At 35.1% G+C, this 72,089-nt stretch overlaps 1 protein-coding gene across 3 annotated transcripts; it reads right to left on the reverse strand.

Moving 5' to 3' along the window:
- Positions 1–9,217: 9,217 nt before the first annotated feature.
- On the reverse strand, positions 9,218–52,559 carry LOC149575514 (DNA-directed RNA polymerase subunit 10-like protein). Of its 3 annotated transcripts, XM_089815269.1 has the most exons (6): positions 52,507–52,559; positions 52,350–52,432; positions 24,429–24,540; positions 24,290–24,348; positions 9,675–9,769; positions 9,218–9,546 (listed from the first exon to the last, which is right to left on the reverse strand). In XM_089815269.1, exons 3-6 carry the CDS (start codon positions 24,462–24,464, stop codon positions 9,521–9,523), a joined length of 216 nt encoding a protein of 71 aa, XP_089671395.1. In that variant the 5' UTR covers positions 24,465–24,540; positions 52,350–52,432; positions 52,507–52,559; the 3' UTR covers positions 9,218–9,520. The 3 variants fall into 3 exon arrangements, with proteins under 3 accessions (XP_089671395.1, XP_089671394.1, XP_089671396.1); XM_089815268.1 differs by lacking the exon at positions 52,507–52,559 and having other exon boundaries at positions 52,350–52,490; XM_089815270.1 differs by lacking the exons at positions 52,350–52,432; positions 52,507–52,559 and adding an exon at positions 51,665–52,238.
- Positions 52,560–72,089: the final 19,530 nt, after the last annotated feature.

Here is a 72,089-nt window from a genome sequence, read left to right on the forward strand (position 1 = left end):
ATATTTTTTATTGGTGGATCATTTTGTAGGTGTCGTCCCCACCATGGTTTTTCCTTGGCTAGGGTTTCCCTAGTTAATAAATAATGGTGTTATGAGTTACATTGTGTTATTGCTATGTTTACTTTTTGGTATACTCACATGTGCATGCTTTAATTTTTTTAATGATATCCATAGTTCGGAAAAATGTTGTGGAATATTGATTCACCCCACAACAACCCCCCCTTTTCTATATTACTTATTTCTAACAAATTTTTGTCGGGATCATTTTCCATTTATTTTATCTTTTTCGTCCTCTTAATGTCTTCAACTCCATTACTTAAGCATTTTGAAATATTGAAAATGTGATTTATTTTATAATTAAGACAATGTTCTTGAGTTGTGAAAGCATGCAATATCAATAATAGCAAGATATGTTTACTTACTAGTGTACAATATGAAAATGGGAGAAATCCAAGGTGTAGATAATCTCTCCTTTTCAAAGTTGCATGTTCAGAAGGAAGATTTCCCAATAGGCTCAAGTGATGACTCAAGCAAAAGACTGGACCAATGACCTTATGCTAAATATGTAAAATTGAAATAAGAAATGATAATGTGATAAGAAAAGTAGATTAGGGAAGATTTATATGCATCTGGAAATGAAATTGTAAATATACTAGTTCATATCTTAATATCAAACAAACATAATACCAAAAATACCTATAACCATATTGAGATCTTGAAGCTATAACCTATCTTCCTAACAATTTGAGCTAGATCTTGGAAGTAAAGAATGGCTAAAATATTTCGTGTGAGTTTCAGCTCGAAACTTACATTGATTATTTGATTGTTTCTAATTTATCCAAAAAAAATTCCAATAGCTCCATTCTCCCAATAATTGAATCCACCACAAAAGTACCCCCAACCTAGGGAGCAAAACTAGTAGAGGGTCCCAGAGAAGGGGCAGCAAAAACATAAGAAGTGGAACAAACATAAACTTGTGAAGGTAAGACAAATCCAATAGAAAGATGAGGTTCAGGACCAGAGACAGCCAGAGGGGATCAATAATTAGTCATCACATGATCAACAACTCTCACACAAGGGTCAGTAATAGTAACTCCAACCAAATTACCAACATAAATTTGTGAAGTTGGGATAGAATCAACGAGACATACAATGAATTACCATCAAGACCAACATAAATGTTATGTTTGAATGGTCAAATTATTGTTGTTGACCAATCCCTCCTTTTTACATATGGAATTCATGCAAATGGTCTATTAATGATGGCTTATGGGATATCAATGTTGTTCATATATCTCACATTATTATCTATATGTAACTCAGTTTAATACTACAACCACATAGACAACATTTTGATAATTCGATAGATAAATATTAAATTGATTCGAACAATAGACAAACTAGGTTAAGGAGTTACTCCCATCGAAACTGCAAATATAGAATATAGAGGATATTGCACCTTCAAAACTGCAATTATGTTGAACTCCAATCGAAATTCACAAATAAAAAGAAAATATCAAATTCATAATAATCTCTTACAATGTCAAACACGGTCTTATAAAGGGCTCTGGGAAGTTTTCAGAAGGATTACAAGCAGACCAACATGATTAATTATTTTTATTATTTTATTGCTTTATTTTATAATTAAATTATTTATTTAAAGTAGTCCATAAAATATTATGTAAATTTAGGACCACTTAATAAATTAATTTAATTACTCACTTCCAGTTTATTGGGGAGATCACAATCTTTGTCGTCCAAAGATTGCTTTCCCTCAAGCAATATGTCATTAAACCATTTGTTGACTGCAAAGTTCTAGGATCTCAAACCAAGCATGGGTGTTGATAGCAACTAATAAACGATTCATGCTACATCACAACCACATACACACACCTAGATGTAGACGAGAAGAGTAAAACTCCATCAAGCTTTCACTACTACATTTTGAAAACTATTGCCATGCTCAAATTCATCATGATCCCAATGAAGCAAACCATCAAACACATCCATTATACTATGTCAATCAATCTCTTCCACAAAATTATGGTTTGGAATCTTAAATCTCGATCACAGCTGTTTCTTCCTATGAGGAATCTACTCACACGAAAAGATGGTAATCATGCATGCCTCATGCCCAACCAAGGAGTAAACTCCATATTTGACCAACTGTAAATATTTCTCTTGGAAGGGATATTAATAGAGTCTGCATCTTCATGAGTTGACTAACCACTTGTAGAGCTTGCTTATTCAAATGATCATATATAGAGCCCACATTTCTATAAAGATGGTCATTGAGAGTTGGCTCAATGAAATCTGCGCAAGCATCTTCTTTGCCCTTTTGGTTGCCTTCAAAATTTAGGTGTTCCCCACCTGAAGCAACAATAGTTGATTCTTGCTTGTCCATATCCTCCTATTGCTAAAGTGGATCTATGAGCATGTCGTTATCATCTTTAGGATTTACAGGGTCATGAAGCCCATTGTCATTATCCTGCTTCATCCCATTGCCAACCTCTTGCTTCAATACATTTTTGTAGACTCTATTGCCCTCAGAGGACAAATACTTCATTTGCAACTCTATATAGTCTTCGAGAGAGACATTTCTTTGTCATCCACCATTAACCCAATCTTGCTTGATTTTGTCTAGTGACTCAACCAAAGCGAGTGCATGCATTTCTTGTTGCTCTATCCTTGGAGAGAAAGTCCACATCATCAGCCTTGTATCGGTCTGATGTGTGTGAGACATGTCACCCTTCATTCTTATATTTGCTATGTAGTTTCTCACTAATCTGATTTTGTCCTCTTGCTAGGGTTTGGAAAAGCTTCAACCAACTTCTTCTTAGCTCCCTCAACACATCTTACAATCCATCACTTTCCATGATTTTCCCAACAAGCTAGCAAAATCACCAACTCGTGTACCACTGTTAATGTCCTGTATGATCCCTTTCCTACCCAGAACCTCTGTATGACACTCCTTTAAGAACCTTTGTATGGCACCTCTTATCTCTCTGTTTACGACCTACAAAATTTCCCCAAATTGTCAACACAAAACTACCCTAAGATGGCCAACACATGCCCTTCATCGTACAACCTTCGTTTCACCATACGTAGACAATGCACACCTCCAAACATGGACAAAGCACATAGACAAGGTTGCAAATACGAATGCGGACATGGATGATGCAAATGCAAACACAAATGTGGACATAAACACACACATGGACGCAAGCCTAACCAAGATAAGGAACTTAATGCTATCGACTTATGTCAAATCCAAGCACAATGTTTAATAAATTACTTAATGGAAATAATCATACAAAGGAACAAATGTGGATTTGACTGCAGTAACTAAGCTTCACTAGCAAAATAGGGTGAGGAATGATTCCCATCGAAATCGCAAAGTGTCAAAGCATGGAGGATATTGAACCTCTAAAATTGCAATAATGCTCAACTCTAACAAGAACTCACAAATACAAACAAAATATCAACTTCACTATGATCTCCTATAATGCCAAATATTGCCTACTAAAGGGCTCTAGGAAGTTTCTCGAATGATAACAACCAAGTCAACTGATTACTTTTATTATTTTATTACTTTATTTTATAATTAAATTTATTTATTTATTTATTAAAGTGGTCCATAAAATATTATTTAAATTTGGGACCACTTAGTAAATTAATTTAACTAAGTCACTTCCAATTTATTGTGTACATTACAAGCTCATAATTCACCATTTCAGTTCATGGCCTATACCCCGCCATGAGAACCACGTCTCTACTGAGAGGTATGGAGATTGATAAGTAGGAGATAATCAAATCCTACCAAAACTTGTGCAAGTTAGAGAGACCTGCAATTGCCATAAACTCATCCAACTTTATGAAATGACCAATAGAGTTGTCAATGACCTCAAAACAAGAATTCTCCCAAAAATCCTATCAAAACTTGTGCAAGGTACAGAGACCCTCAATTGTTGTAAACTCATCCAACTTTATGAAATGACCAATAGAGTTTTCAACGACCTCAAAAGTGAAGTCCGATCAAAGATATTGTCCAAAGTTTGGCCAAGACCAAGTGGAACCAATCTCCTAAGCACCAATCTTATTCTTTAGAAAAAAGTAAAAAGACCCAAATCCCTAAACCAATCGCAATGTTACCAAGGACAAACATCTCCACGAGCCCGTCACCCAACGATAAAGTTTTTGAAGAGAATGCTAGAAACCAACGAATCTGCAAATTGCAAACCCACCTGCAATGCTGGTAAAAATCCACAATTTCCATCATATTTGTCACAATCAAGGGGTCATGATTTATCCTTTTGAAGGTGTAAATTTCACAATGTGAGCGAAACTTTGTCCACCCATGAAAACAATAAACCTAGTACCAAATCTCTTAAGAGGCACCCAACAAAGTGTTAATCAAAGCATCCTTCAAACAACCCACGTTATGAAACTTGAAGGAACTCCCACAACCAACTTGGAAAACGCAACATTTGCAATTGCAGCGTGAACAACAACTGTTGCCACTTCGTGAGAAAACCAAGCATTCACCTCTGCAACATGAGCTGGCAACACGTTTTGTGTTGACCCTTCGTCTCAAGCAGGAGCCTACTATTTCTCTCAAGTGGAGACTTATGATTTCAAAATCTTTGGCATGAGCAAGAGCCTGCAACATATGATGTATATTTCAGCATCTAAATGAACCTTATTATATCTTTGGTGCACAACTATAATGAAAATAAAAAACCTGTGCACCTTCTAAGCAGCCTACATAAAATCACAATCAATGTTATGTAATTATATTTTAATTATAATTACTATATTGGAATAAATATCAATTGCAATTTTAAATACATTTTTCTAGGACTTGATAAAACACAATTATATTTACACTGCCAACCCCCTTTCTTTTCCCACCGTACCCAAATTTTGGTCCAGAGTCCCCTCAGACTCACTTGTCTCACCCAAAATGTGAGACTATATTATATTACAATTTTTTATAATTTTTATGATTACTTTTATTAATACTATTATATTTGCCCCACCAGCCCCGGTTCCCCCCCCCCCCCCACACAAATTTTGGTCCACCTTCCCCACCGATTTACCTCCCTTCCCCTCAGCCTGAAACTCCATCGAAAATAGATGAAGAATCAATAGTTCTAATACACAACCTGTGAGTTGTAGAGAAGTTCAAAGAGAATCTGGCCCATGGATGAAGAGCCAAAGAAGAATTCAAAAGCTGTATCAAACTAGAAAAAATAAAAAGAAACAAGATCACACCAAGGGCTATACAATGATTCTGTCTAAGAGACAACAAGAAAGCAAAAATATCTTGGGAGCATACAACAGCAGAGTGTCACTAGTTCCCATAACTCATTTATCCCAGCATATGTGTTGCAGCAGAAATATTTGCACAAATGTGGAAACATGCCTTCTGAGGGAACAAGTACAGAGTTTCCATGTGTGCATTAGGGGCACAAAGAGAAACCTAAGAAGATATATAAAATATTAAATGGGAAGGTTAATGCAACAAAAAGGACAGTGGTTGCATATATGGTTATACTGAGGTAGATTTAAATTGGCAAGTCTCTTTTTTTTCAAAACCAAAGTGACATCTAAAAAGATTCCTGATTTCCTCTTGAGCTGAGGGTGCCAAGAGGCTATACTCAATGAAGAAATGTATATATGTTATATTCGGTTGAAGTGGTCCTCCCAAGATAATACATATGCAAGAAAATGCTGAAAATCAACTGAAAATGCTTAAATCTATTAAGGTTAAAATATTGTCAATGGTTTAAGGAATGAACAGCAGATGAAGGATGCGATAGAACTAATCTTGCACATCCTGGCACTCAAAGTAGCCACCAACTGTTCACAAGGAGAATATTTTGTATGAGTGGCAATTGGCAAAAATCTGAGTGTAAGACATATATGTGCCCTACATCATTGGAAACAATTTACATTACCCCAAATTTTTGAGTGAAGTGCACAGCAAAAACATTACACATGAGAACGTCAATTCTCATTATAACACATTACTACTCTGGATTATATATTCAAGAAAGTTATAGAAATATAGAAAAAGACAACTGATTGCTATTTTTCTGCTCATACAACATTAGCTGAACATCTACTTTGCTGAGTTATCCTATGAGAATGCATTGTTGCATGTAGCAGAAAAGATGTCTGAAACCCATGATAAATAATTGAAAAATGATTGTACATTCCACCAAACATGGAAGAAATATTATCTTCCAGTACCACACAAGTAACATATGGGCTGTGAGTAGATCGAGTGCTAAGTATTGTCATTTATAATCAATGATTTCAATGTGATGTAAGCTGATACAGTCTGACATAATTCCAGGATACACTGTGAAACAGAGAAACAATCATCACCGTAGACTCATTGAGAACCAACATAGTCGATGCCCATACTCGGAGCATTAGAAAATAGTAGCAATAAAGAATTAGAAGAGTTGGAAGAATACTCCTACAACCATGAAAGGAGTAAAGACTGAGGAAACCAGAAAACTAATATCAACTAGAGGAGAGTTAGTAATATGCATTCACATCCAAGAACCATCCTCACTAGCTCAAGAAAACATCACAACGGTGAAAAAGGTTCAAACATTGAACAAGGTGAATGTGAAACTAATAACTTGTGAATTATAAGAATGCAAGTCATTCTGTACAGAGAAACATAGAAACTCAATAAGCACCCGAAGTCCAAACAGAGAAGGAAAGAAACATCCGTATAGAACAACCTGACATTTCCCACAGGGATTCTGCAATCTCGATTCTCTGTGGCAAGATGATTTCTATTTTGAAGCATTTCAAAAAGACAGGATGGGAGGAATTCCTAATTTTCAATTGTAGGAGGCTCCTTCCTAGCTCACAGACATTTCATGTGCACAACAAAGCCTTTCCAACATCAGTTCTTGAACCACAGAATTTTCATTAGAGGAATTTCTCAGTGCACCAAAGACTAAAGATTCTTTTCATTTTATCAGGATAAAATCAAAAAGAAATTGGCAAAATATTGAGCTTCGGTTAGGTATATGGAAAAATAAGAAAAGTTGCCGCAAAACCAGGAAACCAATAAAACCTTAACATCAAAATTTTATTTGTTGGAGAAATCAATCAAAATCTAGGTAGAAAGGAACTGACCTGATAAATTCAAATGTTTGAGGTTTTTGGCTAGTCGTTGAGAGAGGTGGCAATAAAAAAATTATCAGGACAAATTGCACCGAATTGAAGATAAATGGTTTTATCAGGAAAGCCAAAAGGTCTTTTAAACCTCAATTCCATAGCATGTAGATTAGTCTTCCTTCACCTTGACCGAGCCTTTCCCCGATCCCTCCATAGATCAAAAGATGACTGTTCTTCCAGGAACAACTATTGAGAGCCTGAAGCATCCTCAGTTTTCTTCAGGTGTTCAACACGGATTGCAAGATGTAGGTAGTATTGTGAAGATAGCCAGAAACCAACACTGAGAAGAGCAGATGGTAGTGCCAAGTGTCAAATAGTGTTATGATGCCAATTAAGATTCAACATTCCCAAGTATAATAAGCATAAGCACTCATGGCATCTTTACCTCAATAGTTTCTTAAAGCACATCACAAGTGCTTATCCTTATTAATATAATATTGTTGGGAATAATGAGTATTAGTATCATAAGTTATAACCAGTGGTCAAAAAGAAAACCAATGGTGCCTGTATATGCTATATTAATATGTTAGAAACACTAAATTAAGAAATCAAAAGCATTTACAAACTAAAATACCATAACATAAATAAGAGACTAAAGAGGAAACCCCAATTGGAAATATGAGCCAAATGAATGGACTCTCCCAATAGGATTTAGCTCTTTGCTTGGTAGATGAGTGTAAGGATTGGGATGTATGCTCAAGTACTCAAAAGTTGCTTCAATGGATGTTGGATGGGTAATGGCAAATTGGTAGCCTTGTGAGCTCTCAATTTGGCATTATAAGGGTATGGTTGATGGCTTTTGGTTCTCAAACTAGCATTATAACTTTGGCTTAAAGGTTGTGATGAAATGGCTTGGGAGGGGATTCAATTTATAGGCTAAGCGCTTGAAGGATGGAGGGTTAAGATGTAAGGATGGGGAAATGGTTAAGGAGGGTTGAGATTGCATGAGAGGAGAGCACATGGATTGTGCTTCCTTACAGCCAATCAGAGAGTGACACATGTCACAGGGTGAGTGGGTGGAGGAAAGGGCAAGGATGAGTCAACAAAGGAGGCTCAAGGGATAATATTTTCATAAAGACCCTTCATTATGGCTTGTAAGAGCTTGTAAGAGTCTTTATTGCCTTTGTAAGAGCATTCATTGTTGGGTGGTTGGGATATTTTGGAGGGAGTTGAGATTGTTGACTTTGCTTGGTTTAGGAAAGTCTTAAGCTTACTTAGGGAATGTGACAAGGTTAGGGGGGGGATTAGGCTTGAGTTTAAGATTAGATTAGGGATGTTAGAGATTTGCAAGTGGATGGCATTCATGAGGGTGGGTGAGTTAGTAGCTAAGCTTGGTTAGTATGGGTGTATGGGGTGGATTAGGCTAAAAAGGGGGTTTAGGATAGTTTAGGGGTTATTAGATTTGAGGGCTTTATTTATCAAATAGATTTATTTAATAAATGAGGATTTTAGAATTTAGATACAAGAATAGGATTAATTGATAAATAATAGGTTATTTGATTTATCAATTAGGACTATAGATGATTAATTAAATTAATCAGCTAGGGGATGACAAAGTATTAATTAAATAAGAATTTAATTGATGATGTCTTTAGAGATAACTAAATAGGATTACCAAAGCGGTGTAATCAAATTTAGGTATCTACAGTGCCTGCCTAGATATTTGGCTTTCCAACTGTGAAAATAAAAAAGAAGAAATCGTTGATCAAAAACAAAGGAAACAACTTCTCTAGCTATAGATATTCATTAATGGAAAAAAAATTGTTAGTTGAGAAAGAGAGGCCTAAACTTTTGACTCCCATGCCCACGCAACAAATAATGCATACAAAGTTCAAAAAAACAGTACTGGAAAATCTACAATTTAATTTTAAAATTGTCATTGTTACAACAATTATTCAACTTAACTAGACAAGCAACAAAAATGTAGAAAACGTAAATGACATTAAAAAAATCAAATATGGTGAATTCAAAAAAGGTTATATTATAGCCTTCAAATGGCAACAAATGCAGAGGTGAAAATTTCATAGTTATTCTAGCATTTCAAGGATTATAAGGTCCAACACCATAAATATATGAAGCATTTAAAAACACAAATGTAACTACTACTATGGCAAAAGCACAAGAACCAGTAATTATAATTGGAACATGGATCACACATCATCTAGAAAATGTATTGAGAACCTCAAGTTCAACACAACCTAGCCAAACTCTTGTAATATACATAACAGTTAACTTCTCATTCATCTCTATTGAAACTAGTTCCGAGATAATCAAATCAAAGTTGCATACATCTTGAACCATCAATGCTTCATGACTAATTTGCATCACTTCTCTCTAATGCTGCAAGACCAAAAAAAAAGCTCAATGCAATTAATAAATGACAATTGGAAATCAGAGAGCTAAAAAGCTGTAGTGTATATAGGACTTGTAATGTAAGCCCTTCTAAATACTTGAAACTTTCAACATACTATTGTAATTTAGAAGTTTCTCAATGAGGTCGACATGAGTCATAAGCATGCGCCTGCAGCAGTACCTCACCAATCCTAGAGCATCAAGAGCATCCCTGCAGATACAGAAGAGGATAAGTAAACAATAAGTTTATCATAAAAATACCATCAACTATAACATGAAATGCTTCCAAATGGCACAGAGAAATGTATGACATATGCTAAAAATAACAACAAAAAAAGAGTTCTTATCATTCCATCATTCTATCCTTGTGGTCAGAAAAAGTACATTAAAGCTTCTTCTTCATTGGATCATCATTGTGAATGACATAATTTTTTGAATAAAAATAGCTATCATATCAAAATCTCAGTTAGACACAAACTCGGCAAGGACTGCAACAATCACATTCCATCATAAAAATGCCAAGAAATTGTAATGGCAACTGCTAGTAAAAACATCAAATCACAAGACAATCTTGCTTAATCTAATACACAAGCTATGGAATCATGTTTTTGTCTCCATCATGGAAATCATTTGGGAGAGTTGAATATACATAGTGCCTCTATATGCACCAATAGCAGAAATTCTGCAAGATATATCTATGCATCTATATATTTATAATCTATTTCTATTCTTAATCTTCTCTCTCAATATTTTAATACGGATGATAATACTTATTTCTGCCTTTATATAAGTAAACAACAGATGGGTATTCTTAAAATCAACACGGATGGGTCTTCCAAGGGAAATCCAGGCCCTGCTGGCATTGGTGGTGTTGGTAGAGATAGTAAGGGGGATGTCCAGTTTGTGTTTTCTATTTATAAAGGTCATCACACTAACAACCTGATGGAGGCCATAGCTATTTTGTATGCTGTGAAGAATGCTTGTGATCTTGGTTGGAGAAGGCTTATCTATGAATCTGACTCACAAGTGGTGATACGTCTTTTGAATCAACAACATTTCTGGAAGTTGTTAGTTGGAAGTTAGCTTTGATTGCAGACCAAATTCGTAATTTGTGTACTTCTTTGGAGTTTGTTACTTTCGCTCATATTCCCAAGGAATGGAATAGTGTTGCTGATTGTTTGGTGAAGTGGGCTTCTGACCATATGTGTAATTGGAACATTGTTGATAAGACTCAACTTCCAATGGGCTTGTCCCATCAACTTGATCACTTGGTTGATCTTGACAGTGCTGTCTGATGCCCTTTCTCTATTTGTTCTTGTTTCTCTTTCAACTTGAATAAATTTTCACCTCTCCTTTATTTTAAAATTTCTGTCGTTGTATCTTTCATTCCTTTCTATTTTTTTGATTTTAGATGCCTTCTCTCATGGAAATGTCTCTCATTTAATATCTTTTTTTTAGGGGGAGAGGGAGAGAGAGAGAGAGAGAGAGAGAGAGAGAGAGAGAGAGAGAGATGTCCTTCGCTAATCATCATCCCTTTTACAAGGGACACAAATCTTCCCATGAAGGACTACCTGCATAAGACAAAACACCCCTAGATAGAATTGCTACCAATACCCAGAAGGCTTGACAGCCAAGTCATGTCTACTAATAACTTGTTGGTATATTTAATTTCCTAAGCCTATTTTAAAGGCAACAACTAATATTAAATGATGTGATTGGTTTGTTGAAGCCTCCATGATGGGGGCATGACAGTCTACCCTTCCTGAGATTGCATGTCCACAAGCAGCTTCAGATCAGGATGATAAAAAAATATGATACCTCACATGTGGCATCTTCGTCAACAAATTCTTCCATTTAACCAAATATTTTGGAATAACCTTATTCCCTGACTTCTCCTCTTGTATATAAAGGATAGCCTCAAGTCCCATAATTAATTTTCCCTTCGTCATCAAGAGGAGCTAACTCCAGACATGGTGTTACATGCTACCTTAATACCTCCTTGAGGTGTGATACATGGAAGACATTATGAATTCGATTGTTTGTTGACAAATCCAAGTCATACGCATTTTTTATGATCCTTATACAATCTTATACATGCCATAGAATCACACCTTGAGCTTTTCAGCACCACCACTCCCCTTGATAGAAGATTTTGAAGAGGGTTGTAAGCTTAGGAAGACTAGGTCTCTCACTCCAAATATTGTTCCACTTTTTTTCCATTCATCACACATTTTATGTTAATTTTGCATCTCATGCAAGTTAGCTTTTAAGAGATTCAAAATGTCTATAATTTGTTGCAACAACTCTCTACCTCCTTGAACACAACTTGCGGTGAGAATTAATTCTCCAAGTGATGTTGCCTCATCCTCATATAATGCTACGAAAGGATTCAACCCTATTGACATGTGATGAGTGGTATTATAAGAATATACTTTAAGGTGTAGCCATTTGATCCATGATCTTTTTTGTCATGACATAGTTTCTTAAATGTCCCTCAAGACATTTATTGACAATCTCAATTTGTATATTAGTTTGTGGGTGATAACTTGTAATTGGGGTGAGCTTGATTCCAGCTAGATTGTAGAGCCCTTGCCAAATAAACTAAGTATAGCTTATCCCTATTGTTGATGACGTTCTTATGTAAACCATGCAGTTAGAAAATTTATTTAAAGAAGGCACCTGCCACTTGAGGTATATTAAACAAGGAAATGAGCATGTTTAGTAAGTCAATCTGCTATAACCCTAGGAAACACTGTAATGAAATCCATCAAAATACTTTCCCATTTCTGATTAGGTATGGATAAGCATTGAAGTAATCCAATGTGTCATGTTTGATTTTCTTTGTTCTTTTGGCACACCACACATTCCCTATTATGTTTCAAGACATCCCCTTTAAGACCTTTCCACAAGAATCTCCATCATTTAGAAGTAACGTAACATCCTTGATGACCTAATAAAGAGGTGCCATGCTATGCCCTCATAATCTCTCCAATTATTATTTTTATCTCAAAGTGATATGTATTCTATCTTTATAGAGAATGAGCTCCTATACCACTTAAAATTTTTCACCTTGTAGCTTTCCTTCTAATACATCATCTACTAATGCATCATTGGCATGCTCTATGAGTATTGAGTTCTTCCAATTTGTGGAGATATCCATCATGGAATGTAGATGGGGTCTTTGAGATAAAGCATCGACCACAACAATAATTTTCTCCTTCATACATTCAATGTCAAATTCACAGGCTTGCAATTTGCTAGCCCATTTCTGTTGCCTATTGTTTACATTTTTTTGGTTCAAGAAGAATCTTAGGCTTATATGATCAATTTTTCCAACAAATCTTCTACAAAACAAAAACAACCTAAACTTGGCTAGGGCATGCATAATTGCTAACATTTCTTTATCGTAAATAGAGTAGCTCTTTTCAATCTCCTTAAGTTTGTACCTTTTGGGACCCAACACCCTCTCTAAAAGCATCATATTTTAGCTCAAATTGTAACAAGAAATCTCGAATGGCTAACACTAGGCATGAGTTTATTACTTCCTTAAGCTTTTCAAAGGTTAGTTGAACCTTTGTATTGAATGAGAATACACCCTTTTTTATTAGGTTTGTTAGCAAGGCAGTTAGCCTTGAGAAGCCTTTAATGAATCTTTTGTAATAGCTTAGAAGTCCTAGGAATCCTCTCAGATAAGCGAAGGTTCCTAGTTTTGGCCACTCCTTATAGCTTTGATCTTTTCTTATCAAGGTCCCCTAATTAGGCATTGGTTTTGTGCCCTACATATAAATCTCATCCATTTCTACTGCACACTAGGATACTTTGGCAAATAATGACTTCTTTCAAGTAATTCCAATAGTTCATCTGTGTGTATTAATGATACTTCCAAGTTTTGCTTTAAATCAGAATGCCATCAAAGAGCATCAAGATAAGTTTTATTAGTTGTTTGCTAAATGGGTTATTCGTGCAAGATTCAAAAGCAAAATGGGCATTGGTTAGTCTAAATGGCAAGACTAGGAATTCAAAGTGCCCAAAATCTAAGGTTCTCTCGGAAACATCCTTCTTTCTTGACCTAATTTAATAGCATCCCAAACATAGGTAAATTTTTCTAAAGTACATTGTCCCATGAAGATCATCTATGCTAGCCATGAGGTAATAATTCTTAATGACACTTTTTATTGAGGGACTTATAGTCAATATAAATCTGCATTGTACCATCTTTCATGTTTACTAATACTTTAGAGGAAGCAAAGGGGCTACAACTAGGTTGTATGTCTCATTCCCAATAATTCATTTATGGTTTTGCCAATTTCTTCTTTATATTTTCTTATATGTTGATAGGGTGTGGTTATAATGGATTTTGAACCCTCTTTGGTAGAAATCCTAAAGAAATTTTGCTAGAAACCTTCTTGTGATTATTTAGGATTAGGTTGGATACCTATATGTACGATTTATCCTTCATTGGATGGAGACCTCTCAAGTATCATACAATATACGAACCACTCTACTTGTCTCTCTCTTTCTATTATTTTGGATGATACTACCCTTGGGGTCCCATCAAACAAGCCATGGGAAATCACCTCCAAACTATTACGTTGGAAGGAAAGTTCCATCTTTCAAAAGCTTTGGTAGTATCTTTCAAAAGTTCCATTGAATGCCCACCATTAAATCAATATCACCCATATTTACCACATAGAATTCCTTGGTTTGATGTCTTACAAAGGTGATGCTCAACTATTGAATTCTTTGTGTACATGGGATAGGGAACCCATCTGCCATGACCATCTGTAACAACCACTTTTCTCGGGTCCTAACTAACAACTAACATACTCAAAGAAATACAGTTATCACTTCTTCTTCATAGGAAGTCAGTTAAATCAGTTTCATTCATATGAAAGAGAATGACGGTTAAAATCAATTTAACAAAATTTCTTAACGAAGAGCTGAAAATACCATCAATGAAAATTACTATAGAAGTTAAAAACCACGTACCATGAAATTTGAGATTGATATCAAAACTAGGGATGCTTTTGCAACCACTCGGGTTAGTCCACAAATACCACTATAACAATATCACTTGAAGAATACCATCTAAAAACCACTATCTCAAAATTAAATGATGATTACGATTAAATACCACTATATTTAAAATTAGGGCATCACATACCACTGTATCAATTAGGGCATCGATTACCATTGGATCATTTAGGGCTTTTAGTTACCACGGTATCACTTAGGGCTTCTGATACCACTGATTCAAATAGGGCTTCCGATACCACCAATTCAATTAGGGCTTCCGATACCACTGAATCAATTAGGGCTTCAGATTCCTTTCCTTCCGATTACTTAACTGTGGCAGTAACTCAAGATTAGAAAATATGCTCATATTCGATATTCATATAAATGGAAAACAAACCATAAATCTATCTCTCGTATCTAGGTAATCTTACCTTCTTGCATATACATCATAAAAGTGATATTACCTGTTTTCGACAAACAATTTAATGTACATCTTATCTTTGTTTGTTGTTCATCCAACAACTTGGAGAGAGGTGAAACATTGTCAAGGGTTTAACCACCCAACCTCAGACCTTAACTTATTCCCCACACAATCTCTAATGAGAAAGGCCCTCCCTACTCGGAATAGACAAGGACCATCTTGTCATTAGCTGAGCAACCTGGTATCTAACCATACCCCTCAACTTGATAGCAGGAGATGACCTCAAACGGAATCACGCATGAGCTATTAATTAATTCATGATAAACATTGATACGTCAAAACTGATTACTCTTTTCATGTTATTGTAGATTCCTTTCTCTCACCTCAACACCCATTTCCTTGGTTACACAATTGGGTGAGTTTTAGGTGTTCAGAATTCTCAGAACAATCGGTTTTGCCAATTATACAAGAAGATTACATGCATCCAGCATTTCACAATATGTGATTACATGATCATGTTCTTTAAAGATTCTAGAATTTTGATTGTTTAATTCTAATATCCATCGGTATATGATTATGGATCCATACTATGTTTTCCTTGGCTTCAACAAAAGATTCATAATACTTGTCTTTCATAAAAGTACAGAAACATTTCATATTCTTAGCCAATGCATTCTGCTCAAATTTGGCATATGGCTTCACAAAGGATTCATGTTACTTGTGAATTATTTACTGGTTCTTGTTGAAGGTGTTGTCTCTTAGCTTAGAGATGTATGGAAAATGCATCTGTATAAATTTGCACTGAAAAGAATTCTTTCTAAACAAAGTTCTAATAAGAAAAACAATATTCTGATTTGTTTTACACCTCTTCACCAATTCTATGGCTTCTTCTGTGTCAAAGTATTCTAAATATGTTCGAAAAGTTTATAAAAACATGTGCATTGATGTGGATTTATGTAATCAATCAAGTCTGATACAACTACCAAATGAATTCATAGATGATATAAATACTCAGGAATTCTCATGCATGGTCTCATATACACTTCAGAATGCTTCAGCCAGTAATATAAATTGATCTCTATTTATCAGGCTTGGTCGACTACGGTTGGTTACTCAAATCAGAGAGAAAAAGGATTTGAAAAAGAAATGTATTTTATTTGTTCACAATCCTATCATTATGAATCGGCTGAAGATGGAAATTAAACTTAGTAAAAGAAAATAATCGGTTCATGATATACATTGCATCTACAGTATTCAATCTTAAAAGAAATAGAAGGTTCTTCTTCCAGTCGGCTCATCATGAGCACAAATTAAAAAAAGGAAAAATAAGATTCGAAACCTGAACTTGGATTGGAACTCCCATGCTCTAGTCGATCTCTTGCCCACCCACTAAATTTGATGCTACTTCCTTAATTCAAATGTCGGCAATCTTAAAGAAGAGGGCAGGGATTCGGGGGTGTGTAGTAAAAAAGGTAATCTACTAAGAACTTCCTAACTCGGCTTAATAAGAAAATGCAACAGTACGGAGTTAAGAGGGAATGAGTGATGGAAAGAGGCATCCTCTACCTAATTCGATCATGGCTTCGGCAATGATAACAATGTACGGCAGACTTGAAGTAGAGTATGGATTTGAAATGGAGCTGCCATAAACAAGGGAAGATAACAATTTAAAAAAGAAACAGGAATGAAAATATATATCCTCCCCAACTCCTCTCACAATTCCCATATTAAGGAACAAGCCATGACTTCTTGACTCCCATTGGTTTCAAGATAATAAACCATTTGATTTCCAGACATTAAATCAATTGGAAAAAGAGAAGGCTAGGAAAATAAAAAGGTTGGAAGAAAAGTTGGAAAGATTATAACTCAAATTGCCAAATATTAAATCAACTTATCATGCCAAGTGTTAATCGATTAAAAGAAGGAATATTAAATTGGAAAGAATAGAGTTGGAAGATTATAGTTCGAATATTATAATAATTCAAATGTTATTATAATTCGAATATTATTATAATCTTATATGTACATGTAAACTTCACCTCATTAAATTATAATGGTGCCAAATCATTTTTATATTAGATGCACGTACATAAATATTTATTAAAATAATATGATGAAAGATAAATTAAAATCCTTTGAGATACCTTTTATATTTTAACCCAATTATTTTCTTAATTTATTTATTTAAATAGCTCATGTGGATCCCACAGATGTATCCTGTTTTAAGTCGCTAGGTTCTCAACCCATTTACTCGGTGATGCTAATGCTCCTGCCTAATTCTTTTCTGACAATGCTTCCACCCCTTCGACATGGTTCCTACAAGGAAATTCTCCACAATTAAATTATATTATCATAATAATTTATTTAATTATAAATAATCACAACGGTTAACCATCTTCTTAATTCCATGAATTCATGATTAACAATCAACTAACATGTTATATTCACTATCTTACCATTTTGCCAGATTATAACAAATTAAATTGCCAACTGACTTCATGTGAACCTCAATGGCTATATTTCAAATTAGGTCAAAAATTGGGATGTAACATACCATTCCCCTTGTGGTTCATCGTCCTCAATGAACTTCAAATTGAAACAAACATTATAAAGGAGTATTTACAATCGGAATGTAACGTACCATTCCCCTTTGTGTTTCATTGTCCTCGATGATCTCTGCAAATTAGACACTAAAGGAATATTCCAAATACAAGATATATATAGCATCGTGATATCATTTCTTTTCAAAGTCAAAATCATAATCGAGACTCAAGATCCATTTTTACTTCAATGTTTCCAGAAAGATAGTTGCTTGATATCATAAAATTAAACACATACTCACCTGAGTTCTCTTTACCGTTCTTGTGGTCATCTCGACACCAATTGAGTTGATTCTATTTCATATTCCATCTGGTATATGACACTCATTAATGAGTAGATCATCCTTCATTGATCACCTGAAAAGGATTAGTGGATCCATGTTTTTCCATTTATGTGACCTCGGCCTTCATGCCCATCTTATCACAATAATATTTCATTAGAATAATCATCTCATGATAGAACATATACTTCATATCCAAAACAATATAAAACAACTCAATATGTCAAGTCAACATCGCATGTGTATTATACATGTATAGCAATGTGTCAAAAAAGTAAAAACATGATATACTGTGCAAGATCTTCATACATCTAATCAAGATCATAAGCATCTGAAACAAATTCTCATAAGATTCTTATGGAGTAGCTCATCATTCACCTATAAATATTTGGAAGTTTATTTATTACATTTGTGTGACCTAGGCTTTCATGCCCACCTCGTCAATGTAATTGTTTTAAGCCAAACAAAAGTTACATTGATAAATAAGCATTGATAGTTTCAATTATGCAATTGTGTTTACTCCATACTGGAGCACCAAATGATCTTGTCGTTTAATCAACATCAGAAAGGATCCTGGTTCACAATTTTGTTTTCCTTCACTTCAAGTTCAAAATAGATAACAAAATATTACTACCATTTCATAAGAACAGGAATATAATTGCATAAAGTAAATGTTGGGAACATTCAACTAAAAAGAAATATTTAGCCATCATTAGGGTTTTAGATAACATCTTATCAAGATTATAGGAGCTGTTTTGGATTGCACAAGCCTCAACATTTGGACACATTTTAATCTTCTCATTCTCCACTGAGAATGGCCCTCCCTCTTGGGATAAGGCACATATACCATTTTGGTCCTACCACCCGAGCATCCTAGTGTTAGAGTGTCCTGCTCAGTAACAGTCAAGGTTGAGGATCCCCTCCACCAACCCATCATTCTATCAACTGGCACCACTAACCTCTTAGTGATCCATTTTAGGCAAGCATGCCTTTAATCTACCTTGGCCAAGGATTTTAAATGGGCGGATAAACAACCCTGATCACCACCGCTCGACTTGCCAATCACGTCATCTTCTTAATTCTATTTCATCTTTATGATATTGCAGATTATCCATCTATCCATTTCATCTCAGCCCTTCCCCGGCTATTCTGAATGATTTTCCAATGTGATTTTCCAGTTTTGATTGTAATATCCAGTTATGTAATATAAATCTTTTTCAACATTTACATTTTCAATTTCTCAAAAAATAGTGTTGGGCCCAATGTTTTAGCGTTAAACCCAACGCTCTGATACCATATGTAACAACCACTTTTCTCAGGTCTTAATTAACTAACATACTCAAAGAAATACAGTTATCACTTCATCTTCATAAGAAGTTAGTTAAATCAGTTTCATTCATATGAAAGGGAATGACGGTTAAAATTAGTTTAACAAAATTTCTTAACAAAGAGCTGAAAACACCATCAATGAAAATTACTATAGAAGTTAAAAACCACATACCATGAAATTTGAGATCGAAATCAAAACTAGGGATACTTCTGCAACCCCCTAGGTTAGTCCACAAATACCACTATAACAATATCACATGACATATACCATCTAAAAACTGCTATCTCAAAATCAAATGATGATTACGATTAAATACTGCTATATTTAAAATTAGGGCATCACATACCACTATATCAATATGGGCATCAATTACCATTGGATCATTTAGGGATTTTAGTTACCACAGTATCACTTAGGGCTTCCGATACCACTAATTCAAATAGGGCTTTTGATACCACCGATTCAATTAGGGCTTTCGATACCACTATATCATTTAGGGTTCCAGTTACCACTGAATCAATTAGGGCTTCAGATTCCTTTCCTTCCGATTACTTATTTGTGGCAGTAACTCAAGATTAGAAAATATCCTCATATTTGATATTCATATAAATGGAAAAGAAACCATAAATCTATCTCTCGCATCTAGGAGTAAAATAACTGAAATAACTCAATTAATCTTACCTTCTTGCATATACATCATAAAAGTGATATTACCTATTTTTGACAAACAATTTAGTGTACATCTTATCTTTGTTTGTTGTTTGTCCGACAACTTGGAGAGAGATGAAACATTATCAGGGGCTTAACCACCCAACCTCAGACCTTAACTTATTCCCCACACAATCTCTAGCGAGAAAGGCCCTCCCTACCCAGAATAGACAAGGACCATCTTGTCATTAGCTAAGCAACCTGGTATCTAACCATACCCCTCGAATTTGACTTGACAACAGGAGATGACCTCAAATGGAATCATGCATGAGCTATTGATTAATTCATGATAAACATTGATATGTCAAAACTAATTACTATTTTCGCGTTATTGCAAATTCCTTTCTCTCACCTCAATACCCATTTCCTTGGCTATACAACCGGGTGAGTCCCAGGTGTTCGAAATTCTCAAAACAACCGGTTCTACCAATTATACAAGAAGATTAGATGCATCCAGCATTTCACAATTTGTGATTACATGATCATGTTTTTTAAAGATTCCAAAATTTTGATTGTTTAATTCTAATATCCATTAGTATATGATTATGGATCCATACTATGTTTTCCTTGGATTCAACAAAAGATTCATAACACTTGTCTTTCATAAGAGTATAGAAACATTTCATATTCTCAGCTAATGCGTTCTACTCAAATTGGGCATATGACTTCACAAAGGATTCATGTTACTTGTGAATTATTTACTGCTTCTTGTTAAAGGTGTTGTCTCTTAGCTCAGAGATGTATGGAAAATGCATCTGTATAAATTTGCACTGAAAAGAATTCTTTCTAAACAAAGTTTTGATAAGAAAAACAATATTCTGATTTGTTTTACACCTCTTCACCAATTCTATGGCTTCTTCGGTGTCAAAGTATTCTAAATATGTCTGGAAAGTTTATAAAAACATGTGCATTGATGTGGATTCATGTAATCAATCAAGTCTGATGCAACTGCCAAATGAATTCATAGATGATATAAATACTCCAGAATTCTCGTGCATGGTCTCATATACACTTCAGAATACTTCAGCCAGTAATATAAATTGATCTCTATTTATCAGGCCTGGTCTGCTACAGTTGGTTACTCGAATTAGAGAGAAAGGATTTGAAAAAGAAATGTATTTGATTTGTTCACAATCCTATCATTATGAATTGGCTGAAGATGGAAATTAAACTCAGTAAAAGAAAATAATCGGTTCATGATATACATTGCATCTATAGTATTCAATCTTAAAAGAAATAGAAGATTATGCTTCCAGTTGGCTCATCATGAGCACAACTTAAAAAAAAGAAAAATAGGATTCGAAACCTGAACTTGGATTGGAACTCCCGTGCTCTAGCAGATCTCTTGCCCACCCGCTAAATTTAAGGCTACTTCCTTACTTCAGACGTCAGCAATCTTAATGAAGAAGACAGGGATTTGGGGGTGTGTAATAAAAAAGATAATCTACTAAAAACTTCCTAACTTGGCTTCATAAGAAAATGTAGTAGTATGGAGTTAAGAGGGAATGATAGATGGAAAGAGGCATCCTCTACCTAATTTGATCATGGCTTCAACAATGATAACAATGTACGGAAGACTTGAAGTAGAGTATGGATTTGAAATAGAGCCGCCATAAACAAGGGAAGATAATGATTTAAAAAAGAAATGGGAATGAAAATATATATCCTCCCCAACTCCTCTCACGGATCCCATATTAAGGAAAGAGTTGTGACTTCTTGGCTACCATCGGTTTCAAGATAATAAACCATTTGATTTCCAAACATTAAATCGATTGGAAGAAGAGAAGGATAGGAAAATAAAAAGGTTGGAAGAGTAGTTGGAAAGATTATAAGATAACTCAAATTGCCAAATATTAAATCGATTTATCATGCCAAGTGTTAATCGATTAAAAGAAAGAATATTAAATTAAAAATAATAGAGTTGGAAGATTATAGTTCGAATATTATAATAATTCAAATGTTATTATAATTCGAATATTATTATAATCTTATATGTACATGTAAACTTCACCTTATTAAATTATAATGGTGCCAAATCATTTTTATATTATATGCAAGTATATAAATATTAATTAAAATAATATGATGAAAGATAAATTAAAATCCTTTTAGATACATTTTATATTTTAACCCAATTATTTTCTCAATTTATTTATTTAAATAGCTCATGCGGGTCCCACAAATGTATCCTATTTCAAGTCGCTAGGTTCTCAACCCATTTACTCAATGTTGATGCTCCTGCCTAATTCTTTTCTGGAAATGCTTCCACCCCTCCGACATGCTTCCTACAAGAGAATTCTCCACAGTTAAATTATATTATCATAATAATTTATTTAATTATAAATAATCACAATCGTTAACCATCTTCTTAATTCCATGAATTCATGATTAACGATCAACTAACATGTTATATTCACTATCTTACTATTTTGCCAGATTATAACAAATTAAATTGCCAACTGACTTCATGTGAACCTCAATGCTTATATTTCAAATTAGGTCATAAATTGGGATGTAACACCATCATGAATTTCTCAAAGTCTTTGGTTATTAATTTCATCTCATTAGCAATCCGTCATTGATGAAGTTAAAGGTAGCATAACTCTCTACTAGGACTATCACTTTTTGTCTTTGTAGATCCCTATGAATTCAAAAATGGTGGTATTTGGGTGCCTCAAAGTGGCTAGTGTTCCATCTTCGTCATCTTGTCTTCTTTTTATTTGAGTTTAAAATTCTTCTTCACTTATTTCTTTGTCTGATAAAGTTTCTAATTCTTATCCTCTTTTTTGTACACATATGCCTTGGCACTCGTTTTTCCTTACAATAAAAAGAAAATCCCTTCTTTTGGAATTATGACTTGACTTCTCATGTTGTGTCTAATCGAGAAATTAATGTCCTCAATTGGCAATCTCTTTTGTAGGAGGACCAATTATGTGACCTTGAAGGCATGTTCTTGGAAAAGCTTCTTTTTTTGTTGTGTTCCCAACCTCAAGGCCTTTTGGATTGCATCATGAAAAGTTGTGGGGTCAAGGCATCAACCAGAGCACTGATTGATTTTGATAGCCCTTCAATAAATAGGTATGCTAGCCTCTTGTTGGCAATCCCAAATACCATGGAACTTTTAAAATTTGGCCACATAGTCTTCTATCAGTCCTTGTCATTTCAGTTGAATTAGTTCTTTGACATGCTTTTCAAGATGTTTTCCATCAAATTGATCTACGATCTTATGTGTAAATTGATTGTAGATTGTTATGAATTGGTGACCTTGAATACTAATAATACCATAATTCTACCATTCATGTGCAACCCCTTCCGAATATGAAATGACAAATACAATATCATTTTCTTCAATCATGAGATTGAGGGAGAAATAGATGTCCAACTTTTGGACCCATGAATTTGCAATGACTTTTCTTGATCCATAATGTTGGGGAGAGTCATTTTACTCATCCTCTAGTGCAAGTCTTTATCAGGTTGTCTTCTTTCCCTCCTAAGGTATTTTACTATTTTGTGCCATGACATCACAATACTACCTAAAGTTCTTCCTAGCTTCAAGATCAAGCCTTGAATGGGCCTTTGCATGTACGTCAAAGTCATTAGCTAATGGATTGATTTCTTCTTCTTTTTCTTCTCTTGTCAACCCTTTCCTTAAAATTGAGGGTCTTGTTAACCTATGTGTTGAGCCTTGCCGTGTCCTATTGTTGTTTTTTGAGTAATTTGAATTAAGGCACTTCCCATTAGTTTGGATGGGTCTAGGAGTAGTGATTTTGTTACCTGTGCTTCCTGGGAAAGAGAAAAACTTGACTTGTTCTCTCCTTTTGTACCATGAAAGTCCTAATTATCCTCTTGTTTTGTTCCATGGTGGCCTTCAACTTATTTTATAGTTGTTCATCCATTTTATTGACTTGAGTAGGGTTGTCACTTGTTGCAAGTTTCCTTCTTTCTCTTTCCACTACCCTTCAAGCTTTTTGGCTTAATTGTATAAATTACTCTTCGTGATCCTTAGGCTAGCAAGATCAAGCTCTGACACCAATTGTAATGTTCCTTCTTAAGATCTTCCTCACTTTTGCCCTTGAATAACAAGTTTCATTTATAAGCATAGCTTTTAATAAAATGATCAAATATAATGCATTATTTAAGATAATCCTAGTTTAGGCACTACAATATTAGTAATCATTAAGAAATAAGAGCATATGATAACATCTAAACATTAACAAAATATCAAGATTTCATGCTAACATATTCATCCATATAAACATATTTTATTTGAAAAAATAATTATTCCAAACTTCTAAGGTATATTCCTATAATAACTGAATCATTAATTTTTCAGAAATAGTTGGAGAAGAAAAAATGAAGAGGCAAAATAAATCACCCTTCAGGATAGTCAGCCTGAAGAAGATCGAGGTATTGATCCCATTTGTTCCCAATCACCTGCGATGAGATAAATGTCATTAAATAACCAGCTGAAACACATATGAAACTAAGCAGTAAGGGCGAAGGGATTTACTTACCTTTCCACAGGTGAAACATCGCACAGGGATAATCATGGTTACGAACAACTCAGTTTTTGTCTGGGAATTTCCCTCGCAGATGATGGACTTGGACTTACACCAGCACTTGCAACTATAAGAGGTTCAGGGAATACGTCAATAAGAGATCAAAGGTGAAATTTAAATGTAATCCAATATTATATAATAAGTTATATTATACATACAATCATGGTATCATATAATTAGATGCAAATATTATTCAACAATCTTCCAATTTTTGTTGAAATTGCATGACTAATATCATAGAATTGATTGTAACTAAGCAAATTGTACATTCCTTTTATACTACTGTGAGGGCAATGGTAAGCAGAATTCTTCCATCTGTCTAATTAAGTTATATGAATTGTTTTCACTCTAGAATAGCAGCCAAAAAAATGTGGCTCCATGTGAAAGCATTTTATAAATTTGCCTCTAAATGGTGTTGTAAATGTCAGCACTTGTCTTTTGTCTTACTAAAATTTATTGTGGTTTTATGCAATGCAGGGGCTTAACATATGTTAGGTGATATCCGATGTCATGGATGGCGCTATTGTCTGCAATTGTCATGTAATATATATCAAGCTGGTATAACTTTTTAGGTTTGTTTAAATCCATACTGGACCACTATAGTATCAAATGCTATTGTCATGTATATTGTAATTTTTGGTGGTTTAGATCAGACAGTATATACAAAATATTTGACCTCTCGAGGAAGTCTAACTTGGATCCATAAGTTCCTTTGAAAGACTCCAGGTAGCAATAGCAAGCTGAACCTCAAGCTTTATTATTTGTTCTTCAGCATAAAGCAAACCATCTTGTCAAGGTCAAATCCAGTAGATATTTAAAACCGAGTTACATTAAGTCAGAATGCCTGGTGTATCTGCAAGTGTGGCATGCGCCTCATGTCTAGGATTCGCATATTTGGCAGGATATAAAGAAAACTGGGAACAGTATTAATAATTTAATTGATTCAAAGTTGGAAGTAAAACTTGAGAATCAATTGTGGGTGTATGTAATAAGGATCTAGTAACATTAATGATTCTCAATGCATAATTTTTAGCTTTTAAGGCATTTGAGAAAACTAAGAAGCACAAAACGCTGTAGATCCACATGTTTTCAAAACTAAAATTTGAGCTTGAAAAGTCTGATTTGAGATTTGGTAGCTATCGAGAATCCCAATATTTCTGTTCTATTATTACTCCTAGCACTATCATCAAGTTGGGAAAGTGCTTTTCCATTGGATGCAGTCAGTATGTCTTGATGATGTCAATATCTTCAACACACTCGTGTAAAACATTACTTATTACTTTCCTGGATTACTGACTACAATTATAGTAGAATATCGTGCCTGTATGTTTTCCAAAATAGAAGAAATGTTGCTTTTTGAAAGGTTTCTTTTGGGGTTGAGAGTTATATGCATTTCCATATTCTCAATTCCTGTTTTTACATCACCATCTGTTACCTCAATCAAGATAAGCAATATTATCTATAAAGTGCTAATGGTTTCCAGCGTCTTGTTAGGTTGACTTGATCTTGATAAGTACAACCATGAGGATTTTTGGATGACTTTGAGCTGAGACAACAATAATACCACTGGGAAAATATATCGGGTGTTTATTCTTTCAAATGCTCTATTTTTCATTTTGAGCTAATAATTTTGATTAATGCAAATAAAATGTTTTTGAAGACCCGAGTTACTGGAACGTGACGAGGAACTCAAAGCATCGGTGCATAATGCAACAGTCTAATTCAACGCTCATATAAGAGAAGCTAGTCTATAGAGTTAAAAAATCATGTCACAAATCTGTGCTAGATAAGAAAAGTTTGTGCTCTTTCACTGTTAACTCTCCCAGCAAGTTGAATGTGTCCAACATAACAGTGACCCTCTTGGCATGGATAACACACAAGTATGTATCCTCAGATTGCTCCACCACATATGATTTTAATGCCTCTTGCAAAGCTAAAACAACATGACTTAGAAACACAAATCAGTCTGCAAGAAAAGAATCTTTAAATATATCAAGCAAGTGAAGCAAAGAAATTTAACTATAACTTGAATTTCTCAAATTTTGTGCACATAAATTTCAAACCAACCAAAAAGTAATTCCCAACCAAATATATTCATCACCCAGACCAGGAACTCCTACTTGCAAAGATTATTAACCCTTTAATCAGTCCAACTGATTATATAAGCATGTTAATTGATAAACAGCACCACTGTGTAAAAAGATTAGAGTTGGCTATCAAATTAAGGCTTTGCTGGGATTAAAGTAATACTAGCACTTGCATCAAAAGGAGGTGCAAGGGTTACACCAATTTTAATTTATAGTGTCCTATAAATTTGACGAGAGGCATATGGTTGAATTTAATAATGTTTAATTAAAAAAATAATACAACATCATAAGCGTGCACTAACACATTGTTAATTATTTACAGGATTAGTTACAACATTAGGTGGTGAGTCAAGGCATGACTCATTGTAACAAATATTGGATGTCACACCCACTGACATTTTGAACATTAATCTTTGTTAAGTATCAAAATTGAAAACACTGAATATGATCTAAAGAGATTTGCAGAAACAAATAATATAGGATTAAAGAAGAGAAGTTTAATCAAAATACCTAACAACACGCTTCTGCAGATGTTGAAAAAATTAAAGCTTCAAATCACTTAATTCTTTATAAATAAGTTTTTTTTCCTCAGTCAACTAGTTCGCACATTAAGGATCCAAATATGTTGCCAAATCTACACCAATTGTTAGTTATTTTGCTATGTTCCACAGAGTTTCCAGGACGGGGACGTGTTTCTAGTATGGCTACATATCAAAACCAAAATTAAGGGGATGGGACATCAAGGAATGGCTATTAAAAAAAATAGGAATTTTTTTTTATATAGAGCAAGAATTCAAATATGCATATTAGAACATTGATAAACCATTCACTATAGACATTTTAGAAGCTTAATAGATAACAAATAAAAAAAATTCAAATACTTTCATTGTAAAAATATGGCATATATACAGCAAAAATGCCCAAAGGCTCCAAGTTTCATGCATGAAATGACATAAAATATTAATATTCGAACAATGGGCGTTCTATTATAACTAAAATACTTAACGGTAAACAATAACATACAAGTCTAATTCAATTATCAGCTGTTTATAATAATATTAAAATGTAAATACTATAACTAGACTAATAAACAATATACATAGGAGCTCGCAATAATATATAGCTGTCTATAATTAGTAGGTGGTATGTCTAAGAGTCTAAATTTGATGTCATGATATCCTCTTTCAACTATTGTTCACTCCTTGACCAGTTGCCCCTCCTCTTGCTGCTCTTCTCCTTTGTGAATGTGAAAATGATTTTTTGTTTATTTTTTTGGTTATCTTATGCCTAAATTAGGTTTTGGTATTGTTATATGTGGTTTGGGTGTTTTTGGAGACAAGGCAGACTTGTTTTTCAAATTTAAAAGATGTCTTATTTTTTAATATTGATAGTCCAAAAATGGCTCGAGCCATTAGGGACAGGTAGGGGAGTTCTAGCCAACCTAAGGACTTCTAGTTGTCCCCCTGTACCCTATTGCTCTCAAGGTGTCATTTCGAAAGCGTCCCCTTTTTTCAAGAAAAAGGAAATGAATTTGGGGACAGGAAATTTCCATCCCCACATCCCTAACACAGGTTTAGGGAAAATTCAGCAAGGGACATGTCCTCGTGGAGCATAGGTATTTTGGTTTACTTCACAATCTTTGTTTATAACCAACTCCTTGAACTGACCTTGTATATATATGTACTTTGTATATACATTTCTAACCTTTCTTTATAACCAGTTGTTTAGAGTTTCTTTACAACCCATTCTAACAATGCACATCTCCAATAGCACTATGATGTGTAATATCTAGCCCAAATGTAATAATCAAATCAAAAATCTTATGCTTCAAATACATAGTCACACCTCACATAACATTGCATAGAACAATCTTAAAGTCAACCACTTCAGACCCACAATTCTTCTTACAAATATCCTAGTCTGGAAGAATCATTATCAAATCATCACTAGGGGAAGATACCCAATAGTAAATTGGGATCCAACAACTGTTCACTTTTCGTTATAGTGATCCCCCAATAATAAATAACCCTCATAGAAATACATACAAAAAGTTACCCAAAATAAAATTTGACCCCCAACACATGTTCAATATTGCATAGGGGAAGATACCCAGTAGCGGTTATAGCTAACTTCACACATTCAATTGAAATAGCAAACGATGTCAAAATTATCCAAAAAAAATTGGTTGTTCTCATATGCGACTTAACTGCTTAAAGCTAAGGTTTTAGCTTCTCAACAATCACGATCCACTCTATAGAAGTCGTTACTACTAGGTATAAATTGTTCCACTATTGAGGCTCCTAGCGTCTAGTATTGGGCGATACCTTTTTTGGCCACTTTTTGACCCATAAGCACGTAACAGCTTCTATAGTGGACCGTTATTGGTGAGAAGTTGAAACCTTAGCTTTAATCAGTTAAGTCATGTATGGGAACAACCAAAAAACAAACGAATAATTTCAACATCATTTTATAATGTCCCATTTTTAGCATTCATAGCATGATGTTGTCGTTAGCCTATTTCCCCATGGTCCCATAAGCTAACCAGGACATTAAAGGGGCTTAGAGGCCATTTGGCCTAGATAGTTTCAGTTGCAGATCTTTTTGAGGGGTTTTGAGGCAACTTTGGGCATACTTACTATTTATAGTAAGTCATCTTGGATATGGTTGGACATCCAGTGGCAGCGGTATGTCGATGGTAATTGTTTAAAATCGGCAAGAAGACTTGTTTATCATTGATAAAATTTGTTACCCATTGATAAAGCTATTTTATAAAGTTAAATTTAAATATTTAACTTTATTAATGCATAGACTATAGTTTGTGGGAAATATTTAAATTAAAAGAGTCCCTTTTATTTTATAACACATTGGAGACATAAGTTACATAAAGGGAGTGATTTTTTATCCCACATTGAGAAAACGAAGGATTGAGCTCTTGTTAGAACACTATAAAAGAAAGGGAAGAGCTTCTTTTTGTTATGCTTGGAAATATCAAAGAAATTGGGAGATTTTCTGGAGATTATGTCTCAATAGTTTGAAGGACGAAATCCCTTCAAGCTGGAAATCTTGATGCCATTGAAAGATATGGTCTTGAGATTCAACATGGTAGCAGTCTGAAAAAGCTAATACAAAAAAGCAGTCCAAAAAAGCAGAACCGAAAAAGCAGGCGGAAAAAGCAGTCCGAAAAAGTAGAATCGAAAAAGTAGGCAAAAAAAGCAGTTCAAAAAGCAAATCGAAAAAGCAAAACAGAAGGGGCAACATTGAAGAAAAATTATTACTGCCATCTACAACCAGGTTCCTTTATTAGTATTGATTTCTTAGGTGTTATAAGTTTCAGCTTTAAGTGTGCATTATACCATCATTATCATTTTGTAATCCATGTAAATGCCAAAAGTCTTGGCCATATTTCATGAGCACTGTATTGGAAATTTCATTGCAAATTAAGAAGATAATAGTTGCTGGTGTCATTTAAGCAATTCAATATCATTATTTATCAGCTAGTTAGTTGCATACCAACTGTTTGTAAAAATGCCAGTTGGTTGTAGGTGTTCATTTATCATGCTTAGATCATATATATGCACTGAATATTGTCAAAATTAGTAGCACACTCATGTTAGGCTATTGTGTAGTCCATTTGGAGTCTTCTAGCACAAGATTCTCATTGATGCAAAATTGAAAAAAGAGTCATTTAAAGCCAGCTGAAAAACTATATCAGTCATAAGTCCCTTGCATGTGAATTGTTTGATGAAATTACTTGAGCTTTCATCAGCATTTTTTGAGAGCAGATTTGAGGAGGGCCATTACAGTGGTATCAAAGCTTGCTTGCAAAGTGTTTGACGAAATGTCAAACAACTGAAGTATAAAGATTTTTGGTGTTTGAAGAAGTTATAACCTATTGGAATTATTACACATTTGGTACCTCAATTGAAAGCATGAAGTTAGATAGAGCCACTACTAGGTATCTTCCCCTAGTACCAATAAAAAAATTAAACTTAAAATCCTTGTACTTATTTAAGCACAACCTTGAATTTGAGATGATTGGTAATTCAACAATGCTAGTCCTATTTAGATAAAAATCACACGGGGAATCTAATCCACTTTATAGAAATACCATTATACTCAATATACCTTATTCGAAGAAGATTATCAAGGATCACATTGACTTGGAATTGATCATCAACCCTCTATTTCAACATTTTAACCTTGTGCACATTAAAGTTAGATTATATGAAGACAAAATGATTGATTCATATTCATAAATATGCACATAGATCACTTTTAGAATGTATCATGATATACAATCAACTTATTAGTGTAATAAATCTCATCCAACAAAACACTAAACATAAAACACAATGAAAAATCATATAGCATAAGGGCCCATTTGGTTGCTGGAATATGATTTAGGAATTGAAATCTAAAATCCTTGATTTTGGATTCTAGAACTTGAAATCCATATTACAGTTTCTGAAATTTAATTAGGGACTGTGTGGTTCAAACCCAAAAATATTTGATATTCGGAATTGGTTATTCCAAGCATGTTTGGTTCAAAATATGAATATATGGTTCAAAAAATGAATATAAAAGTTATAGTGAGAAAGACGATTCATATCTCCAATTTGTTCAAGGACCTATTCATGGTGCTTCCAACTCCACACATGCCGAAAATGTTGATGTTCATTGCAAAATAAAAATGCAAGAAAAAGTTAAAAGAAAGACGAAAGAAATTAGATATGTGTGGTACTAGTTATTTTATTTAATCCAAACATACTAGTTATGTTATTTAATCCAAACATACGAGCAAGTGAACCAATAGCCAAAAGTTTTCCCCCAATTAAAAGAAATTATATTCGTATGAATTTCTGCAATAATCTTTCTAATTTCTTCAAGCAGCACCTGTTAATTTTTACAAAATGGTGTTCAAAGGGTGCTTGAAGTAGATGCAAAGGGTATCATTTATTGAAATGCCTCACTCTCTCAGTTACAACTCAATTAAATTTCAAAAATATGTGCAAAAATAGGTGCGCTCCCAAATGGGCATCTAGATGTCAAACCCAATTAAATTTCACTTTAGTTGAAATCCTCATTTTCAAAAAATGGGAATTAGATCGAGAATTCCAAATAAAAAGTATTTTGAGGGGAGACAGAATCCTTGTTTTGGGGGTCAAATGAGGATACCGAATCCACATTTCCCCAAATTCCAATTCTCATTTTGCAGACCCAAACAGCGGATTATGAATTTTTGAGCATTTTGAATTCCAATTTCCGCTCAAATCCGCAATCCAAACAGACCCTAATATTGTATATATAAAATGAGCAAAGAAATGGAATAAAATGTAAATGAAGAAGACGAAACACAAGAACACAATATTTATCGTGGTTCAAAAAACTTGTCTGTGTCCATACTCAAGTAGGGAATCACTTATATTAAACAATATCTGATACATCAAGTACATAGACTACACACCCTATTATGGAGTCAAATGCAACCATCAAGGAAGAGAAAGATGAAGACAAATAGTCACATGACGGTTAGGCTTCACATTCCCAATGAAGGCCAACCGGCTTAGTCATGCATTGGCATTCCCTATATTTCAATTTCAGATCTTAGATAACAATTAAACCTTGAGAAGATCTCAAGGTTGCCAGACTTTGTTCTAGCACACTCGAGATGAGTCTTTTCCACATCATATTAGAATCATAAACATCTTCTCCTACAAAATTCTTGGGCACAAACTTGTCCATCGACACATTTACTACAGATTCAAAACATACATCTTTGCCATCCACAACATGATCTTCTATTCCTATTGTCTCATTCTCTCCAACATGGAAGAGAGTATTTAGAAGATCATTCTCTGATTCTATACCCATTCATATAATTGCCTACAAAATTGTGCCCTAAAAATATTCTCTATAAGGTCATCATCTCATACATCAAAATGCAATTTTGTGACAGAAACTATCCTTTCCGAATTTTCCCACCATAATGTTGGTTCATCTCCTTCAATTTGTCTTCATATACAAACTAATTATTGTCCAGCCACCAAAATTTCTTATCAAAGGCTGATCTAGTCTTGTGCTTGTTTGCCGAATTAGACTTCCTATATGACCTATATGCCTACTCTATCATAAGAACACGCAGCAGGAAATTTTCATGAAAGCGGCTATTTATTTTTAAGAAAACAAGTTCCCTTTCTCTTAAGCAAATTCTGCATACAAAATATGTACAGGTATACCACAAAAATTTGGAAGGCTTCTCATTCTTCATGCATTGATGCTAAAGACAAATCCAAGGTCCTTTTGATTGAGCGAAGCAAACATCTTCTATTATTTTCTCTCTGCTTATCTGCAGAACTCGTCCATATTTCTCTTGAATGTTTCTTGGCAAAGGAACAGTATTTCCCTTGTCTACACTAGCAACCTTGCTAGTTTTCTTGTTACGTATGTTTAGTTTTGGATCCTTAATGAAACCGTGAAGCATTTTTCTCTGTCTAGCAGCAAGGGTCCCATTACAATTGAATTGCCCTTGTAATGGCTATCTACTATTACATCATCATGTTACTCACCATATTGAGCTTGCGCAGGGGATTTTGAAAACATTGCTTCTGATTGGGTGTTTATATTTGCAAACTTATTTATACTTACATGCCTATCAGCATCCCATGGCTTCTCAGACCTTTCTAGAATGTCCATGTCCTACATCACTTCATTGGCAACAATTAATGGGGAGTCTTGGCCATTAGCACTTTCTTCCGTAGGAGTCAAATTTGTGCTTCGAATAGGCTGACGTAGAGCATTATCGATATACACAGGTTAAGGATTAGGGATGCGCTAACAGTCAACAAATCCTTGACCAGTATAGCTTGCATTACCAAAGTCCACATCACCGTGTGACTAAGAAAAGCCTTGCCCTATACCAATAAAATAATTTGTGTGTGGTTGTTTGTTTTATGATGCCAATTGATGGCAAGTGCACAAAGGAAAATATTTGTTACCCCTAAATTTGGTAGTGTCAAGTAGACTATCCACATTCACAGATACCAAGTCATGCCCAGGCTGGACAACTTTGTCCACCACAGTTTGTAATTGTGTGCCAAGAAATGCATTGGGTAAGCCACTGCCACCAACTGTGTTTGGTGTGAACCATGGTCCATTGCGAGAAATTAAATCTCCAATCCACTACATATTACTTGTCTCCCCCTTCAATGAATTATCTTCTCCTTTGTCTGCCCTTTCACCTTCTTTCACAGAGAACTTGTTTGTCCTTTTATCTTCTTTCACAACAGACATTTCATCTACCTTTTCATCTTCTTCTTCCACAGGGAACATCACATGCTTCACAAAGTAATCCAATTGCAGCATCCTACGAACTCTAGAAGCAAAATAATTCAATCATAGAGGCTGAAACCCAGAGCAAGGAAAGAAATTTCAAAAATGGCCAACATCAGGTCCTTTACAGACTTGCCTGTCTTGTTTGTCTTGGCCCTCTTTTCCAATTCTTCTATGATGCCTTTCCTACGGTAAGCATCACCTATGAATTGAAGAATTGCACTAAGCTAAAATTTGAGAGCTTTGAAGTCTTCTTTTGGTTCAGTTTTTGGCTTATTTTCCCAACCATTTTGTTGTGAGGTTTTCACACCATCACCCCAAAAATTTTGAGGACCCCCTTTTTCGGGCAAGCCTTGGCAATTTTCACAGATTTTTGGAATTTTTCGATTTCCTTAGCAAACTTGGAGTGGTCCAGAGGTTTTTCTTTTTTTGTTGAATTGACAATTTTACACCTTGGATGCCTTCGGGCCAGAGGGATTTGATTTGGTTTATTTTCACCCAGTACTAAACTTGATTTTTCAAAACATGTGATTTTGTCCTTAGGCCAAATGGGTTTCAACAACATTTTTCGATGGTTAAAATAATATCTGGCAGGATAAAATTGCAAATTTTGGACTTAGATGGATTTTTGAAAATTTGATATAATTGTATAAGCTTGAGCATTTTCAAAATGAATTTGTTAGATTTAGTCATTTTGGAAATCTTGAAAAAAATTCGGTGAAAAGAAATTTTGGTAGTAAAATTGGATTTAGAGTTTTGAATTTCAATTGCCAAGAAAGAGGATTTATTTTGTTAAAATATTGAAAGTGTATTACAAAATTGAAATTGGATGAAATTGCAAAATCTCATTTAGTTGGTTGAAATTTTGATTAGAGGATTTTATAAATGTTAAAAGAAATTGGTAATTTTGAATTGAAAATTGATTTTGGCTTGCTAGATTCGATTTTAATGATATTTTAATTGCCAAAACATTGTTAAATAAATTTTTTGACATCTCCTAGGCTTACCTTGTTTCTATTTTGCAATTCTAGATCAAACTGACAATTAAAGGGCCAATTTCACTGTGGGGCTTAGTTATTTTCATGTTTTATTTAGAACTGGGCCATCTTTGGAGATCTAACTTAAATTTTGTTTCCCTCCAGGTAGATCGGCCCACTATGGAGATCAATTGGAGGATATAAGGGGCATCCCCCCCCCCTTATTTCCTCATTCTTCTCACTCCTCCTTGGTTGTACGAATTTGTCCTCTAGCTAGGCAATTTTTTCCTTGGCGGCAATTTTTGTGAACAGATTTTCCATTTTTGAGCGGCAATTTTCTCCTCCTTAGTTGGGTGATTTTTGCCCTAAGGCGATTTTGGAGGAGCAGATCCGATTTTTGGCAGAATTGGGTGATTTTTTAAGGTCTAATTTTTCCTCCAAGGGCTGCAATTTTCTTCTTTAGCTATGGCAATTTTGTTTGGGGTAGAGGCAAGGCAATTTAAGGTCTAATTTTTGGCAAGTGTGGGCAATTTTTTGGGAAGTTGAAATTCTAATTTAGGGCAGATTTTGCAAGCAATTCATTTGCTAGGGCATCATATTTTAAAGGAGGATTGAAATTTTTGAGATCAGATCTGAATTTGAAGAGGCCTGATTATTGGTAGAAGGCAGATTAAAGGTAAGATTCTCATTCATTTTTAGAAGTGAAGATTGGTTTTAAAGGCGGATTTTATTCCTTGTTCTTTTTTGGTTCATTTCCCTTATCTTCTTATTGCACTAGTCTTCCACCACTTCATCATTTCCATTGATAGGCTGAAGTTGGGAGATATAAGTGTAGATTTCATGATAGGATACTTGGAAAGGCAGAAATAAGTTAGACCACCTAAGGATTGAAGTTGGGAGATATAAGTGTAGTCCATCCTAAGGTAATGAAGAGGCAAAAATAAGTTGTAGTCCCACCCCTAGGATTGAAGTTTGGAGATTGACAAGTGTAGAGATAGGATTTGGAGAGGCAGAAATAAGCTAGATTCTATTGATAGAAAGAAGTTTAGCGATTGATAAGTGTAGTGCATATCATTTAGAATGAAGGGGCAGAAACAAGTGTTTAAGATGTTTGATGTTAGTGCAAGAAAGAACCCAAAGGTAATGAATACCAAAAAAGACAAGGAAGACATGATGCCTAAGACCACCTTCTTCTTGAAAGTGAGACGAATAAGTGATACCAATATCGGCACGATGAACATGGTACAGTTGAAGGATAGATAGAAGGGACAACCCCCATGGCAAAGAAGATCTGCAAGAGCGAAATTATACACGCAACAGCTTTCCCTCCTACCTTGCCTTGTCAAGAATCGGTAATGGAGTGTGCATCTCGGTTTGATATTGTAACCAAATCCATTTTTGATGAAGGGAAAAGGGTGTTGGCTAACATCAGCGAACAAGTGGTTGATGAAGTATTCAATATTCCCTAGCATAAAGGCATGATAGTGGTAATGATGGATCAAACAACCAAGTTCTTTCAGGATAATCGGGAGGCCTACTTCATTCATCTAAAGCAGAATTGGTTATACAAAAGGAAAGAAGGAAGTTACTAGGCCATCAAAGCTCACCCGATCAGATTTCAAATCATAATATGGCGACCTTATTGTGCTTCTCAATCAAATCATGTGCATGGCTCAAGGTATGCAATTCGAGAACTAAATGCACTATTTTATTGATGAAATTGAAAATGGAAAGAGAAAATTTGATTAGGCTAGAATTATAAGTGAAAATTTAGAGTTGCAACTAAGGCTAGAATTATAAGTGAAAATTTAGAGTTGTAACTAAGGACAATACAAATTCAAAAGCAATTCTACATGGGATCCTATCTTTTTTATCTGATTGCAAGACTATATGAAAATCCCGAACTTAAGGCCTTAGGAGTGATTAGCAATGGGTCAGGGCAATGTTTGGTGCATGAGTGTTATTCACAGCTTCATTTGCACGACACCAAAGATTATAAGATGTTTTATGATGCCTTTGCCATGAAGACCGTAAGGATATTACAACAACACTTGCTAGGAGGATCTCATCAGAAGCGAAAGCAAAAGTTAAGAAGAATGGGAGTTGGTTCATCCAATTTCCGCAATTTACATATATTAGAGTGGTAGGAAGTATAGTTTTTCCCAAGAGACTTCCAAGGTACCCACCCGACATAATAGTTTTGATGGAGTTGGCTAGGCAACTTGAGCATTATGACAGAATGATGAAACTTAAAGGTGAAACATGGATTACCTTCTCATTGGGAATAGGCAATGATACTTGCCTTAATCCTATTGCCTTTGCAGCTGTGAAGGAGTTAGAATGGTATCATCTAGGATGGTATAGAGCAAGACAGGGATTCAATCCTAATGGTCTTATCAAAGCATCTCATGAAAACACATGCAAACATATTTCTATTATAGAAGATTTTTGGGCCAATGTACAGGATGACTTTCACATGAGAAAGCTAGCTTTCTCAAGATTGTTAGTGGACATGATGAGGTCAATCAGATGGAGAGGCCTTGATATTCTCGATCAACTAGGAGATGATGAAAATGTGCTAAGAGAAATTATGATACATTGGATGGAACGTAATTAGGTCCAGTGGATTGGGATGATCATTAGGATCCTTTCTTAGAGGTAGTTACAAGGATAGTTGATCTACACATTGAGTCATGGTACAATGAGAAGTTAAGGCAATTACAAAGTCGGAAGGTATGCCTTACTTATGAAAAGATGAACAGTCAGACAGAAAGGTGGGAGCTATAGCCAGCAACAAAGAGCAGTTAAGAGAAAGAAGAGAAATTTTGAGGTTGAAAAAAGTAAAGAACATCAAGAGCCTCCAACAAAGAGACCATATGCAACACTGTTAAGGGAGAGCATAATTGAGGCTAGAGGCCAAGGGGTTAATACAAGTGGACAAAGGATCTCAGTAGAGGTGAGCTCTGATTCTAAATCAAGTGGTTACAGTGACAGTACCAAATACTCTCCTCTCTTGGAGAACCAACATGGAGATGGTATGACAGTCACTAGTGAAGAAGAGGATAGGCCAATTGATATTGAGGAAATAAGCCAGGTACTCGAGGCCATTGGTGATGCTTTGCTAGTCAAACCAAATCTAGATTTGGGGAGATGCACTGCACTGCTATGGTTAAGGCAAATGCTTATGCCAAGAGGCAAGGTGGTGACTGTCCAAACAGTTGAAGATATTCAAGGGTTAGTGGAAAAGGAGGGTAGCAAGAAACAAAAACAAATTGCAAAAATAGTGGGAAAGGTAATCAAGAGTGATAATGAGGGCCACCAAAAAGTTCAGATTGCTATACCAAAGGTTAGCAAGGAAATGGATGAGATTCTAGTCTAGGAGTATGAGATAGTAGAGCATAACTTGGGAAGAATCATTGATGACATGGAGTGTGAGGAGATCTAAGAAGGCATGGTTTCAATTAGAGAAAAGTTTAGGAAGGCAAACAAAAGGATTGCAAAGTTGGAGGCCGAAACAAGTATTAGAGAGATTGCCAACCTATCAAACAGTTGCATCAGGTAGTCCTTTCGCAAGACAGTGGGAGCAACATAGAAGAGATATCGGCTCAGTTGCACGAAATCAAAGGTTTAATCAGTGATATAATTCAAGATGGGCAAAATTTATTGCCTTCCTTTATCTCAACATTCAGGTCATTGGTGTCTATTAGAGACAAATTTAGAAAATTTGAAAGGGAGTGGAAGGGTTTCCTTCCAATCAAGGATTTAGCTATTCCCAGGCTACAAGCATTTATTGGGCTACCAGAGAGATATTTGGAAAGAACCAAGTTGGTGGATGAAGGAGGAATGAGTACAATGGAGTCTTGGTATGTTGCCTTGACCATTAGATTGAGGATACTTGAAGAGATATGGAATGAGATTGCACAGCACAGCCCAAGTGTTGACACTTCCATTTCAATCATGATGAGCGATGTTGGGGCTACACTTGAAGATATCAAAGAGCAGAACGTCAATGAGACAGAGTTTGGGTCAATATTGGATGAGTTGGGGAAGGTTGCCATCAGGAAGAAGCATTTGGGCACCCTTGCCTCCCTCAATGCCTTTATTGGATATGCGAAAGAATATGAGAAGGATCACGAGAAGACACTGCAAGCAGCAAGCAACATGATGAATTTAGCTGAGCTCAAGATCAAGCACACACCTTGTCGTCCCATGAAGGAAGTCAACAATAGGCTAGCCAAGTTCATTGCCTTAGCTAAGAAGATGAAAGAAAAGGGTAGAATTATATTAGAAGATCATTTGATGTAAGCCCAAGTGGCAATTCTCCTTTCTTCTTGAGTAGGATAGGTGTCTAATTCTGATTGGCTACCATTTTGGTGCCTTCTCATTGGTTGCCACTTTTCCTTTTTTTCATTGGTCCATTGATGAGGCGGTGTCTTCTCATTGGCTGATGAGGTGGCAACCCTAATTAGGGTTTCTGGGATTTGATCTGGATCATTGATTTTGCCTCTTAATCTCTATCATTGGTTGTAATTTTGGCCCCTATATAAGGCCATTTGCTCTCATTTGTAAAGGGTTGAAGAAAATTGTTGTTTAAGATAATACCAAAATTGCTTCTCTTATCATTGTTGTGACTTGCATGGTGATAAGAACACTTGGAATTATTGCATGGTTTCTACTTCCAATAGAGTTAAATTTCATTGAAGTTGTTAAAGTAGATTTTATTTCAAGAAAGTTGTTAAGCAAGAATAAGAATAGATGGATAGTTGTATGGTAATATTAGTGGATGTTTGATAGGGATCTCTAAACTAGGCCACTAGTATCCTAGTGGCTTGTTAGGATGCCTTGCGTGGTAATCTATTCTTTTTTTCCTTGAATCATTGCATCTATAGAGGTAGAGTTGCTAGTAAGCTTTCATCAAATTTTATCCCTGTCCATTTGCTAATCTTTCCATTCATAGGAGTAGAAGTAAAGCAGTGAGTAGTGTAGTAGTTGGAATTCATTCCTGGAACAAGTTAGAAAATTAGAGCGTTATTGGTGGACATTCCCTCCATCATCATGATCAACATCATTTGGTGCTAGTATACATTGCAAAGCTAGATTCATCAGCATCACAACAAAAGTCCAAGTTATCTTCGAATGAATAAGGTAAGCCCACCTATGTGATTAACTAGAAAATCACATTAATATAATTGAGTTACTATTCTTAGGCGTAAGGAACCTTGGAGTTTTTCTCATGTTCTTCATGAGTGTTTACTTTTCAAGAAAGGGATTGAGTGTTTGATATTTCATATCAAGTATTCAATTGCTATATGTTATGTGGTGGTACAAAACTGACATCAACACATTCCACAATGCACATGGCAAGTACTTTTTCTCATTGCAAGCACAATATCTTTCTGTACCAAATTTAAGTTTCTAAGAAATTCATCAATGAAATAATCGACTTCATCCTCTTCCATCTCTGCTCTAGTCTCATCTTGGCTCTGATACCAATTGTAAATACAAAAAGAGCAAAGAAATGGAGTAAAACATAAACAAAGAAGATGAAATATAAGAGCACAATATTTATTGTGGTTCGGAAAACTTGCCTACATTCACACTCAAGCAAGAAATGACTTATATTAAACAATATCTTATACATCAAGTACACAGACTGCACACCCTTTTTTTATAGTCATATGCAACCATCAAGGAAGAGATAGATGAAGATGAATAGTCACATGACAGCTGAGTTTCACATTCCCAACAAACATATCACAAAATATTATGTCAATCCCTAGATATGTCCTTTTATTGATTTCCACATATATGTATTGACATAGTTAATTGAGTTATAATATTTTTTATTGAAATTTTCCTGTACGAGAATTCTATTTCCTTAGAATGAATGTAATTTTATCCTTATGAGTTAATTGTACAGTATTTCATAGCGTAATTTTATTCTCCAACAAGTATCTCTAGGATGAAATTCCCACAAGAAATAAAAAGAGACAAAATCACAGAACAATAGAACCTAGGACTTCAATAGATAAAAAAACCAAACAAGAATCAAGCAACACATGCAAGCTAGGCCTAACCAATGAAAAGTAAAATTTGAAATCACATTATTACAATTCCTTGTAAGACTGCAAACAAGATCGAAAGAACAAAATTACAAACAATAGAATCCGTAGGAAACAAATAACTAAAACCCAAGTTAAAAAAAGGCATACATTAGCAAGTTGGAAAAATAAAAAGTGGAATTCAAATAACTCAAATCTTCATCTGTCTGGTTTTAAGCTTGCAATCAATCCTCAGTGATTGGAAACACCTAACTAATACTCTACTCCATGAAGGTGGCACTTATACATCTGGCAAAGATCAGTTTCTAGGAGATATGTTTGATTTTTATTTTATAAGGTCTACAATAAAAGTAGATATTTTTTATGTTGGGCAAAGCGGACTTGAACTTAGCTCTGTTGTAATCCTACCCACAAAACAATTCTCCATTTTTCTTTTAATTTCCCTAATGTATGTGAAATCAAATTACACTTCTCTCATCTTGTCAATGTCATATAAAAGAAATATTTTTTATGCATTGTTGATATAAACACACAAATTATCAAGAAGCACTTAGTTTCAAAATCTCTAGAAACTGATGCATTTGAGCAAACTGAACAAAATTATTTGAGTTTTGATAAAGGTCATTAGTTAGTACAATTTTGTATTAGTAAACTGAAAAAATTGTAAGTCTTGTATTTCAATTTATTCAGAATTGAAACATAATTGATATTCTCTTGCAATTGCATAGGACCAAGCTCTGTGTACCTCAATACCAATTCAAACTCTAATAGTTTTTTCAAATCTTTTATTGCTACAATTGACGGTCCATTCTAAATTTCCAATAATTCCTTTCTCAACATTCTCTTATAATGAGGCTTGATTCCAAATTCTCACTTACAAGTAAAGCAAGCATTAAATTCTAAACATTCTTGCAAAGACTTGTTCATCTCTCTTAAAATAATAATAAGATATGTTTCATAATATCCACAATTATGGCAAGCAACCACCAATTTTTTTATCTTCATTGAGAAACCACACCCTTTTTTATATCTTCATTTGCAAAACCACACCCTCTCAAAAGTTCTACTCATTTTAGAATTGGTGTTTAAAGAAGATGAACAATGTGTGGCATTTTCTCCACAATTCTACCAAAGTTTTCTTTATCTACCTTTAGATTAAAATTGAAAAAGCAGTGTCAAGAAAATTTTTGCTTCAATCCAATTCCACGAATATGCGGACATTAAACCATCACAATAGAACAAATTCAGATTAATGCCAACAATACAAAGCCTCCTCATAAGCATAGAAGAAAGCAACAATTCTATGGAGGGTTCCCTGTTGGAGATGAATCTAGTGATAATAAACCAGGAAAATGTTGTATGTCCAGGTGCTTCAGGTTCAAGGGGCCATGAGGTCAAGCTGGGCAAGGTAGCCCTGGTCATAGGGGTAAATTGCCTAGGCTAAGTGATGCATAATCAATGCAAACATATCCAAAAGAAGAAAAGACAACTGCAAAAGAGGAAACTTATCATGATTTTACCAAGGACAGCTAAAAACCTCCTAGTAACTGACACAAAGGAACAAGCAAAAGATGTTTCACCAGTACAAGAGGAATCTCAAGAAACTGTGACAAGGATTCCTACAATAAAAGATGGGGCAGACAAAGGAACTTGTGAGGGGGGCTTTCTACAAGAACCTTACAACCCCTCCTCCTCTCCTTTGCTTTGGTCTTCGAAAACGTATGTGAATGACCTTATGGACATGAAAAGAAGGGTAGAGGACTTAGAGGAGAAAGGATAGAACGATAGAGAAAGGTTGCAGGAGGTTACAATAACCAGCTAGGAACTTGAAAAAGAAAATAAATGGTTGAAAAAGCAAGTCTTAAATCTTCAAGAAATAATCACTATCAAACAGGCTTTGAACGAAAAGAAGGTGACAATAGAAAATAACTTGGAAAAAATAACTAAATCAGATGCCACAACAAAAATGGAGGAAGTTCAAGCAACATTAGCAGGCATGGTGCTAAGAGAAAATGAACTAAAAGAGTAAATAAAAGAAGTCAAATCATGGGCACAAGTGGTCAATGACCTATCCATGGAACAGAAGGAAGTCATTCAAAAACAAGTCAAGAGACAAATCAAAGAGGAGAAGGAAATATAAGACATCATTATCAAAGGCTTAAAAGACTATGGGGAATGTGAGAAAATAGATATTTTGACACATGACTTCCTTAGGGACAAACTAAATGGATGAGTAAAATTCGGCAAGCAAACAAAATTGGGAGAAGTATGGGAATGGGGAAAAATAGACATGTGAGAGTTATTTTCAGCAACATAGAAGATAAGAGTGCAATCTTGAACAACAGGGGGTTACTCAAAGACACCCAAATATACTTAGATGAGGATTTAACCATTAACCAGCAAGAGGAAAGGAGGAAGGAGTGGGAGAAAGTAAAATCAGCAAGGGCTGTCGGCAAATGGGCTTGGATGAAAAATGGTAAAGTACAGATTGCCGACAAATCAATGAATCAGAAATAGGAACTTAGGGCCCCAAAATAGTATCTAAGCATGGTGAATTGGAATTATAGAGGATATCCATGGAAAAGATGACCGGGGTTAGGGCCCATAGCTGAGGGAAAAGACATTATTTGTCTCATAGAAACACATGAACATGAGGGATGTAAGATTCCAGATTTTGAAGGGTACAATAAAATCACCATGTGGAATGAAGAAACAAAGACAGGTAAAGGTCATGGAGGGATTACTATCTCGATAAAAGATACGTGGAACAAAACCATAAAATTGGAGAAAGACAACCCAAAAAACAATTTATATAGTTGAAGATTGAGGATGATGAGTAGATTACATGGCTAGTAGCGTGCTATTTTGCACCAAAAAGCTCTAAATTCTACAAAATGAGACATCTAGACAACAAAGATCCATTTGCAGCTTTAAAGAAAGACGTGCTTTCCTTTAATCAAACTGGTAACATAATTCTTCTAGGAGATTTCATTGCTAGGACAACAAGTAACTAGGCTATTCAATTAGGCAACGATCTAACAGAGGACAATAATCCCTTGTGGCTAAAAGAAGATGATGACAATATCAGTAAACAGACTTCTCAAGATGAAAAAGGTGATGTGTCTCACTTTGGGGTTGAACTCTTAGGACTATGCAGCCTCCACGGGTTAGTTGTGTGTAATGGTATGAAGATGTGGCCTAAATCAAACAAATTTACTTGCAAAATGTATAACGGACAAAGTGTGGTAGACTATATAATATGTTCACAATCAGTCATCACTAAAGTAGTTGATTTCAGAATTAAACAATGTCCCATAGAGCTAAATTCAGACCATATGCCTCTCTGTATTAAATACATTATGAAAGTCAAAAGACTGAAAAGTGATCAGGTCTTAGATGAAAGCACAAAAGGACATAAAGAGGGTAAGATTCTTATGAACAATGATAATAAAAAGATATTTTGCACCACTCATGAACAACAGCTCCAAATGCATCATGACATCGCGAATATCAAGGAAAACAGTGATAAGAAAAGTCACATCAGCAGCAATTTTCTAATCCCACTAATTAAGGAGGCACTAAAGGGTTGCAAGAGAACAAGGATAAAGAAGAGCATCTCAAACACCTTTTTGGCTAACCCATGGTATGACAAAGAATGCAAGGCCGCAAAAAGGAAATTTAAAGGAAGAAAGGAAAACAAAACAATCATAAGAGAACCAATCCAAAAGAGAAGAATATGTGATTAATCGAAGGAAGGAGCTAATCATGTTAGGAAAGCACAATCCTAAAAAATTTTGGAGGAAGTTACAACAAGCTAAGAAACAGGTTGAAAATAAAATTACGGATTCTCAATGGTTAGAGTATGCAAAGATTCTTTATGAGAGATCGGAGGACAAAGTTTCACTCCCCACAACCAACAAAGACATTACTCTAGGGATAAGGAGATTAGCAAGTGGAAAAGCTCAGGATATTGATGGGCTACAGGCTGAATTTTTAAAATGGGGGACAAATTTGTTGAATTCACACATCAGGAAAAATCTAATATAGTCATGCAAGGCTACTTTCCCACGAAGTGGACCACTAGTGTAGTTATTCCTCTCCATAAGAGTGAGGATGTCAACAACTCTTCCAACTACCGCACCATCATGGTGAACCCCTTATTAAGCAAACTCTACTAGAGTATGGTAGAGCAAAGAATTAGTGGATGGATATAAAAAGAAGGGAAAAGAGCTACGGGACAAGGAGTTGCAGACCAAAACATTCCACCATTGATCACTGCATTACCCTAAGGTTCCTTATAGAAAAAACATGGGATAAACAAGGGGAAGAGGCTTTTTGTTGCTTTTTTTATTTTAAGAAAGCTTTCGACACCATCCCTAGGGATAGTTATGGAATAGGATGGAAGAATTAGAGGTCCCAACAGAGTATAGAGCTATTGTTTATAAACTTTACAAATAGGTTAAAGTGAAAATCAAAACCAAAGTGGGCATGTCAGAATGCTTTGGCAGCGACATAGGGGTCAAATAAGGATGCCCGTTATAGCCTACCTTGTTTGGCCTCTATATTGACAAGTTAGAGGAATGGCTAAACAAAGCCAATGGAGAGGGAATTCGGCTGGTTGAATATGTGATCAGATTTCTTTTGTATGCCAATGACCTCATTCTCATTACTAAAACAACACAGGGACTAAGGGAACATTTGAAGAACTTAGAAACCTTTTGCACGGAAGTAGGGATGGAGGTCAACACTTCTAAAACCAAGATCATGGTCTTTTCCTTCAAGAAGAGAAAACAACAATGCACTTTCATATTTAATGACAAAGCACTAGAAATTGTAGAAGAATACAAGTATTTGGGGATAGATTTCCATTACCGGCTCAGTTGGGAAACATGCAAATCAAAAAGGATACGGGGGGATAGAAGGCATCTTATCTTCTTCAAAACAAGTGCAGGATAGCAGAGTTATGGGATTGGAAGACTAAGAAAACCTTGTTTGGGTTGTTGGTGAGACCAATTATTTTATACAGCAACGAGGTATGGGAAAGTAGCGTATCAAACCATAAATGGCGAAAAATTGAAAGAATTCAGAAACACTTCATCACAACTAATCTCAAAATCAAATCCACAGTCCCATACGAGATTATTTTAGCGCAGGTGGGCATGTTCCCAGTGGAGGCCTCGACAATTGTTAGATTGCTAAGCTATCTAAAAAAGGTGAGTAAAATGGATGAACATCGCTAGCCTAGTAGGGTGGTTGATAGAGAAATGGATTGTTGAAAGAAGACATGGAAGAAACAAAACAATAAATGGTTCCAATAAGTGGAACATTGACTACCAAGAATGCCCGAAAAATAATTTTGAAATAAAAAAATGGGTGGCAGGGAAAGTCAGATCTATCATATGGGCAAACTAGTTAGGTAGAAAAAAAAGCCTATTATGTCAAAAAAATTAATCCCACATGCGAACATGATGACAAAGCATATTTAAGAACTGAGATCAAAGGAAAAGCAAAAATCCTAATTGCTCAATTGAGATTTGGTTTCCACCATTTGAGATGTGAAACTAGTAGATGGAGGGTCCCTAAGGAAGAGTGGGAGGACAAAATTTGTAGATTTTGCAACGAGGGTGTGGTGGAAATAGAGTGACACTATCTAAAGGATTGTACAACATATGAAGACATTCGTAGCCAACACAAAGAAACATTAAAAATGAACAACATAAAAGACCTTTTCGAAGGACCAAGACTCCCCAACGGGGCCATTTTACTTATGCAGATTCACAACAAAAGAGACGGGCTGGAGAAATCACATCAGATCGAATAGGAGTTTTATGTGGCTCCCTTAGGTTTATGGCCTCGTGGACATCATCAAAAACTTAAACATCACACACTAAGCTTGATTCCTTAAATAAAAGTGTTAAATAATTAAAGTGACTTACTTTTTCCGAGCGTAATTTTTTCTTTAGTGTGTGATGTTTAAGAATGAACAATCAATGAGGTGTGTATGTTTTATATGCCAAGCTTCTTTCTTAGTTAATTGTTTAAAATGTGTAATGCCCCACCAAGGGATCCAAAAAAATTAACCTAAAGTTTTACTAAGTTTACCAAACATTTTTTTTAAAGAATAACATGTACAACAATCACAAAGTAGCGGAAGCAATAACATCCAATCATACGTAAGCAAACATAATAGATTACATTCCTTAAGGATCCCAGGACATTGAGTCACATTTAAATTTAAAAAATACTAACCCAAATAAATAACACATCCATATGAAAGTACAACTACAAGTCCATTCCACTTAAATAATATACATTTGTTCTGAATGCCACTTGGCAATAAAATTCAGAATGCACAATCATCCATTGTACATGTCACAGGGTATGAAAGGCTAAAAGAATATACATTTATAAAATTAGATTACATCATCCCTCTCGGATCCATGAAAAAAAGTACAATACCATAAGTGAAATCATCCATCATAAAGATATAATCATCCATCACAATACACAAAGATAGAATGAAAGGAAAGGTAGACAAGGAACTCCAGCCACGATATCAATAGATGGATCTCAATGGTAAGAGTAAAAAGCACTAGCACCTAACCTCGTGGTAACCCAAAAAGGTCCACTCCCACTGTGCTAAGGAGATAGTCTCAAGTCCCAAACAGGATATCAGTTCCATAATCAAAAGTAATATCTATGTCAAGGAAAACCCTAAAAATAATCTAACTCAAAGGTTCCAAGATAACACAACATCTAGAACCAAAGGCAAACAAAGACACATAGGGAATCTACTATGTAAGCGGGCAAGTGTCATTGCACAAATCAACACTAGAATTACCCTAGCAGTCTAACTTGACCCCGACCCCCTAGTGACTCTATTCGACACTAGTATCCTTTCATACTGACAAGGCATACTAACAATGCATGGTCGCAACCAAGCGTCCTCTCTACTCCCATCCCAGTCTATACTAGCACTCGAGGCATGGGCGAGAAAATACAAAGACTCTTATTAGGTTCATTTTACTCTCATTTAGTGAAGTGTTTTCACTTATTAACTACTTACAATGGTTTTCCATGGCAGCCACTTTGGGCCCCAACCTCCATTGCAAGCCACTTCCCGACATTACATATAGATAACCTACCCTAAGCTCATAAAATCACAAATCAAAAAATTATAGTATTACACCTCAATCCTATACAAGTGACTGGAAAGTATCAAAAGATAATTCACAATAACCCTTCAATTCTTTACAAGCAACTGGAAAGCATCCCAAAAAAATTGATCGAAGACTCAAAGGTCAAGACAATTATGTCATACCATTCTTCACGTTATCACACAAGCACACTAAAGGTAATAATAGACAATAGATCCAAAACTCATCATAAAGCATACTAGACACATTACCATGATTGAGTCTAAATGATCAAAGTCAAATCATCATAATATCACAAACACAGAACTCCCAAGCCTCTGGTAGACGTCTTAAAATTGGTCAACACTCTAGTAAACCCAAACCCAAAACATAGACAACATACAGGTAACAATGTAGTTTCATAGTTTGGTTTGATTTTGAAAACACATAGTTGAGTTTACAGTGAGGTCAAGTTTTCATTTTAAAGTAAGTTTTCGAGTACATAAGATTTACACTTTAACCCTTACTATTTAACCCATTTCTTGTATTTGAACAAAATGCACAATTACCCTTATTCGATTATAAGTTAAATATTCTAAAATTATTTATTAAATTATTAAAATAATAATTATTGATTTTCAAATAAAATAATTACAATTTTATTAAAATCAATATCATTAATAATAAAATAAATTTCAAACTTTATTGAGTAATATTCATTATTAATTAAACTAAAATTAATTAATAATTATATTAAAAACAACTATATTAATATTCATTAATTATTTATTAAATTTATTAAATTATTAATAAAATAATATATATTAAACTTAAATTGAATAACAATTTTTAAACCAAAACTTAAAATGCATATCAATATCGCGTTTAGGGCCCACCGGCATGTAAAAGTTGTGTGGCCCTTAATAGTTGTCGACAGCAGACCAACTACAACCACAACAGTCTCAAGTACTATTGTTGCCATGCAGTCTGTATTGCAGTCAATGCAGCACTAATAAGTGCCACCAGGAGAATTAAGGAGGGAGATGGGGTAAAACCCGCCTCTCCTCTATTTTATTTTATTTTTAAAAAAAATTATATAAATTTTGCTAAAAAAATCATTTTTTTTATATAAACAAAACCCCTTCCCAATACATATATATATATATGTATGTATACATACATATATATATATATATATATATATATATATGTATGTATGTATACATACATATATATGTATGTATATATATACATATACATATGTATATGTATACATATATATATATGTATATGTATATGTATATGTATATGTATATATATATGTACATATGTATATATATATCTATATCTATCTATATATATATATGTATATATATACATATATATGTATATATATACATATATATGTATATATATATGTATATGTATATATATACATATATATATCTATACATATATATACATATCTATATATATGTATATATATATATATATATATATACATATCTATATATATACATATGTATATGTATATACATATACATATCTATATATATGTATATGTATATATATATACATATATATATATACACACATATATATATACATATATATATATATCTACATATATATATATATGTATATATATTGCAAAAGTTCTATCAAAACTCTGATAGGGAAAATATGATCAACCAGCCAAATTCATATTCTAAAATTTGCATTTCTTTCAAAACCCTTCTTAGATTAATTTGCAACTTTAAATCTATAAAATGAGGATTTTACTGATCTTTTTAATCCTCAAGTATACAAAAAAATCAACATGCATACCAGTAATTTCAAATTGAAATATTAAAAGATTTGTCACAATAAAATTCAGATAAACAATTCACAATCACAATGAAGACAAGAATATTAAATTACATAATAAACTAGGTGAACAAAACATAAAGATCTACCTGGTTCTTATGCTAATTCGCAAACACTCGAAGATTGTGAGAGAATCTCTCAAAACCTTCTCTCTGCTAATTTGCAAACACCCGAAGATTGTGAGAGAATCTCTCAAAACCTTCTCTCCGAAAATTGCCTTCTTTAAAATTCTTGGTCCCTCGAAAATGGACCCTCAATTGCTGATAAGGAGTTCTTTCCTAAATTTAGGGCACTGATTGTGCGATCACCTAAGGGAACTCCTTGATCACAACTTTTTAACTCTTTATTAACTTTTTCGAAACTTCATGCATACTTTATGCAATTTCAAATATCTTTAATAAATTTATTTATTTTTTACTCTTTAATTTATTTTCGAAGCATTAATTGATAAAATATTTATTAAGTAATAATAATATTTAGCATTTATTTAAAAATGATCTCCTAAATATATTATTATTAAATTAAATTAATATTATTACGCTCTCAAACTAGACTATAATTTTCTCTTTAAATTTAATTCTTTTTATTTAATAAATTTCCCAATTAATTAAATATAATTAAATATTGAATATATCATAATAATATTCCATCAAAATTAATTCATTAATTAATCTTTTAATTTGACTTAATTAATAGAAAAAACACCAAAGACCTATAAGATGAAATACGAAAACCCATCATAAAATACCACATACAAGATCAAACTCAAGGGTTATAATCACGAATTTACGTCATATGACACATTCAGAAGAGTAATAGTCTCAGATACTTGTCCTAATTTTATAAGACAATTGGTTTAAGGTTAGGATTTGGACCCAAGAATTTATCTTCCCTCTCTTACCATTGAGATATTGCGATAGGGTACACTCATCCTGGCAATTCAGGGAAGTCAATACCCAGTACCTGCAATCTACATAACATCCATGCATGTACAAACACATATATACTAAACTAAACAGGCAATGGCAGGAAGTGGTGCCTCGTGTAGATCCCGACCAGCAGGTGACTATGACTCTCTTTCTTAACCACATTAGAAACGTCATACATAAAGAAAATATACATGCACACCATACACATGCAGTATTGGGTAAGTATCCATAAGAAAACACATATAATAATCCATTTCACTAATCATCATCAAATGACTGAAATCACTGTAATAATCATCATCAAGGTATAATCATGCATACATGAAGTAAGTAGTACCAAGTAGTCTCTTCATAAAATCAACCAAATGTGAAGCAATATCTGATAATCTGAAAGATAATGCTACTAATCATCAAGCATAAACTGGCCCAAAAGAGTTCGGCAATAATAATAAAATGTAAACTAGGGGCAGGCTCTACAAAATGTTTTTCTAGGCTTGGTCGACCTCCTAAAGCAGGTTATAGTGATCATTCATGGAGTTCCTATGGTTATGATAGAGATGCTAGACTTGCACGAAGTAACATTTAGACTATTGAAATTTTCCTAGATAGAGTGCATCTATTGAAAAGCTTGGCAATGGTCTAGTAATGATGCAATTAGAAGTTTGCAGTTGACCATAGGTTATTTCTTCTGTCACATCCTATTACAGGTTCAATATCGGATGCCATAATGGGTGGGTTATATTCTACTGGCTACGCTGCAAGCACTATCGCAGAGAGAACAGGTGTAACAATAAGAAAGAGTTACCTGTGTATCAGCCTTGGTCACTTTTTTGGAAGACAAAGATAGTATGAAATGAAAGCTTGCAAACATTTAAGTTATTTCGCATTACTCGTCTTAACATGTAAATGTATTCCAGATTGTAGGCAGTTCTTATCCAAATTTATATCCAAGCCGAACATCAGGTGCATGTAAGGGTAGCATATTCATGTTGCAGCAGAACGAAGATCAATTTTCCTATGAATTGGTTTATAAATTTGATTGTGCAATACATTTGCATAATTTGACGCAAGTAGGGCTAGTTGTTGTATGCATATTTGTGGGATAGAGGTTCTCCGTTCATATTATTCCAAGACCTATCCTGGAAATAAAAAGGTGTGCATAGATGCCCTAGTAACCCAGAAGCATTTGTTTTCTTTTCACCAGCAGGGGCTCAAGAACTTTGACAATAAAGCTTCTTTTGATTAAGAACTTCAGTTTCGAATATCCCAATGCCCCATCACCATATCAGTCTTTAAGCTTTATGTTCTAGACAAAGACCAGTTATCTTAGGGCTGAGGAGACGTAGGAATGTTAAAGGGTAATGTATATAATCACCCCCAAAATCCAAGTAGTGGTACTTGAATATATAAAATGCCACGACGAGAATATTTGAATTGGGAAACAACGTGGACAAGTAATAAAATCTTGAAAACAAAGTCGAGAGACTTACCTCAAGACTCCACTTTCAAGATGCTGATTCGAGAAAATGGGCAGAGTTTATAAAAGACCGATGGGAAACCCAGCTGCTGCTACCTAATATATCCAAAATATGAGGTTTCGGGGCGCTATAAAGAAATGCTTAATAGAAGTTGAGCAGGGATGTATACCTGGGATTATGTGCAGTATTTAACGGCCCATTTGGTGAGCAAAATAGGAATACGTATTTTGGAATAGAAAATGGGGCTACGTATTCCTGTTCTCCATTTGGTTCAGCCAATATTTGATGGGAATTCACGAACCCCAAAATTTATGTTTTCTAAAATTAAAAAAAGTGGAATAGGAATACGTATTCCAATAACACCTATTTGGGTGGAATTGCAAAACCCCTTTTTTGGGCCAAAATTGGAATACGTATTCCTATTTTACTTCGTATTCCAATTCCGTTTTGGTGCATCCAAACAAGGAATTCAAAATTTTTGGAATATGTATTCCTATTCCGCTCGCCAAATGGGCCCTTGAGTTTTAAAGAGTAGAATTCTCCATTCCAACCTTCAACAAATTAAGTTTGAAAATATGAGTTTGTATTGATTATTTAACATTTTAAGTTTAGAAATCAAGTTTTATGGTGTCATTTTTAAATTTGTCTCGGTTTCAATGTTAAAGTTGGAATGACTTGATTCATTTTGGATTAGACAAGTTGGACCATGATTCGCCAAACTGAAAAATCCAAAAACAAATAAAAGATCTTAAGGATTTAAAACCTTTTTCATTGATCATTTGGTGAATTAGCATCGAAGATGGGATCATTGATATAAATAAAAGCTATTTTGCACACATACACAAGTTTGCATTGATCACATAAGTATTGCCACAAAATTTTGAAGGAAATAAGTTAAATTTTGTTTAATCACTAATGATATATATTATATTGATATCAAAAAATGCTTACAATAGCTTATTGTCATTAAGACAAGACCAAGCATGAAGCTACACCCCTGAACCACCTAGACACCACCTAGACAACTATATTGTATGAAAGTAGTACAATGGTAGCACATGTCCTTTCGTTGTTCTATTTACTAAAATATGAGAGTCACCCTCAAGGTGTAGTTTCGGAATGTCGAGTTTGATTCCTAGCACGATTAACGCCAACTATAGTGAGGCGCTCAACATGGTTGTTTGCATCATCTATCACATTTCTTGTACATAATGCTAAAATGCTTCCATCCTCATATCTAGCCACATCACCCACACTTGAGGGGATTGAGTTTCCTTTGGAAGCCCCACTAAAGTTTATCTTAGTCTAGTATGGATCTAGCAAGGTCCACTCTTCACAATTTTGTTTAGACAAAGAATCAACTCTCGAAGACCCATGAATAGGCCTATATTCGACAATGGGCCAACTCTTCTAGATTAAGGTGTCTATATGATTGAAGGGGGCCTTGCTCTGATTAACCTAAGATGTTACATTAGATATGAACTCTGAGACAACTATTTCTAACCTTAGTAGGAATATGGGTAGGCCTTCTAATTTGTCTTGAAGTACTTGCTTGTTTTGTTCCATCCATATTTCCCATAATGTAGTGGAAAGCAATATAGTTCAAATGGAGGCAAAAAAAGAAGGTTGAGAATGAACTAGACAAGCCTCCAGTTATCCCTTGAGGCTAGCTGACACCAATCTAGACTAATCGAGATGCTTGAATATGAACTCCCAAACTTTCCAAGAAAAATCACACTCCAAGAACAGATGATCCAATGTCTCTTCTGCATTATTTCCTAGAACACACCTGAAGGGTCCTAAAAATCCCAATTTCATTAGTTTATCCCCTAATAGGATTATGGCATGTCCAACTAGCTATGTAAAAGGACCAACATTTGATAGACGCACATTATGCTAACATGACTTCATTTCTCATTATATTGATGCATGATGATTCTCCAATAGTGAGTACCCGATCTTGACTAAATAATGACCGTTCTTTTCCCCACACCACCACAACACATCTTGCTCTCAAGTCCCAACTTCCATTATGTCTTTCAAGATCAATTTAAAATTTTCTTGGTCATCAGGGGATAGATCCAATGAAGAGGGATATTTCAATTCTAGAGGATGACCGTAAGCAAACGAGTGTTGATTAATAAAGTTTGACACCTTATCACCCCATGGTCTTCTAATGACAACGATGACATTCTGGGGAATGTCCTCTTGGCCAATGGTATCTTCCCATCACAAGAGTCAGTCCATAAATTTTCCATACCTCGAAACTTTCTAGGTAAGGTGATATGTGATCAAACTCCTACAACTAACCAAAAAGTTACATAAGGTTGAGCCCCTAGGAGGGTTGGCAATTTTGAGAATTCTTTCATCCTCTGTACTGTCTAGGTAGTTGGCTCTTGGGATTGATCTGGTTGTGTGTGCATTCGCCAAATGATCTTTGTACCCATGGGAGTGCTAAATAATTTCCAGTGTCTTAACCCTGCTCCGCCTCCTCCTCTAGGTTGATAGATCCTATCCGAAGCCATAACTGGTAATTTATCATGTTCTAGGTTTCCATTCCATATAAAATTTGCATTCTTTGATGGATAATGGAGATTTCCTTACTATAAATAATGAGGTAGGACACAAAGAATGTAGGCATTGGTTAATTTGATCTTAGCATTGGAATTTGTATAGCCAATGTAGGTCATTGTCCTTTCCATCCATCCAACTGAAAGCAACAACCATCTATCAATTCCTTCCAATAGTCCTTCCTCACTACTCCTTCAAACAGAGGATCTCAACAAATTTACTAGATAGTTTACCAATTCGCATCCTAAAGACATAAACAATGGTACAGTGTAACTTAACCTTAATGTTGACAAACAAGATCTTTAATTTGTTCCAATTTATTAATTGTTTGAAGGTCATTTTGTATGAATCCAACACTTTTTACATTATACTTGCTTCAACCATAGTACCCTATTAGCATGAATGTTGATGGTATTCCTTTGGGGGAGTATCCTAAGCATTGGAGAGCATTGACATGTTGCATTCATGATTGTGTTTGTCATTGATGTCAACATAGCAGTAATTTGTGAAGATTGGTAGAATAGCAAACAAAGATTATACTTGTACAGGCAAAGTTTTGATGTGCAAGTGAAGCGCGATTAAGGACATGTTCCACTATGTGTCCTGATGACAAGGTTAAATGCACAGAGTCTAAGTCGTAGATGTACAGAAGCTATAAGTGATTTATAGAGAGTGCAGAGATAGAGTGCATGGAAGCAATTTTTGATGATCCTATTATATCTTCTAGCAGAAATATAACCTGGTGATGCATGGTTAGAAAGTGATCAAGGATAGTGTGATGGTGAGCAAAGTATTTGGTAAATGCAAGTAAGCAATCCAAAGGATTATTGGATGTGAAGGTAGTGATCTGGTTACAAGATTAGAAGGAGCTAAAGTTTGGTTGACAGGATAGAGAAAGAGGAAGGAGCAATACAGTACAACTTTATTATTTTGTAAGGAATAATACAAAGATCATTTGGATAGTGGGTTCATTGGTCCTTCCCCTGAAGTTGTTTGGACAGTGGGTCCATCTATCTTCTACAACTCCTAACAGGGTTGGAATCTCCTAACAGGGATTCAAAGTCTCCTAACAAGGACTAATATATATCGAATGTTGTTATAGACTCCTAATAGGGTCCATCCGTTCACAAGGAATATTCATATTAGTATATCATCTTATGGGTACTATCCCCACTAGGGGTTTCCCTACTTAACATATATGGTGTTATTGTGCATGAGTATCTTGTTATGGTTTATGATTATATTGCTCATATGGTTAAGATTGAATAAGTTTGATAATTGTGATAATAGTTGTACAACTAATTCAACCACCCCCCCCCCCCCCCCCCCCCCACCCCAAGTTATATTGGTGGACTATATATTCTAAAAATTGGTATCAGAGCATCAGGTCCTTGAAGAGAAAGCTTAACAACTTTGGGAGATTAGTAGCGAGTCATTTCAGAAAGGATAGTCTTAAGTCTGATGGGGTACATTTTGACACCTAGAAGATGGAGCTTCTTGATGAGACATCAAAAATGTGTAAAGAACCGAGCATCGAGTTTCCTACTCAAAAAACCTTTTGTTGCATACAAAAGAATAAGAATAGAAGCACAAGTAAAGACAAATCCAAATCTGAAGAAGACAAGAAGATCAAAGTAGGTATTGATCTGCTTATGAAGAGAGAGCTAGAAGGTATGAAAATTTGTGTTCGTTGGAATGTAAAGAGTTTGGTCATTTTTTGTCCAGATGTCCTAAGAGAGTAAGCAAAACTGGAAAGAGTTCACTTTTTGATGAAGATGAAGAATTTAAAGCCAAGTATGGAAAGATTCTTGAATGACTGTGATGATAAAGATAATGAGCCTGGATTGGTTAAGAAAGGGGAAGTAGTAGAAGAGATGGCTTTGGTAACCATTGTTGATCTAAAGACTAACCATGAAAATGTGGAAGTTATCATTGAGACTAACACTGATTTGTAGAATGAGAATCAAATTGAAGAGTAGAGATCTAAACCTAGAGCAGAAGAAAGAGTTGAGTTGACAACTCCTAGCAGAAGTATATCAAAGAATCACCTTTCTGAACATATCATTGGGAGCGGAAATATAAATCAGGTAAATGAAGAAGTATGTGAATTATGTTTGTTTTCTCAAGTTGAACCTAACAATGTAGAAGAGGCATATAAAGATGATCATTGGATTCAAGAAATGAAGAATTAGATTAGATTGTATGTAGTAGCAACAAATAATTGTATTCAAGTGATGTGGATGAAGCAAATGATGAAAGACATCAGGATAGAATTTTTAGAATCTATTATCATATACTATGATAACATAAGTATAGTGAGTATGTCTAAGAATCTTGTATTGCATTCTAAGACTAAGCATATATCTATTATCATGTTTTGAGAGAGAAGGTAGCATAAAAGGATATTAGATTAGAGTATGTGAGTACTATAGATCAAATTGCATATATCTTTACGAAACCCTTACCTAAAGATACATTTGAGTACTTAAAAGGTGTGCTTGGGGTTATGCCCTTGCCTACTTCAAAGTAGATGATGCAGAGATTGCATCGATCTAGTGGAATAGAGAACTAATGTTTGATTAGACCAGATGCTGATGCTTCTTGTATAGGGGAGTATCTGTAATGAGCATATTCATTAAGGAATCTTAGTATTTAGTATTAAAAAACATCTTTGGACACTTGAGCTAGTTGAAAACTTGGAGCAGACAATTGATATAATGAGGCCCTTACCATTGATCTCCATGGGGGAGAAGAGTGCACAAAAAAATAATCCTTTAGTTGAATGGGGGAGAGACAGTTGCATATCTCTATTAGGGAGATTTAAAAAGATTCGTGATTATCTCTATGGGGGAGATATACAACATGAAGGTACAAAACAGAGTAGTGTTCTGTAGGATTTCAGATTTGATTGATGAAGAGGATTTGAAAAGATGAGAACAACAACATCAGCGTACTATTTGGTATTCTTAGAACCTAGATGTTTTTCATCTATGTTGTCATCAATGTCAAAGGGGGATATTGTTAGCATGAATGGTGATGGTATTCCTTTGGGGGAGGATCCTAAGCATTGGAGAGCATTAACATGTTGCATTCATGGTTGTGTTTTTCATCGATGTCAACATAGTAGTAATTATGTGAAGACTAGCATAATAGCAAACATAGATCATACTTGTACAGACATAGTTTTGATGTACAAGTGAAGTGCAGTTAAGGACGTGTTCCACTGATGACGAGGTTAAATACATGGATTCTAAGTCGAATATGTACGAAAGCTATAAGTGATTTACAAAGAGTAGTGTAGAGAAAGAGTGCATGGAAAGCAATTTCTAATGATCCTAGATTATATTTTCTAGTAGAGATATAATCTGGTGATGCGCAAGTAGATAGTGATCAAGGATTGTCTAATGGTGACGTCAACGAGTGTGCAGTCCTAAAGCCGCACGTGTGAAGTTTTGTATAGACTATGAGCCAACAGTTCTATTGTAATTACAAATTAATTAATTATCTTATTATAATTAATCGAGAAAGCCTTGAGGCTGACTCAAGGAATTGTTTTGAAGATATGGTATAAAGGAAAGATGTTTTCCTTGTTTGTATTGTGTGTTTTGTGGAGTGATCAAGGAAGCATGAATAATAGCAGAGTATTTTATAAATGCAAGTAAGCGACTCAAGGGATTATTGGATGTGAAGGTAGTGATCTGGTTACAAGATCAAAAGGAGCAGAAGTCTGGTTGGTAGGACAGAGAAAGAGGAATGAGTAATACAATACAATTCTATTATTCTGCAAGGAATAATACAGAGATCATTTGGATAGTGGGTTCATTGGTCTTGCCCCTAAAGCTATTTGGACAGTGGGTCCATCTATCTTATACAACTCCTAACAGGGTTGGAATCTCCTAACAAGGATTCAAAGCCTTCTAATAGGGATTGTTATGCATTGAATGTTGTTATAGACTCCTAATAGGGTCTATCCTCTAACAAGGAATATTTAGATTAATACGTCATCATGTGGGTACCATCCCCATTAGGGTTTTCCCTCTAATCAAGGTTTTCCCTAGTTAACATGTCTGATGTTATTGTGCATGAGTATCTTGTTGTGGTTTCTGATTATATTGCTCATATGGTTAAGATTTAATAAGGTTGATAATTGTGATAGTAGTTATATAACCAATTCACACTCTCCCCCTCTTATTTATATTGGTGGACTATATATTTTAACATATCCACCCCAAAGAAGAAGGTATTGTTAGTGAATAGAGAATGAGTTTCTACCTCGGTATCCCAAACTATGCAAATTCCTTTCCATTGTTCATTCAATCTAAATCTAGAAATCAGCCTACCCAACACTTCCACCATACTAATTATTTCGATAAAAACCTTGGGGGATACCATTCACTGATATTAAACCCTGATAGCCCAAAATTATACCTCTAATCGATTTGATCCACTCTTCACCGAAGCCAAATATCTTCATTACTTGTAGCACAAATCTTTTGTCCACCCTATCATATGCTTTCATAATATCAATTTCAAGAAACATATGCCTAGCCTTGCTTGAGCATACAAAATAGATGGTCTCATGAGCCACAATCATGCCATATACAATGTTCCAATTTGGTGTGAAACCACTCTGTCCTAGAGAAATTAGTTTGTTGAGAATGGTCTTTAGTCTATTTGTTGCTACTTTGGTTATAATATTGTGAACCATATTACAGAGGATACTTGGGAAAAATTCATTAAAGGATGTTGGTTTCTCTCATTTTAGAACCAAGGTTACAAAGGTATTGTTGAATTCCTTGAAGATGAACCCTTTCTTCCTAAATTCTTCTACCACGACCAACAAATCAAACTTCAAAAGGTTCTAAAATTTTTGATAAAAAATTGCTTGGAATCTAACTGGACCCAGGGATTTGTCCCTACCTTGACCAAACTCTACTACCTATAGTTCTTCTAAGGACATTGGTTCCACTAGCATATGGTTATACCCTATTGTTACCAAGCTCGAGATGACCTCTAATATCTCTTCATGTGCTTGGTTTATGTCAAGTGAATCAGAGCTCGACAGAGTAGAATAGTAATTAATTACCTCTTGATTGATGATCTCAAGATCTTCGATCACTAAGTCATCTTCACATGAAATAGATAAAAAATTATTGATGCTCATACAAATCTTGATTGAGTAATGAGAATATTTGGTACCTAGATCTCCCTCTCTCAGCCAAGTTTCTCACAACTTCTACTTCTAATAAATTTCTTCTCTCTATAAGATTTCACTATACCGACTCAAGAGATCTTTCTTAGTCTCTAAATCCACCAAATCAATTCCATCATCCAATACCTTGTTATTTAATGCTTCCATATAACCTTTAGTCTCCTCCTTCTATTTGAAAATGTCACCATAGTGGGTCATGTTCCATATCTTCAAATTTTGCTTGATGTACTTCAATTTTTCAAGGAACTAAAAGCCTGACTATCATATTTTAATCGGTCTAATCTCCACCAATCTGATATTAATTCCATGAATCATAGTTCCTTGAGCCACATCTATATGAACTTGAAAGGGTACCTCGTAGAACTTCATCCCATTAATTGATTAAAGAGACATGAAAGTGATCATACCCAAAGATCCCCAAAATGCAAGCTTCAAGGAGCACAAGATATGAAAACTAGGGACCATCAAGAAAAAATGGTCTAGTTTTTTCACAATATTGGAGAACCCTCATCTTCTACTTGTAAAAGTGTATGAGCCACCCTTTGCAACCACCTCCTAAAGACCATTCTTATATATAAATTCTTGTAAAATCTATTTGAACTTGATTACAAACACATTTCCCTCTACGCTTATCTGTAGTATAAAAAGTCACATTGAAGTCCCCAACAATGATGATAGCCTCTTGTGCATTATCTCTGATTAGCCTTGTGATCTCATCCCATACAACTCTCTTATGGTCATATTGTGTAGGACCATGCACATTGATAAGACCTAAGAAATTCATAATCTTGGATGTGAATTTTCATCAACTCCCAACTCCATGACTTGGAAAGTGGAAGCATCAAAACCATCCCAGGATTCCAGATGTTGTGATGTGGAGCCTAATCAGACTCGAAGGTTTATTCAGCATAGTTTCCCACCAGATTATTTCTATGGGAGGTTGGGGGCAGTGCCCCCAAGACAGGGTCAAGGGGCAATGCCCCAGGTATGCCCCTTGTTGCAATACAAGGTGGGTTCAAGGGGCAATGCCCTTGTAGGGGTTTTTGAGGGAAACTCCTCCTCCCCCCCCCCCCCAAAAGCCAAAAATGACTCTACTATTGTAAAAGGCATCGACTACTATTTTTTCTATTGGACAACTTATTCTAGTCCTAATTTTGTAAGTGGCAAAAGCTTGTATAAAATGGCTTAGGGTTAGGGATTTCATAATGTATGATGAGATTATAGCTTCCTATGGTGCTATTGAGATATAAGGGATTACAAATTGTAATCACTAGATAATAATAATATTGGACTTGATATTGGTGGACATTGCCCAGGGATCGAGTGAACAACGTTAAATCCTTGTGTCTTTTATTCTCTTTTGTGTGATTTACTATTTTCTAATATGGGTTTTATTTTACATGTAATTTTTATTTATGTCTACAGTTATTTCTAACATTAGAGAATTCCCAAGCCTCCAAATGCACCCACCAATTCAACAAAGAATCCTGAGCATCGCTAATAAATGCCAGGAATTCCAACTACACCATCTACTTCTACCTTATGTTTTCTTTTGCCTGATCAAAACCTCCTTTGATTAGGTAAATTTTGTCATGGCCATTGTAGCCCCTGACATTCTAGTTAGGAAGTTCATGGATACTTGGGAGAGATAATGTCTCTCCCTAATTTGAGTTTCGTTTGACCAACAACCATCTATCAATTCCTTCTAGTAGTCCTTCCTCATTGCTCCTTCAAATAGAGGGATCCCAAGAAATTTACCAGTCAGTTTACCAATGCACACCCCGAAGACAAAAGCAATGGAATTCTATAACTACACCTCATTTTTGACAAAGAAGATATCTAATTTTTTCTAATTTACTAATTGTTTGAAGGTTGTGTTGTAACCATCCAACACATTTTACATTATACTTTTTTTTACCATAGTGGCCACCACAAAGAAGAAGGTATCATCGACAAATTGAGAATGATTTTTTGCCTTCGTGTCATGCACTGTGTGAACTCTTTACCATTGTTCATTCAATCTAAATATGGAAATCAGCCTAACCAACACTTCCACCAACCAGATGAAAAGAAAGGGCAACACATGGTCCCCTTAGTGAATACCTCTAGTTATTTCAAAAAATAACCTCGAGGGCTGCCATTCACTGATAGTGAAGCCTGAAAGCCCAAAATCACACCTCTAATTGAGTTGATCCATTCTTCACCGAAGCCAAATCTCTTCATTTCTTGTAGAATAAATATTCTATCCAACCTATCATATGCTTTCATGATATCAATTTTAAGAAACATATGCCTAGCCTTGCTTGAGTGTGTAGAATAGATGGCCTCATGAGCCACTATGATGCCATCCACAATGTTTCAATTTGGTGTGAAAACACTATATTTAGGAGGAATTAGTTTGTCCAAAATGGTCTTTAGTATATTTGTTGCTACTTTGGTGATAATATTGTAAACGATGTTATAAGGGAAATTTGCGAAAATTTCATCAAGGGATGTTGGTTTCTCATATTTCAGAGCCAATGTTACAAAGGTGTTCTTGAAGTCCTTGAAGATGAACCCTTTCTTCCTAGATTCTTCCAACATGACCAAAAGATCAAACTTCAAATGTTCCAAAATTTATGATTAAAAATTGCTTGGAATCTAACCAGACCCCAAGATTTTTCCCCACTTAGCCCAAACTCTACTACCTTTAGTTCTTCTAAGCACACTGGCTCCATTAGCATTTGGTTATCCCCTATTGCTATCAAGATTGAGATTACCTCTAATATCTCTTCATGTGCTTGGTTCATGTCAAACAAATTAGAGCTCTACATAGTAGAAAAGTAATTACTTGCCTCTTGATTGATGATCTCAAGATCTTTGGTCGCCGAACCATCTCCACATGAAATAGATAAAATCCTATTGATGCTCCCATAAGGCTTGACTGAGCAATGAAAATACTTTGTACTACGATCTCCCTCTCTCAACCACATTTCTCACAACTTCTGCTTCTAATAAATTTCTTCTATCTATAATATTTCATCGTACTAACTCAAGAATTCTTCCTCAATCTCTAAATCCACCAAATCCATTCCATCCTCCAATACCTTACTATTTAATACCAATAGATAACCCTAAGTCTCCTCCTTCTCTTTGAAATATCACCGTAGTAGGCCTTGTTTCATGTCTTCAAATTTTGCTTCAAGTATTTCAATTTCTCAATGAACTAAAAAGCATGATTGTCATCTTTTACTAGGGCCGATCTTCATCAATCTGACACCAATTCCATGAATCATAGTTCCTTGAGCCATATCTATTTGAACTAGAAAGGGAACCTAACAAGAATGTCATCCCATTAAAAAATTAAAGAGACATGAAAATGATCAAACCTAGAGATTCCCAAAATGCAAGCTTCAAAGAGCATGGGCTATGAAGACTAGGGACCATCAAGAAAACAATGATATGGTTTTCCACAATATTGGAGAACCCTCATATTTTATTTGTATAAGTGTATGAGCCACCCTTCACAACCACCTCCCAAATACCATTCTTAGATACAAAATCCTAAAAAATCCATTTCAACTTGATTACATACACCTTTATTTCCATGCTTATCTGTAGGAGACAAAGTCAATTTGAAGTCACCAACAATGATGATAGCCTCTTCTACATTGTCTCTAATTAGACTTGTGATCTCATCCTAGATGAATCTCTTATGATTAGATTGTGAAGGCCCATACACAATGATAAGACCTAAGAAATTCATAGTTTTAGATGTGATTTTTTATCACCTACCAATTGTATGACTTGGAAAGTGGAAGCATAAAAACCGTCCTAGGATTCTAGAGAATGCCCAATCCTCTAGATGCACCCACCAAGTCAACAAAGAATCTTGATCATCTCTAATGAATGCCATAAATTCTAACTGCACTATCTACCTCTACCTTATTTTTCTAAACACAAATTATGTTTTCTTTTACATGGTCAAAACCTCTTTTGATTAGGCAAATTTTGTCATAGGCATTAGAGCCCCTGGCATTATAGTTAGGAGCTTCATGGCTACTTGGGAGAGATAATATCTCTCCCTAATCCAAGTTTTATTTGACCCTTAATGTTAACTACATCCTCCCTAAGTTGTTGGAATGACCTTCTCCCTCTTCATCTTTGGCTACTGACCTTGGCTTTGGAAGATTTTTCCTTAGTTTTTCTGGTAGTTTGAATCTCCTCAGAGGTACCAAAAATGTCCTCATCCCCATTAGGATCATCACAGTTTTCTTCTTCCCTTTCCTATGACACCAAATTTTAATTAGAGGATAGTAGAGATCCCACAATTGTATTATGCTCTAAAGAATCACCAACACTAGTTGACTTAATCAAGTCAAATCTTGAAGGAGTTGGCTCACCTTTTTATAAACCTTCAAAACCTTGCTCATTTAGATATCCTCTAAAAATTACTGATTTGATCATCCTCCTAGCTCCCTGGATATCATCCAAATCATTTTGATCCTTGTAAGTAGTTGCAACCCAAGCTGAAATATCAATATTTAGACCACCCTCATGTTCTATGTTTATAATTTTAGGGTTAAGATTATCAACATGGTATCTGAACCCATCAAGTGGATGAGGAGGATCAATGTTTTTTGGTAGAGATTATATCTCGTCAGGATTGTTTGGAGATGATGTTGTCATAATCTTATCTTCCAAAGTTGTTGCTTCTTTACCTTTCCCTTTTTTAGCTATTAGACATTATGCCTCACAGTGTTCCCATTCTCTGTGACCTTTACATTACTCTATGATTTCCTCAACTTGTATATCCTGCCACCAAATTCCCTCAGCAAAGCGTATCTCAATTACCTTCAGAAGTAAGGGGTAAGAGTTCCAAAGAGTGCAACTGTAATCATAACTAATGAAATCCTCTTTTGAGATTGCTTCATCTGATTTGATGAGCTTCCCCAATTTATCCCCAATAGCCTTGAAGGTTTCCTTGTTCCAATATTCATATGCCAAATTATACAATTGAAATATTATATGCACTTCCTTGATTGTTCTTGTTTAGGGTTGAAATTTGGGACCCAGTGCTTGATGTGAAAATTGACCCCATTCATATGAAAAGGTCATTATACAAAACTTGATTTTTCTCCTAAGCATTCCCCATGATGATCAAAAACATTTCAGTAGGGTTTTGATGAACATGTGCTCTCCCCAAGTATCATTGACCCATTTTTGCATTTTTTGGAAAGCAAGCCAACCTCTTCACCATTTTATGAAAAAAACCCTTTCTTTAAGGGATCAAACCAAAAATTTACAAGTGTATGAATCAAATAAGGTGTCTGCAACTTTATCCTTTCTTGTTGGGGGAAGATATTTAGGATTTGATTTATTGGAGGGGAAGCCCTCTGCTACCAAAATTTTTTTCTTTAGATGATTAGAATCTCTACAAGCACTTATAATAATTTTGGAGTATCCCCAGAGGTTGCAGAGATGGTTGCGATCAAATCCAAAGGACCAGCTCTAGGGGCAGCTATCATAGTCCTAGCCGACTTTACTATAACCTGGTCTGCCAAAAAAATATGTCTTGGTTCGATTGCCTTTACCTCTTTTGTATCTAATAGCTAGAGCCCAAGTCTTCTCACTTTATCTGGCTCATTTTCCCATTCTATTCCCATGGGTTCCTTCATCAATTTCCATTATGTTCATGCTCTTGTACCAATGCCTGCCTTCTCCATTTGCTTGTCATTTTTTCCTGTTCAACTAAAATTAAGGAAATTAGTTAGTTGTTAAAGTAGTTGGTGAATAATATATTAGAAATCTAAAAATATAAATAATGTCATTTTCATAAATATAAATAGCATAATGAGTCACTAAATGAGAGTTTGGCATCACTTAAATAAAGGAGCACGTAAAGAAAGATTAAGTTGAGAACCAACCTTTGAATAAAAAAATCAGAGAAAACACAAGACAGGGCCAAAACAATAATGAAAGATCAAGCATAGCTTTGAGTTTCTAATTTTTTAAGATCTTAATTGATCTATTTTGTAATGAACGACTGAGATGTAGTGTGTCTAAAGATTGTTGAAGCTTCTTTGCAATAACTTTTTTATAGGGAAAAAGTCAAGTTATTGTTGTTTTTTTATTATTCCACTATGTATATTTAAGTGTTTTTATAATAGTTTTTTTTTTGGCAAAAGTGGACAAGCCACTGGATATATATAATATATTACGTAAAAACTGGTTCAAGAGCTCAACTAGGAAAGAACCAGAAAGAAAACCCAGCATTGTTGCCATATTTACAATTGACATAACATCGGTACTTACAATCTGGCTATATCAATGAATAATCTATCAAACTTCAAAAAAAAATGAATTTAACAAAATTTCATCACATAGCAGGCATGCTGGTCTCCAAGTCAATCAAACAAGGATTACAAAATTCTAAAAAACATGCCAGAAGTGAGGAGAAGAAAGCCCAACAATGTAGAAAGATACCACTATGCTATCTTTCATCCATGTTTTCGCTGGGAGTAGCCATTGCAGAGAATTCCCATCCCAAATATGGATGTGGTGCAGGGGCAACATCCCAACCCGAGCTTGGACCCTCAGCAACAACAACATCCCATCCCAAATCTGGATGTGATGCAGGGGTAACATCCCAACCTGAGCTCAGGCCCTCAGCAACAACATTTGAGGTGTAAGTAGATAAACCCATGGATGTAGGCACGTCCCAACAACTAGGTATAGTGACATTTGGGTGCAGAGGTCGAGTGGTTATTGCTGAAGCAAGGTAATCGACACCAGGTTCTTTGGAAGCTAAGAACAAACATGACCGAATGAAAAGGAGTGGCCGAGGGTGACTTCATTTGAGCAGCTTTTGCTCGTGCATCAGAAATTGGAATTCCCAAAATGTCAATTAAACCAAAAGTAATTTTCTTCACCTCATTAGTCAACTGGAAACCTAGAGCACGAGCAATGAATTGTAGGGTCTTGAGTAGGAATTGAGTGTTTTGCTTCTCAAAGGTTTTCTCCATCGCTTCAAAGGTCATCATGGCCTCATGGCTCTTCATGAGCATTGTTCTTGAAAATATGCCACCAACTAGGGCATTGCTGGTCCACAAGTCATAATTTTGCATTGCACTTTTCAGTTTATTATCCACCCAGAATTTTGGCTGAACCACCTTGATGGCAATAATTTCCAGTCTTGACAAAGATTGAAGAAGGTCCATGGAATTGAAGAGAAAGATGGAGACCACGGTTGAAGGAAATAAAACATTCCTTGCAGATGCAGAGAAAAGATCCTCCCCAATTATGGTTCGAATTGCACGCTAGATATTATATGAATGTACAATTAACATACTATCCAGAGCTACATCCTCCAAAGGGTGAGAAATTGCGTCTTCATCCAATGCCGGTTGAAGCCTGATTTTGAATATTTTTTTGGGTAGGATGTTGCGATGGAATTGATGGCAAGAATCACATTTCACGCAAACATCTTGTGGGGACAACATGTTGGAGGCAATTTAAATGGAAAGCACAATAAGCTGGATAAATGTTAGATTGAGATCCATTCTGCATCTTAAATTAAGTCCCTTAGCATATGCACAGAGGAAGTGGAGTACCTGCACTCGTGTGTAGTAAATATAGTACCTTTAAATTAGAAATCAGTTACAAATTGAGAAGGGCAAAGTACAAATCTGACGCGCCCAGAATTGAATAGTGAGCAATTTGATCTACAACTGTGTATGTTGAAATTAATTTTGCCAAGTGCAAAATGCCACATGACCAAAATGAAACAAAATCGTACTCAATTAGTGTCAGTGTTCTGTTTAATGATAAAGATTTTTTATGATTTTGCCTTAATCTCACACATGAGAGCCTAATTTATGAATGCTACAATAAATGTTCAAAGCCCAATATGGATAGTGTGCAATGACCATGGGGTGACGTCAAGCTATCCATTATAGCATACTCAACACATATGATGATATGATTTTCTCGGCATCATCCATAGTTTGGCATATGAAACACACTCAACACCAGGAACACATTCAGCACCAGAATCCTCTCAGCACACTCGGCACCAGAAACACACTCGACACTTATCTGGCTCAGCACTTGCATTATACATAGTGAATGACACCTAAGGTCATTGGCTTAGTAGGTGTCAACCATGACTCGACATGTGATGAAATGTCTATTATAGTGCACTCGGTACATATGACATTCTGATTGCACATGCAAAACACTCAGCATCTGAAACACACTCAACACTTGAAGCAATCCTGTAAACTCAACACAAGAAGCCCACTCGGCATCTAAAACACACTCAACACCTGAAACAGTCCTGTGAACTCGACACAAGAAGCCCACTCGGCATCTAAAACAACTCGGCACACATAAAGATCACTCAGCCCTTGAAGACCTTGTCAAACCCGACATCCACTATGTCACTGCGTATATTGATCACTCGGCACATGAAAGATAGCACCAGTCATGTGGTGGTCGACACCTAAGGTCATTGGCTTAGTAGGTGTTAGCAATGACTCGAAATATGACAAAAACTTGGCATCTAAAACACACTCGGCATCAGAAGTAGATCTGTATACTTAGCACAAGAAGCATGCTCAACATCTAATGCAACTCACCACACACACATAAAGATTGCTCAACCCTTGAAGACCCTGTCAGACCTAGCATCAGCTATGACACTACACATATTGATCACTCAGCACAAGAAAAGCAACAAATGTCATGTGGCAGTTGGCACCTAAGGTCATTGGCTTAGTAGGTGTTAGCAATGACACGACATATGACATGATGTCCACTATAATGTACTCGGCACATATGATGTTCTGGTTTGCACGATATCGACCACAATTCAACATATGAAAAACACTCAGCATCTAAAATGCATTCGACACCCTGAAGTAGTTCTGCATACTCGGCACAAGAAGCACACTCAGCATCTAAAGCACCTCAGCACACATAAAGATCGCTCAACCCCTGAAGACCAATGCTCGACACTAGCTATGACTCAACACATAATGAGTGCTCAACTCCTATAATTTGTCAGCACCAAAAGGAAAAATAGCTCAGTACAAACAATAAACTCCTCCTCTAAAGGTTAGCTACCATTAATTCCTACAAAGCTTGATGTTGCTCTATGATTGAGGATGGGTTTAGTGTAAAAATTGTAATCCCATTGCATCCTAAATTGGAGAGGTAATCCACCATTTTTTTGCCCTCTTTGTAAGTGTGTGAAACTCTGATCTCCTGAAATTGATCAATAATGTTCCAAATTTGCTAGAGCACATATTTGAGTTTCCAGGAAGATGATTGTCTCTTAATACAAGTAGAGATTATAACTTGAGAATCACCTTCAATCTGTACTTGTTGGAAGTTTCCTTCCTTTGCTAGTATTAGTCTTGATAACAATGACTGAGCCTCGGCCATATTGTTAGCTACTATAGGAAGAGGAGCTATTGTAATTGCCAGGACTTTACCAGTACAATCTCTAATGCATGCTCCCAACCCTAATTGTCTTGGATTACCTCTGGATGCTCCATCAAAGTTGAGTTTGACAAAGCCAAGCGAAGGGGGTTGCCATTTAACTGTAGACCTATCTGTATGAATTTGTAACTTTGAAGAAGTGCCAGTTCCAAATGGGATGAAAATAGATTTCCATTCCCGAATGATACTTCCATCCCAAGAAGTGATAGTTGGATTAAATATGCATCTATTGACACCTGCATTAATAACTTTTGATATCGATTTTTCAATGATTTGGAGCACTTTCTCTATAGATGATACTTCTTTTCTAAAGATCCTCTTGATTCTTTCCCACTAGATAGCCCAAATAACTAGAACATGTGTACATTTCCAGATTCCTACAAACAAGACATTAGGATAGAGAATTGGCCAAGCCTGGAAAATGTCCCAGATATTGTCTTGCAATGGGGAGTAGTAATTTAATTTGTTTAAAACAAACATCTAGCACTGGTATGCAAACTGACATCTTGCAAATAGGTGGACAATTGATTCATCTTCCTCTCCACATAAAACACATTTGAAAGGAGAAGCAATGTTCATCCTAGCCAATCTATCACTTGTGAGAATTCTATGCTTGATTGCTAGCCACATAAAACACCCAACCTTGGGAAGAACTATTTTATTCCAGCAGAACATGAATGCTTAAGATGATGGTTTTGCCGACTCAATTTGTTGAAGAAGTTTGTACCGTTCCTTGATTGAGTAATTACCATTTTTGGTCGAGATCCAAAATAGTCAATCTTTAGCCATTGATACAAAAGCTTTTCTTTCTGAAAAGATAGATTTAAGTTGTTTATGTTGAGGATCTAAAGGGAGTTGATCATGATCTTTCCATATTACTTTCCTTGAGAAGATGCAAACTGCATCCATATAATGAACAACAAGGTTACCCCATTGTGCTTTTGTTACTGAAACAATAACTTGTATGTTTGGCATTGTATTTAATGGGGGGTGCTCATTCCACGAGTCACCCCAAAAATCAATCTTATCCCCACAGTTTAATTCCCATGAAATATAGTTAAGCACAATATCTTTGGATGCAATCATGAAGTCCCAAATGACTGATCCCCTAGGGGGATCCAACATAGAAAATATTTTGTGTGGCTCATTATTATCTAGATATTTCTATTGCATAATTTGACACCAAACTGATTGTGGTTTGGTGTACATCTACCAAACTAGCTTACCTCCAAACACTTTGTTCCTAGTTGTCAAATCATGGATACCCGCACCACCTAGAGTTGGATGAATTGCCATATTTTGGAGAGAGATTAGTGGAAGTTTCTTTTTATTAGTCAAATTTCCCGACTATAAAAAGCCCTTAATGAGTCATTGAATTTGTGAAACAACAGAAGACGGTGCTTGCATGATAGCCATGTAATAATTGGGTATTGTAGAAAGGATTGACTTAATCAACAATATTCTGCCAGATAATGATAGCCATCTAACTTTCCAAGAAGCAATTTTTCTCTTAATTCTTGTCTGGTTAGTTAGTCTGCAATTTGGATCCTATTGCCAAAATTATGTTGCTTTAGTAATATAACCCAAAATGAATACTTTAAAAAAAAAAAAAAATGTTTTTTTTGCTTTTGTGTGTTGTCTAGCTATTGCAGAGTCTTATTAATGGGACTCGCTGAGTCAACAAAGTCTATGGACTCTATTATTCCTAGAAGGACTTCATAAGACCTGACCAAGTTAGTTAGTAGAGGGAAAAAAACCATGTAAGCTTGACTAAGCTAAGAACTCATAGAGTCGTATAACTATGCTCAATATATATCTTATAATACACATCTTATTTTGCTGCCAATTGTCAAAACCTATCATGTTATGCAAATGAACTTTATATTAACTCAACACCTATAGATAAGGACAAACAAATATAATGGCTCACCTAGAAGACCCAAGTAAGCTTAGTTTCCAAATGTTTGCACAAAATAGGACAACCCATGTCATTGGCAAATAAGACATTCACCCATCAAATGACCTAGTTAGATCTAGTGTTGGTTTGTCTTATTGATACTTGTGTCACCTTATGCGAGTGACATGAAAAGTTGGTAAATGTGTGTAAGTGATCAAATGGATAAGTGTGATGTGAATTTGAAGATTTGGTATTGAGATCTGAGAAGATACTTGGTATATTATTAGCATAGTAAGAGGACAAAGAAATAGTTCAAGTTGTGAAGATCAATTTTATTTCTATTATTTTTAAAGGAATAATACAGAGGCCAGTTGGACAGTGAGTTCAGTGGTCTTTCTCCTATAGTTATTTGGATTGTGGATCCATCTGCCTTCTACAACTGCTAACAGGATTCAACGTCTCCTAACAGTGTGGAACAAGAATCAACATGTCTAATCTCAAAGTCTGGTCAGATTTTTTTATCAATTTTTAAAGTTAGTCAAAGGACCCTTTGGCACTAAGCAAACAGTTTGAAAAAAGAGGTGAAAAT

Source organism: Cupressus sempervirens, chromosome 2 (genome assembly GCF_028749045.1).
Source record: "Cupressus sempervirens isolate cs-2001-9-10 chromosome 2, ASM2874904v1, whole genome shotgun sequence".
Taxonomy (NCBI): domain Eukaryota; kingdom Viridiplantae; phylum Streptophyta; class Pinopsida; order Cupressales; family Cupressaceae; genus Cupressus; species Cupressus sempervirens.

What these genes read in the sequence shown, in the direction of transcription:
- LOC149575514 (XM_089815269.1), bottom strand. Translation starts at nt 24,464, where the DNA reads ATGATTATCCCTGTGCGATGTTTCACCTGTGGAAAG. An exon ending in GATGTTTCACCTGTGGAAAG is followed by an intron (nt 24,349 to 24,428) that starts GTAAGTAAATCC and finishes ATCTCATCGCAG; the next exon opens with GTGATTGGGAACAAATGGGA. An exon ending in CAGGCTGACTATCCTGAAGG is followed by an intron (nt 9,770 to 24,289) that starts GTGATTTATTTT and finishes CTGTATCTGCAG; the next exon opens with GGATGCTCTTGATGCTCTAG.